General features: G+C 35.5%; 2 protein-coding genes across 2 annotated transcripts; one reads left to right on the top strand and one right to left on the bottom strand.

Moving 5' to 3' along the window:
• The first annotated feature begins 4,027 nt into the window (after positions 1–4,027).
• Positions 4,028–10,975, top strand: CSN3 (COP9 signalosome subunit 3). Its single transcript, XM_028177024.2, has 9 exons — positions 4,028–4,300; positions 4,462–4,616; positions 5,626–5,722; positions 6,873–7,090; positions 7,826–8,023; positions 8,415–8,567; positions 8,716–8,847; positions 9,973–10,155; positions 10,841–10,975. The coding sequence occupies exons 1-9, from the start codon at positions 4,246–4,248 to the stop codon at positions 10,919–10,921; spliced, it is 1,272 nt and encodes a 423-aa protein (XP_028032825.2). The 5' UTR covers positions 4,028–4,245; the 3' UTR covers positions 10,922–10,975.
• Urod (uroporphyrinogen decarboxylase) lies at positions 10,955–12,965 on the bottom strand. The gene is made up of 7 exons (XM_028177030.2): positions 12,791–12,965; positions 12,432–12,719; positions 12,205–12,363; positions 11,978–12,121; positions 11,734–11,889; positions 11,478–11,645; positions 10,955–11,162 (listed from the first exon to the last, which is right to left on the bottom strand). Exons 1-7 carry the CDS (start codon positions 12,806–12,808, stop codon positions 11,019–11,021), a joined length of 1,077 nt encoding a protein of 358 aa, XP_028032831.2. The 5' UTR covers positions 12,809–12,965; the 3' UTR covers positions 10,955–11,018.
• Positions 12,966–60,948: the final 47,983 nt, after the last annotated feature.

Below are 60,948 nucleotides of genomic sequence, written 5' to 3'. Positions count from 1 at the left end.
ATGATAGCTAGGCAGCAGAAATAGGAAGGACCATTAGTTGGTGCTAATTCATTTAATTATATTATGAATAATAATTCTGTTAGCAAATAATATACCGGGAAAATAGTGTAAACTCACCGTTATCAAGGCATCCGAAATAGCATTTCATTTTCGATCTTCGAGGCATGCTGATTTTAATAATAAACTTTCTGTAAGAAACGAAAATAGTTACACAGGCTTACGAAACGCTAACGAAGAAAAAAGTATTGGAACCAAGTTATGTCTAAAGAGAATTCAAAACAGAGTTTCTCAATGTCTAATCGTCTAATATTCTCATAAAGCTAAAAGATGCTCTAAATTAATACTACAACGTAAAATAACTCACACCAAGACCAAAAAAAAACGATTTAAAAAATTAAATCGTTACGACATTTTGAAAACTTTTTTTTTTTTTTTGAGATTGTTTTACGGCCCTGGAATTTTGAAAACTTCAAAGCAGTGTTTCCACTTAAGTTTTTTTTAACACATTTTACCCTAGTTTCTTTTGAATTTATCCCTAAAATTTCCTAGACAACTTTCATAAATCCTTTATATAGAAAGCATAAATAAAATACAGAAAATAAACCACAGCATATTATTTAATGTAGGTATATATAATATAAACGCCCCAGAAGATCATAGATCTATAGGATTAGAATTTTCAAGGAAGTCGACGCATTTCTTTTATATTCTTTTGCTGCACGCAACCTAACACTGTTCGGTTCTAAAATTGAGCAATTGTTTGCTGGCAAAGTTGGGAACTTTCTATGAAGCAAGCCGTTCAGGGTTTCATTAGAAAGCCTGTTTATTTTGTCAGTTTTTACATTTGAGAACACTGAATAATCTTTCCACCTCAGTCTTTGAAGAAGGAACTGCTAGCAAAAGTGAAATGACAATTACAAGGTTTTCGTAAATGAAATTACCATGATAATCTTTCATGGTACATGAAGTACCTGTATATTACAATACAAGTAAGTTCTGGTGACATCAACGAAAATAGGTAAATAAAAGTTTGGCGGATTATACTTATTGGGATTCTGGGGAATCCCTAAGAAAAAAGCAGTGGCTTAATCTATGATTTACTTTACTAGAGGGTTACTGTTGAATCAAACCTTCTTAATAGTTTTTATACACAACTCTGTTTTATTCTTTTACTTGTCAACTCGACTTAATGTCATTCTCTCTCCATAAAATAAAATGTTCATTGTTTTACTTTAAAAACCGTTTATTTTAAAATTCACAACAGTTACTAGTATAGGCTTTGCTTTTTATATTTTTTAAATTGTCTTTATCATCCAAAATATCAGCTATTTTTCCCTAAAAAAGGGAGAATTCCCTAAAAATGGAAGCACTGCTTCAAAGTACGCTAACCTTTTTTATTGAGTCAGAACTCGTATCTGCCATCTAGTGAGTTTATTAGTTCATTAAGGCCAAAACGTTTCAAAAATGACCTCGCCGGTTCCTAAAGATGACGCTAGTTGAATGTTCTTTTCCTTTGTATGGGAGTTGCACCCCCCTGGTTGTTACTACGTGAAATTTGTTGGCATGAGGCATCTATCCATCTTTAAAGCGAGTTTATAGATAATACAAACAGTTATTACAATTTACACATTATTTAAAGCGAGTCACAATGTACGGTACCGTTTAGATGTAATGAGAAATTATTTTCCTTCGGGAAAACTCGGATCTTTAACGGAAATAATCGGAATTTTCCGATTCGGAATCATAGATTAAACACATAATATATATCGGAATACGATGACAACCGAACTGTTTTTTTTAAAGGGATTTTATGACCTGGTAACTGAGATCTTTAAGTCACGTCTTATTTTAATTTATATTAATATTTTTATGAAAAATGATATTATGGAGTGAAATGAAATGAAGATGATTAATTTGAGACATTAATCAACTGGGATGAAATTAAATGAAATGAGATGATATGGGATGAAATATAATCTCAGTAAAATGGTGGTCATTTACTAAAATTTTTTCAGTGGAGTTTTTGGAGGATCCCGAGAAATTATGTCCACGAAGAAACACTAAATAGACAAAATAAAACAAATCAATCACTCCTCGCGTTCCCGCCAAAAAGTCTCAACCGAACTGTCAATGAATGATAGCATAGATTATACACTTAATATATAATGATAGTATTACATCATATTATGCTGGCCACTGACATGCGCGCAAATATTCGTACATTGTACGAAAGTTTGCGCGCATGTGAAGGGCCGTCAAACATTCATTCGCAAACCTAGCGGCTGTGCAAATGAGTTCGCATACTCAATTTGCGAACCCGTTTGCGCTTCCTCCTACACTTGTTTACGAATGTCTCACGAATTTCTCCTCCTTTTTAATTCGTCAATAGAACATTGAAGAGAAAAAGAGTTTTTAATTCTTTCCCAGACATCATTAACAGCCATGCTGTTTTTATGGGATTTCTTTTGATGAAGATACGCTACACAGTAGACGTCACGAACTATGAAAATGGCGTATAGTATACGTCCGTTACCTTCGCAATCGTCGGCGCAACTAGGCAAGCGAATGTGTGGGAGACTACGCGAAGGTTCGAGGTTCGCGCGCTTTGATGTCTGTTAAAAAACCGACACAGCTTGGAAAACCACGAATATAGCGAAAACTTTGCATAATCATTCGCAAATGTCGTCCTACACTTGTGGGTTGCGTATTCGTGCGCATGTGAGTGACCGGTGTTACACGAGTGACACTTTCATTTCCATTATTGAGTTTCATACACTAGGAAACCTAGTTTCATACTTCAGTGTTTATTGTGGAACTTTGTGGGAACTTTATTGCTTAGTGTCAAATTTCAAAATGAATAATGTCATTGTATAAAATTAGTTTAGTTAGTAAAAAATTAGTACATTCTTATTTCATTAGATTTTTTTACTGAACCGACAAAGAAAAATTTACCCATAAAACCAAATCTAAACAAAATCAAAAACATGTCAGTTTAATAAAATGTGAAATGGAATTAAATAATGCAACAGATTTATTTTTATTGCCCTTGCAGGTAGACAAGCATATGGCCTGCCTGATGGTAAGTGGCTACCGTTGCTCCTGGACATCAGCAATGCCGGGGCACAGCCAAGCCGCTGCCTACCGTTGCGTACTTTCCTTAAGTCTCCTTTAAAGATAGATCATCTGTAAAGGAGACTTATATATATATATATATTTTATATATTATATATAGCGTTCGGGAAACACCGTAGAGGGAAGTTCATTCAAAAGCCGGATGGTACATGGCAGAACTCTTCTCCGATAACGGGTGATATGATTATAAAATTAATATTATGGGATCATCTGAAACAATACATGAGAGCACACCCTATGGGACATACGATACAAAACCCAGAGACAATCGAAGTCTCTCTGTAGACAGAGAGCTCCAAGCGATACATGCGAACGGGATTATGGACAATCCGAACGTCTCTCTTCTGTATGAAGTCCAATGGAAATTATCTGATAGTATTTGAGAGCCCCGGCCCAGAGGTGAGAGCAGTACTCCACGCAAAGCCGGAATTGCTTTGTAGGGCCGAATTTGTTTTATAAAGCAAAAATCTGTATCCAGGTGTGAAGTACCAAACACAAGTTTCGATAGTTTTTCCTGCATCATAATGAATGATGGCAAGAAAATAATTAACTCTTCTCATGACTGTTTTCTTTGAATTGATTTTGATTCAATTTTATTTGAGCCGGAATATATTTTAATTAAATAACTTTTATAAAATTAAGTGATTTATGTATCTTGCCAAAAGAGCGAGCGCATCTTTTACGGGATAGTTTCTTATTTCTTCATGTAGTTTTTAAACTAAGATTTATTACGGGTGTGATACAGACTAAATTACTGAAAATATCAATAAAAAAGAAAGAGATTAACACATACCTATTTTATCATATCGCACAAATACTGTTTCAATTTGTCTTATCTCAGCTCAAATTTAATTCATTTCGTTCCGTTTTACTTTTTATACAACACATAGCTGTAGTCTTTATTTTTTACAAGATTATGGTCTAGTACCTCTTTGCCTAATATATTGATGTATTTAAATAAACAACTACCGCTGTCAATTTCTCATGTCAAAAAAATATCAATAATTCATGTTATTTTCGTCTGGGTTATTTTAAATGTAGAAAAAAGAAACAATTTATTTAAACATTTATTAATTCAAGCACATATATAATTTATCTGATACTACTATCACAATGGCTTCTCCTTTAGAACAATTTGTCAACAATGTGAGGACAATGTCGGCATCAGGTACCGTGCTATTATAATTCATGGAATAAAAAAAGTAGGCACCTGACACAATCGCAATCATAATATTATAATAAACCTGATTCTTTTTTAGTAAACAAATTTATTGGAATGTATTAGAACGTCATTAAATCAAACTTCATGGTACAATGTCTATCTTTCAGGTAATTTTCGCGATTTATATGAGATTATTGCAAAATCAGATGAAGTGTTGCAGAGGAATAGCTTCCACCTCAATACAGTACTTGAAACTCTTGATATCCAACAGCATTCATTAGGTGTTTTAGCAGTCCTGGTGGCCAAATTTTCCTTGCCTCCGGTAAGTGTTTTAATTATGCATTCTAACTTTACATAAATTATTACAATGGCCTTAAAGTGTAATTGAAATCTAAATGTATGTTAAGTCTAACTTAAATTGTAACAAAATCTATATATTAATACATGAAGCAAGAACTTTGTATCCCTTTTTAAAATTGCACGGACGGAGGAGTATGAAATTTTCCACACTTATAGAGAATATACAGAAGAAGTGCATGATGCTAATATATTTTTTAAATAATGCATAAAAGATACATTAAATCAATAAAGAAAACATTACACACTACATACCGTGTATTTGACACACACACGCATGCATACTATTTATTGTCAAACTTTTGTTCTTGACGTCTGTTGTCAAATCGAGATTAAATATTGTTTGTCTTTGTTAATATTTTTTATAGTGTAGTCTTGGCGAAATTTGTGATTATAGAAGTATAAAATACATCATAATAGTGTAAAAACTTACAATTCCAATTAATTATAGTCGAATTTCGACTACTGCAGGACCTCTAGTATCACTAAATATTCACAGCAATAATTGTAACATATATTATATATATTTTATATCTATCAAGGCATTTTATACCTAAACTCAAATTAAATAAATAATAGTTTAAAAAAAACTAACAAAATACGCTCTTGTAGAAAATCCAATTAAAAAACAGAAAATAAATTTGATTTAAAAATGGTGTAAGAAAAAAATATTTTATTGTAAAAAAGCATGGGGTGCATGGTGCATGCATGGTAAGGGGGTCAAAATCATGTTCAAAGATTCTGTTACATACTAACAAAAAAATCTGTAGTAGTATTTTTATTGATACTGACAAACTTAATGAGGTCCAATATTAATTTGAAAAAAATATCCCGTAATAATATAATGTTAACTTAGGTTTTCTTTTTGTTTTGAACTGTATAATGTTCTACAGCATGAAATAAACTGTTCATCACATATTAACTACTTTTATTTCTGTCTTTTTCTGAATCAATATAACTTATGTACCTTACAGGGCAATCCAGAAGTTGATAGGTCAACTATGTATCAACAATTTCATGATTTTATCAATAACTGCAATGGTGAACAAGTTCGATTTGCAACTGATTTATGTAAGTCTGCTTTTCATTTTGTCAATCTTTTTTAGTCCGAATGCTGAACCTCTATATATTTTACCTTCTTTGATATCTCTGAAAACTAGAGTTGATCCTGCTCATAGCCTAGTAGTATAATAGTAGCCTAGTAGTATAATCATGAGTGTTTCATAGTTCAGTGTGTGATTGTAAATACTGAAATTTTATCAATCAATTTATGTATAATACTTTATCAGTAGCATCTTTTGTGTATAAGCTGTGTGGCTGTGTGGTCTAATATTTCAAGTTAAAAACTGAGAAAAAAGTTTAACACAAACTCAATAAAATAAAAAAAATACTTGTTAATAAAATAACCCTCATTTATTACAATATTTAATTATAGACAATCATAAGAAATATTTTCTATCTCTGAGTGCAAGGTCAGTAATACTCACGAATAACCTGTTATTATGCTAGTCACTAGCAGCTAGTGTAATTAATTCAATTTAAATATTAAAATTAATTTTTTCATTGGTCTATTTCTTAAAAAATAATATCTTATCGCTTTCTCATCTTAACTTAGCAAAATAATTTAAATAATAAAAATAAATTAAGTATTTTAGATTTATGCTTATGTAATGGTTTTACAAATATTTATTGATTTAGATCTGCTTCTGATCTGTTATGTTTTGAGGGACGGGTCAGATGAACATTCTCATCACTGACCTATAAATATTTTTTATGCTCATGAATCATCATTGATCTAGCATAACAGTCAAATCTTTCACTTGCTTCTCATTATCAGTATTATGTTTTATTTTTATGAAAAGGAGTACAATTTTCCTCACTAATACACTATTCTTCTTCCTCGTCCTTTCCTATTAGTTAATTATTAATCACTCTATTAATAAAATGCTTGAAACACAAAAAAAATTACTGTTAGAATGGAATATTGTTAACCACTAGTCCAGTCCAGTCAAGTCCACTTAGTCCTCCAGACATGCAGTCTAGACTAGTGAAATAGCCTCTATATAATTCATAAAAAAAAACTTCAACCTTGTCTTAAAGTCATTTGTGTAATTTGTATTTTGAGTTTATGGGCTGCAGTAATCATTTAATACATGTAGGGCTTTGAGATCCCTGTCTAGAGCAATACAAAAACGATTGTATTTAATTTCTAAAATTACAGATGCAGATTTGTGTCATCTACTCACAAATCATTTGGTAGAAATCAAACAACCAATAAGGGGCCTGGAAATATTAAAAAAGGCTATAAGAAAGATACAATTGTTTGATTCACAGCTGACCTCAATTCATGCTGATCTTTGCCAGCTCTGTTTGCTCTCAAAATGTATGAAGCCAGCTCTTGAGTTTTTGGACACTGACGTCACTGGAATTGGCAATGAGGTAAAGTGTAGCCTTTTAATCCTCTTTATTTGTCTTCATTATTTAAAAATGATTATGATAGTGTTATCTCTGAAGGATTGGCGACACGAGAACCCTCTCATCGTGGCCGCCGGTAACTACATTCCAGATCCTGCGGACAGAATGGAAAGCAGTCGACGTCGCCCCAAACACGTCATTTCGGATCCTCCCGATCCACTAACGGTGCTTCTAGGTACCTCAAGCACCGCTCATCGTTCTCGTGGAACCCGTCGCTTGCGACGAAGGGCTTGACGAGTAAATTAACCCTCAGACACAGCCCACTGAGTTTCTCGCCGGATCTTCTCAGTGAGTCGCGTTTCCGATCCGGTGGTAGATTCTGCGAAGCACGGCTCTTGCTAGGGTTCGTGTTAGCAACATCATCAGGTTTGAGCCCCGCGAGCTCACCTACTTGTTAAGGTTACGCTGAAATAGCCTCTCAAGACTCTCAGCTAGGAAAAAAAAAGGATTGGTAGTAGAGTAAACGTATTACAGATTTACGAAGTACGAAAAGAGATAACACTTAATTAGCGTATATTTTTTATTATAATTAAATGTTAGTGTTTCGGTAGCAATGGTTGATCATCAGGCTATGACTATTTAAACTATTATACTATTAATTTATTATATTATATATATTATTAGTTATAATAATATAATTATATTATTAAACTAAACTATATTTCATAACTCTAGCTAACAAAACTTCATTTGTTCTAGCTTGGCGGTATTAATGATTCCAAACATTTTTTACTATATTATTACTATGGGGGCATGATTTATACGGCAATGAAAAACTATGATAGAGCTTTGTATTTCTTTGAAGTTGTAGTGACTGTTCCGGCAATGGTTGTATCCCACATCATGTTGGAAGCGTACAAGAAATATATTTTAGTGTCTCTTATACTTCATGGAAAGGTACGTTACTCCTTCCAATGATACCTTCAACCTCAATTTTAAACCCATACAGTGAGCAGGACTTTTACTAAAGCCATAACTTAAATGTTTTTTTTTAATAATCATGTAATCAAGCTATGCTAAAAATACATGTGGTACATACATGTATAGTAGTACCATTGGAAGATCAAAACCGAAAAATCCAATTTTATGTTATGTTGTTTTTCTGGCTATACAAAAATTTTGCATAAAATAATAATTCCATGACATGGTAGAATTCTTTGGTTTTCATTTCTATTTCAAAAATCTATTTAATAAAATTTTTATAGGTTGTAATCCTATTTTATTCCTATAATGTACTTTTAGTTTTGTTCTTATTAGACAATGATTTAAGTAATAACTCTTTCTAAAGGTTTTGCCAATGCCGAAATACACATCTCAAGTGGTTTGTCGATTTTTGAAACCGTTGTCAGCGCCATATCATGATTTAGTGGCATCCCAACATGCTGCAAGCAAACACCGCGAGATATTTGTCAGAGACAAGAATATGGGACTAGTTAATCAGGTCTGTTTTGAAATAATCGCTTTAGAATAAATAGAACAATTTATTTGAATATATTTAAATTATTTTATATAACTCAAATGAAGTGTAATTAAGGTAGTGTTTTATTTTGGAAAATATGAATAGTCTTTTATAACTATTTTTTTTTAAGGTTTTAAATTCAATGTATAAGAAGAATATTCAGAGGCTGACAAAAACTTTTTTAACGCTTTCGTTGAGCGATGTCGCTTCTCGCGTGGAATTATCTGGACCACTTCAAGCTGAAACCTACATACTTAATATGGTAAGATCAATTATGCTCTGTAAGACGTGCAGTCAGTTTTATTAATAAGGACAGCTTGACAGTATACAAACGTTCTATGATAAAATAAATAATTAACATATGATATTGGCGTTGTGTATGGGAGGAATAAAGAGTTTGTAAAATATATTTAATTTATCAAAGTATGCACCGTTGTTATCTATGCACTTTTGCTATCTCATAGGTAGTGCATTAATCCCTTTACTAAAAAAACCATGGGGGCGAGAATCAATAAAATCTTTGAAGGCGGTTTTGGACTGCCGGATCGAAGTTGAATTTTTTTTCTTGCAAGTAGCTGTCCAAATCCCGGAAGAAAATGGTAATATGTCGGAGCAAAGTCCGGGGAACACGGTGGATGTCGCAGACATTCAAATTGTAGCTCATCTAACTTAGTGGTTGTTTGTTGTGCAGTGTGTGGTCTTGGGTTTTCGTGAAGCAGCAGTGGCCTAGAGCGATTAACCAATCTCGGTTGTTTTGCAGCTATTTCTTCCTTTATGGTTTGCAGTTGCTGACAATAGATATCAGCCGGTAATCGTTTGGCCAGATTTTAGAAAACTGTAGTTCAAGTTTTTTACTTTCCCGATTTGCTTCAAGTGGATTTATACAGTTTTATCACCTACCCCGAAGCCTGCAGCTATCTCTGAAGTGCTTTGTGATGAATCCTCTTCCACAACAGCCTTTAATTCTTCAATTTACACTGTGGTCTCCGGTCGTTCACGCGATTGTTTCTGAAGGTCGAAATTTCTAGAACGAAAACGTCGAAATCAAAAACGTACCGTGCTTACTTTTGCCACACCAGCGCCGTACGCATCATTAATCCTTCGAGCTGTTTCTGCAGCACTGGTGCCACGGTAGAACTCGTACTCGTAAATATGCATGCAACATTTCATGTTTTCCATTGTGCGGTAGGTAATAAGCGACGCCAAAGAAATAAATATATAAAGAAAATACAAATAAATTACTGTTTTCAAAACTCAAACGTATAGTAGGAGGTACTGGGCAAGAAACAATTCACATCGACCTCTAGAAAGAGACATTCGACTAATTTCGGCTTTACAGTACAAGAGTTACACGACACAAAACTTCACATTTAATGTTTTTCGACAGATTGAAGAAGGCGAAATATATGCAATGATTAACCAAAAAGATGGTATGGTGGTGTTTCTAGATAGTCCAGAAAAATATGCATCACCGGAAACATTGTGTGTGTTAGAACAGCAAATGGCTGCTTGTACTAAACTTCACCAGTACATACAGGAAATGGATGTTCAGATACAAGTCAATCCACAGGTAACAACCGATCTGGTAATCATGAACTGAGTATCGAACTTTATAAAGGAACTGTTTTCATATTTTCTTATTTTTACTTCCTTATTCACTTTATTAACTTTTCATTATTTTTGTTCACCATCCGTAATTATCAGTCCTTTTGAAAAGAATAATCCAAGTTAATTAAAGTTTAAACTGTTTTTTTTTCGTAATCCTATGTATTGGAACGAAGTTCCTTATCGCGCGTTGTGAAAGGGGGCTAGACGGAAAAAATTCTTACGAAAAGTTGTCACGACACTTTTTAGATCCGTCATTCTGACCAATCAACGTGTAGACGCTTATCGCGTGACATTGCTCATATCCGATTGGTCCGCGTAATGAGTACAGTTTCTCGAGATAGCGTTTCAACAATAGTAATTTAGTTCATAGTATTGTTTTTTTCTTCTTCATAATGCCGTAATTTATTATTATAACTTAAAAAAAAAAATTACAATTCCTTCACTAATTAATCGAAAGGAACTTCGTTCCATCCGGGTGTTCCTTGACACCTCTGAAGTTTTTTTCTTACAAAAGTTGGACTTGAACTGCTGCATAGTTGCTTTGCTTGATACAAATAGAAGGCATGTCTCCTACTTTAAGCCAGGGAGATTTCTCAGTTTCATTTTTATTTTTTCTACTATGTAATTAATTTATTAAATAATTACAGTATGTGAAGAAATCAGTTGGAAGTCACGATGAAGATATGCCCGGCACAAGTCAAAATTCGAAGACAACATACACAATGTAATATAAGTTATTTGTTGTATGCTAAGAATAAAAGTTTTCTGTATTAACAAGCAAATTCTTTAATTCCCAACCATATAACATGCATAAAAATATTCTTCTTATATAGCTTCATGTACTGTTTCAGTGAAAACAGTCATACTCTCAAGTGGGGTTTGTGGTGTAATCCCATGACCCAAATTAGCTATGTATCTATGTTTTCCAAACTTTTTCACCATTTCAGTTGTAAGTGTTTTTATTTCTTCCTGCAAAGAAATAATTCTTAAAAACATGTCTAATTTCATCTTAATTTCTTGTTAATTCGATTTTACTAATGTAAATAAAGTAAAATACATGAAAAGTGTAATTTCTTAAATTTTGTTATCGAGTTAAGAAGTATTTTGTTTTTCAAAGTCAAGGCAAGCTAAAATGAATAAGTACAGCACATTAACTCAGGGTTAACAAACATTTTTTTTTTACAAATAGGTTTTATAAAAAAAGCTTGTCATCATTATTCATGACACTGAAATGAATGAAATGAAAGTTTACGTCACCAGAAGAACTTATAATACATTACGTACAGGAGTTTTGTATAAATCCTGAGGATCAAGATTTCCTTGCAAAGTAATGTTTTCACCTACAATTTTCCTGGCTTCAGTAGGATCCACCGTCCAATCTAGTCCAATAGTTTCATAACCTAATTGAGCTTGAATATCTAAGGAATGTCCAGCTCCTTTTGCAAATATTGTCTGAAAATAATATAATAAGTATTCTTAATTGTGTGATTATCTTCAGAGCATGTTATTTACAAGTTATTTTACTATAAATTACTATTACCATAGGAACCTGTTCTAAAGATTTTTCTGTAAGTTTAGCTCTAACTCCACTTCTAATGTCTTTCAAATATGGAACAGAAAACTCAGTAAATTGTTCTCTTGAGAGGTGATCTGCACTTGATTCAAACACTTGCAGAAGTTGCGCTCCACTCTCCACCTTCAATTATACATGCATATACATTTACATTTGAACAAATATATTTGATTTTCAAGATACATTAAGAAATATACTATTTCAAACTTACTTGCATCACCACATAGTCAATTATAACATTAGTAAGAAGACAAAGGAGTCTATGGACATCTTTAGGATACTTCTCGAGCCATTCTTTTGTTTTAGACATTGTTTTGCTTCCTCCACCCTCTAGCATGTATCCAAATAGTGTAAACTAAAATTTTATCCCAAAATTAATTATATACATGAGTATATTTCAATGGTATCAAATTATACCTAAATATTTGTGATATTTACCGGAGCTCCAGTAAAGCCAATCAAGGGAACTTTACCATCTATTTTATGTCTTGTCAGTGTGATAGCCTTTCCAACATAATCCAACCTCGAAACTGCACCTTCTGGTTGGAGATCATCTATTTCTGATGGGGTTTGAAGTGGTTTAGGAAATACTGGACCCTAGAAATACATTTTTTTGTAATGATGTCAAGAATGGGTAGAGCATTTTTAAATTGGATTTTACTTACGACTCCAGGGTGCATTTCAACAGTCATGCCGAGTGCTTGTGGTATCACAAGAATATCACTGAATATTATAGATGCATCCAAGTGCTCATACCTTCTGAGCGGCTGCAGTGTTACTTCACAAGCTAATTCTGGAGTTCGACAAACCGTGAAAAAATCGTGTTTAGCTCGGACTTCCTGAAATTCTGGTAAATATCTTCCAGCTTGTCGCATTACCCAAACAGGGACTTTGTCAACACTTTTTCCTAAAGCTGCTCGAAGTAGTCTATCATTTTTTAATTCTGGAAAATTCTGAAGGAAATTCAAAGATTTTGTTAATAGTGAAAAGTCTAGTAAAATGCACAACAGCAAACTGCTATTACCTTGTTAGAGTACTCCATGTTATGAATGAAAGATTTTGATTAAAAAATAATTAACCAGATCCAAACTATGTATTATGAGTAAAATAAAAAAATCTATTAATTAATGTATGTACATTTATTGTATTGGCCGACTTGGTTTATCCAGCTGATGCTGATTTTAATGAGTTTTGTTTTCTTTTTATTTATTTTTAATATTATATGGCCTTGTAACAAGACCTTTAAGCCAAGTTTTATATTCCGTTATGATAGCGAACTGAGATGCAGTTGATTATTTTGAGACTTTAATCAATTGGAATGAATTAAACATAAAGTCTCAGTAAAAAGGTAAATACTTTTTAAGAGATTTTCAGTGGATTTAAAAAAAAAACCGATAAGGTATGTACGTAAAACAAAGCCACTGGGCTTTGTTTTATTTTCCCACATTTTTGAACTTTCAAAGATACTCAATAGTTAATAAGCCACCGTTATTACACAGTGAAACCTAAAGAAAAACTAAATGAAAAACATAAAAAATTCAAACCAATTCGCTCTTCGCGTTCCCGCCAAAAAGGTCTGAGCTTTTTAAATCGACATAAGATCACTGACACTGACATCAGATATCAAACACTGCTGTCTTACAAGTTACGATATGTGCTATTAGGTTTCATACGTCAGTGGTTATATTTAATTTTAACAACTGTGCGTAAGTTGTAAGAAGTTTGAGAGACTATTCTTAAATATTAAATTATTATTTTATATAATATAATTATTATTTATATTATTATCTATGGACAATATTTTATTTATTTTATTGTATTTTATTTTTATTTTATTTTATTCACGTTCGGTGAAGCTAGTACAAAAGCTTGAGGTTACTAGCTACTGAGGCTGGGTAGCCAGGGTAACATTGCAAAGGGCCACTAGTATGATTGCGATGTAGACATAGCGAACCATGCGCGCTGTTTTATCTGTCTCTTTGGTTCCTTGTGGACGAGCAGCGCCATGTCTTCGATGCAGAAGTAAGGTTTGACTTAGGTACCGCAATGGAGAAAATCAAATCAGTAACTGTTCACTCACAGCAGAAACGTACCGTAGTCTACTTTCGTAAGCACTAAAAAAAAGCACGCTATTTCACAATGTCTTATTCGACCTCGACGGGGTAACGCAAAGCTGCCGTTGCCCGAAACATGTTTTGTCGGATCCCCAGGATTCACACTCGGTTTTTTAGGCCTCTCAAGCACCGCCCCCCGTCCTCGTCGAACTCGACGAGCGAACTAACCTACAGACACAGCTCACTAAGTTTCTAACCAGATCTTCTCAGTGGGTGGCGATTCCGATCCGTTGGTAGATTCCGCGAAGCACTGCTTTGGCTGGGACTAGTGTTAGCAAATTCTCTAAGGTTGAACCCGTGCGCTCACCTACTAGTTCGGACGTAGCTGAAATAGCCCCTTAGGCTACCAGCAAATAGGTAGGGAAAGAAACACAATGCAGTAGGTATATTCGCAGATTTATAAGTTCTGAAATCTTATTCCTTCATCGTTAAATTTATTCGTGTAGAATGCTACGTTGTGTAATAACGTGTTGCATTTTTTTTTATTGAGTAGGAACGTCTCGCAGTTCAACGATTTATTTGCATAACTGGCACTAAGAGGTACCATGGTGTCTACTATAATCTCAATGCCTCTCGGAGCATAGGGATCCATAGTGCTAGTTGTTTCAAGAAGACTAATTTTTAATTAACTTAATTTTAAATTATATTTCTATACCGGAAACCGTGGTTTGTATGGTGTTGTTTAGACTAATACCAGGCTACCTCTTACCGTGAATGTCGGTAAAGGCGGGATTATAACAGCTAATAGAACGGGCAGGAGTGTTCTTTAGTTATCATACCAGTGTCCTGCGATATTTAATCAGCATTTACTAGAGGAAGGGCAGTATTGTCTTCACAGCGCCTATTTCTGCAGAGAAGAAATCGTACATTTGTACATTTTTACTTTATACATTTCAGTATAATGTCATTCATCATAAAAAAAAATTATATCTTAAAATACCTATGCAAAGTTTGCGAGATTTTTCGTCTACCTGCCGCACCGCACCTATCAAAGTGAAAAAAAATAAAATAAATGAGAGGGGTCTACGATAACAAAGTTTTTGTAAAGCGACACAGGGCGACCTTTCACAATATAGTATTTTTTGTATCAAACCTTTATCCCACTTTCCTAATAAAGTTTATTCGCTTTAGATTTAAAAAAAAACTGAGATCGGATTTTGAGTGACTTCGGAATTTTAAAAATAAATTCGAATGTTATGATTTCGTATTTATTTCGTAGTGAAAACTTTTGTTCTTCTGACTTATCAAAGAAAGTAAGAAAAATACTACATAGGTACGTTTTAAAACTATTTTTTAACCAATATTGTGTGTTTTAACTAATGTGTGAACAGTTCGTTAGTTATATATCAAAGCTCATTATCATCAAGCTTAAAGGATTCTGATTTTTTTTCTTTGCTTTCTAGACGTTGCTCACTTGTTACCTGAGATTATTGAAAAGTGATTATCCACCTTTAGATGATAGGTATGTACATAATATGTGGTCTAATTGTTATATGTAACGATGAGTTCGTCTGCCCATTAAATAAAATAAATAAGTTACTCATGGGTTATTGGCATCAGTAGTTGCATAGTCGCCAGTGTTGATTTTGTGGACTGTTCGGAAATAAAGGACCACTTATGGAAAGATGCAGTGTAAAAGCACGTCGGTTTGGATTAAACACAGTTGCATTTATTAAACAAATTTCGATAGACTGAGAAACAAAAAATGTTATGCAATCCTCGGATTAAATAAAAAAAGAATCATGCAGGTGCAGTGTGACTTGCGCATTCTGTATGTAATGTTGTGAGACAAATTTTGCTAGAGATTTCATTTTGCTGGGCGCAAATGTAAAGAATCACAAACAATAACGTCGAGCTTTATTTTTAAATCACATTATTATACCTACTACGAAATTAAAAATAAAATAAAGTCGGTGCGATTTGGATCGCTTTGCTTCTGGTATTGCCAATATCTATAAAAACTGAATTGAAGGCAAAAGGTGGACGTCATAATTTAATTTGTTTTTGAAATAGTGTGGGAAACCGTTTTTTATACGAAAGAACAAAGGGAGTCAGAAAAGATTACACGCAATAATTTAAGGCGATCCCGTTATCATTAAAAAAGTTTTCGTTGAAAAAAATTAATGGCTCGTGTATCTGCAATTTCTTTTTCGATTTGTGTTTTTTTTTGCAATTAGCCATCAAGTTCGACGAGCTCAGTAGGGGAGGTCCGATAGAATGAGTTTTGTGTTTTCTGTCGATCAGTTCGAAGTTATGGAATGTTGTTAACTTATTTTCATAAAAATAAATGATTCGAATTGAAAGAATTGAGATCCAGGATCCTAAGCTGCTTCAACATCTTGTATTAACAAAATTCAGGGCTTAGATTACACAGAACTGTTGATCATGTTGGTAGCTGCCATCAGCTCGATGTTTCAATTTATTGATTTAATAATTTAAAGATTTGAAATAGGTACATAAAGCTTGCAATACCTTTTACTAGGCATAATGAATGAACATCATTATTTTGTTAGAGTAATGTAAACAATTGTTAAATTCATATGATAAAAGCCAGTGATGCTCACAATATGATAGTTCTATTTCCAAGTCTACATGAAGGAAGGTGCACAAGCGCGGCGGTATGGCGGCAATAGCGAACAATTGCCACTAATGCAGGCTCAATTTATTTACGAACCAGTCGCTAGGGGCGCATGTGGACAGAGACAGCATTGAGTGGAGAAGCAAATTTTCACATATTATTTTCAAAGATGTCAAGTCTGTAACCTCATTTTAATAATCATAAATCATAATAAATCACTATGAAAAAGGCGATGTTCATGGTTGGGTTAAAAAAACAAGTTATTTTTTTCGTTAAAACTAGTTTAATGGTTTAAGTTTTTTCCGATGTGTTTACTTATATAGAATTTTGTAGCCTTGTTTTTTTAATTGTATATTAGGTAAGAACTATGTTAAGAATTGCGTCACGTGAGAGTTGAGACATTAGAACAGCATCGACATCATAGACTAATCAAGACTTAAGTAATTGTCACTTATCTATTTCATTGTTCTATACAATGTAGCCTTTGCCTATTGTTGGTCTTATACGTGGAAGAAGATTTTAATTAGCAAATAAAAAACATGGCCAGATGAATATTTAATTCTACACTTATTTACGTTTTACTCGAAGGGTTTATTTATTATTTATTCATATTATCACTGAAGGTGACGCTTAAAACAATAAGCGATTATAAGTAGCAAACAGAGATCAACGACCTCATTTGCTTCTGGTAGGTACTTATTTGTACGCGGAAGGCGTTCAATTCATTGCTAACGAGCTACTCCAAGGTTTTCCTCGTTCGTTCGCAGGAGGAGGACATTGACTCAAGCAGTGTAAACAGTTCCTTATCTCAAGCTTCGCTGCAACGCCGCCGACGAGTCACTCGCAGCTTTTATCTAAAACAAAATTGTTGTTAGTAGATATTTTAAACACAAGTTTATTGTCGACTCGTTGCTAAGTAAAGGTACATTTTGTGTTTATGTTTGTGTGGTAGTTGCTGCGAAATAGTTTTTTATGGTCAATAATTATGGTTAGCGAATAAAAATGAATTACAATATTGGCACACATTGACATAGTCATTGTTCGAATGTAACCTTATCACGTTTCGAGTCATCGAGCATAAAAAGATTATGTAATCCCCCTAACCTAGGTGTGATAGCAGCTCGTCTGCGGGCCTAGAGAAACAAATAAATCTACACAGCCATAAATTGAAAAGCTGTACCTAAAACACAATTAATTAGAACGTGTGCAAACAGTGAAACTAAGTAAGCAGCGTCCGACGGTCGCAAGGCGTTCGTTAATTGACGAAAACTTGCAGTCTAACGTATATTTTATGCGGAAGCATGGTTTCTGGGTTCCGATTATGATCTCGGGCAAGGCGGGTGTACTCTAGACACGGCTCACGTTGATAGCAGTAATTTAGAAAGCTGTTTTTTAGCCGCAATGGGCAGATGTCCACCAATCAAAATGTGCATTGTACATTGGGGTTGTTTTAATCGACTAGCCATGACGTAACAGTGAATTAAATGAACGAGAATATTTGCTCGGTTGCGATACATACATATTATAATTTTAAATCCTTAATTCTACGAGTGACACGCTTTAATTATTTATCGGAATAAAACTATCGAGTTCCGCATAACGCAGTTTCATTAGTGGCCTCAGGAACAAACTTCTAAGATCTTGAAATACATAAACACGAATAATGATTTAATATCATAAGAGAAAAAACCTTTATGTGACATGTCTGCATAATACGGACCCGGTGTCTTTTTGAAATCGAGAAACAAAAGCGGCTGTATAATTTTATAAAATTTGTAAAGACGGCGAATCCGAGGGCGGCCGGACTTCGCGTAGGCGTTGCGGGTCGTATCCAGTCACTCGTTTTTACCTTTTTGCCGCTCTACCCTTGCTTAGCTTATGTAATGAGAAACGACTTTTTATTTTAACTCTCCCGCGCACGACTTGCAGCCATCGCAGGTAAATAATGACCCTCTTTTTTTTTTCTTTTTATTCGCCACGGGTGGAATTTATATCTCTTGCATATCAAAAGGCTCTTCTACTTGTATTACCATTTGTTTTCGTTAAAGATGTAGGAATATTCAAATTCGTTAAATGTCACGTTTATTTTTTGTTTTGTAAAACATTGATAGGTATGCCAGTTTGCGCAGTATTATAATTAAGTGGATATTATTTAAACACTTATTCGAAAATTTAAATTTCCAATAGTAAGATCAAAATTACAAGAATAAATTACAAGAATTATATGGAGATTTTTTTTTTCATGAACATATTTTAATTAAAAAATTAGCTAGTCGCAACTCGCATTATGTCACTTATGTCATCGACTTTCTGTTTATTTTTGTGAAGCCAATCGAACTGTTTTGGTAGTTAAGTTATGATTTTTAAGCACTTTTCATCCATTCAAAACAAAGATTCGCCCAGTACAAATCCCATCTTCCTGTTAATTATTCATTTCATAATTCGTAGGTTAGTCACACTCTTCTTTGTCCTTTATTTACTTTAAACAGTGAATACAATGTTCAGCGATCGTGGATTCCGAAGTATTGATCTCTCGGAGTCTCTAGCCCAACTCATCTTCCTCGTCATCAAAGATTGATTGAACTACTCAGGAGAAGACAAGTGATAATAAAAACAGAAGTCATTACTTATTTAAAGAAATCATGCGTATTTTTGTTTCCTTTTGTCTATATTTTTACGTATTTTTCGGTAAAAGCTACCTACTGACTTTTCGGTAATACCTAGGTAATTAGTTATATTGGCGGTTGGGTAAACCACCAACCACAAACCTGTTAAGTGTCTACCGGGCTATCTTGCACTTCAAATCTAAACCCATGATTGCTTCTCTCGTGAAATAAAGGATAGTGATACGACCCGACTAACGAAACGCTAATTAAAAAATTCTGCGACTTAGTTTTATTGAGCCCTGGCATAGTCGCAACACGTCATGCACTGGGATTCGTACATATTAAGCCGCGTCCATTGTACTTTTGTTTAGTTTGACTTTGTTTACTACTGTACCATCCATTTTCTTTTTTTGCCACGTGGGTACCATCCGGCTTTGGAATGAGCTCCTCTCCACGGTGTTTCCCGAGCGCTATCACATGTCTTTCTAAAAACGAGGCTCATGGAGAGTACTTAACGTTAGGCAGCGGCTTGGCTCTGCCCCTGGCATTGCTAAAGTCCATGGGCGACGGTAACCATTCACCATCAGGTAGGCCGTATGCTCGTCTGCCGACAAGGGCAATAAAAAAAAACTATTTGGTTTTTTTACATTCCATTAACGAGAATGTAAAGGGAAACCATATTATTATGATGTGTGTAGGTACAGTTACATCGTTATTAATTTGTAGACTCCTTTTCTCTTGTTAATTAATAAATACAGTTTATTCTAATGCATTTTCGTTGCTAGAACACGTTCTAAACAATGAGGTGACGAGTTCTTTAGTGATCTAAACTAAAATAAATACTTATAATTTCAATACAATAAGCATGCATTTAATACAATAAAAATTCCTGACATGTAAAAAAAGAAAACTAGCAATTCACAAACAAATCCCGACATGCAGCGGCGAGCTCACGACTCACCTAAAAAACTTAGTAGTCAAATATCCTTTGCCTGGCACAGTCCGCGTAAACTGCCTGCAAGCGACTGGTAACACACAAGGTGATTTCAATGAAATGAGTTGGATTCCTATTAGAATTTCGTCTGTGCAAGCAAGAAAACGTCAGTGTGCAACAGGCCTCGGAATTCGGGTTCGGGGTGAATACCCTCGAGCCGGTAAAAACTATTTTCAAGGTTAGGCCCGCGTGGAAGGGAGCGTCGCGAGTCGTATGTTGGAGGGCGAATTCGGCGTGGCGCGGGCGAGGGGGAAGGGAACACGGACGCGCCGAAATGCTGATAGCCCTCCGCCCCTGTGTCTATTGCACCTCGCCCCGCGACTTCCTAAAGCCTAGAACCTCTGTAAATTAATACGATGACGCGTTATTAAAAAAAAAAGTATTATTTTCTATTTATACTACAACTACTACTACTTTTTATAATTAACATTTGGACTGTATCTTAACAAAAAAAATGTTAGATGACTAAGGACTGTTGGAAGTATGTGAAAATGAGAAAAAAAAAATTACGACTAGCCAAAGAGGATTCTGTTAATTTAAATACTAAAATTTCGATGTGCTGGCGACAGTCCGTAGTTTTTTTTGTAGAAACAGTCCAAATGTTAATTAGCAAAACTATTATATAAATAGAAAATTATACATTAACGGGCAAAACTAATTATTTGAAAAGTATGCCACGCGTGAAACGTTCCAAAATTATTTAGTGAAACTGTATTCGGATTCAATTCGCGTTTGTTCGTTGTATGACTGGCACATAGGCTACGGTCCCCTTCGTGTAATTCGCCATTAGTCCCCATTTGCACTCGGCTTTTTACCTTAATGAGGCCCCGATGCTTTCTCGAGGCACGCACACGCAACAAATACGCATTTTTGTGCAGCAACCCCAAACAACGCACGAAAAATACCCAAGCGACATGGACACGAAAACAAAAGCTACACTCGACTGTGCCTTAATTATATTTTATGAAAATATTCAGAACTGATACTCATATTTGTGTTTGAAAGTTTAGGCGATCGGGGAATCTTTGGTTCCAAGACCTATTTATTGTTGCCGTCAACTATACGGCGAGTGAATTTTCAGATTTTCCATTCATTTTATTCTAATAAGTGATGTCTTAATTCTTATAGGTATTCCTGAGAATTATATTGACACTTAACACAGCAAATGTTACCGGTGGTAGGATCTCTTGTGAGTCCGCACGGGTAGGTACAACCACCTCGCCTATTTCTGCCGTGAAGCAGTAATGCGTTTCGGTTTGAAGGGCGGGGCAGCCGTTGTAACTATACTGAGAGCTTAGAGCTTATCTCAAGTTGGGTGGCGCATTTACATTGAAGATGTCTATGGGCTCTAGTAACCACTTAACACCAGGTGGGCTGTGAGCTCGTCCACTCAACTATGCAATAAATAAAAAATGTAGTAAGTAAAACGAGGCAGACGAGCTTATTATGTCTATTGTTGGTATTCTATTTGTCATTGACGAATTTAGGAAAAGTGTTAAACGACAGCTTTTATTCATCACGACAGTCACCGTCGATTTTGAAGCACGAAGTCGAAGCCTCAATGGCATGCCGGGATTCACGATTGCTAAATTAGGCAGTATCACTTGTCCCGAGATCAAGCTACGGCATTTTCGGAAGACTACAAGAACAGTAGTTACGAACGATTGATAAATGTTATGTGATAGGCATTTTTCCATTGTACCTACAATGTATTTTTGTGTAAATTGTGTAAGTGTAAATATTATCTCTAAAACAGAATATGAATCGTAAAGTGAATATCGAGTAAATAATATACTAAATTGAACATTTTAATTGAATAAGGAAACGAAAAAGATCAGAAGATTGGCGGAAAGGTCGTAAGGGTTGAACTATAGCTAGGTATAGAAGTCATAAAATTTCAACACAACTCTGTATTTAAATATCATAAAGAGGATACTTCTATACTTATTTTCTGTATACATAGATAAATATAGTGGATATTATACCCAGGATACAATAATTTATATTTGGCAGTTGACAAATTGTCTAATAGATCGATTGGTAACAGATTCGCTGATGGAAAGGAGGGTTCATACATGCAGGGGTGAAGCTTCCGGAATAGCCGTAGTCTTCGTATATCCGGTAGGTGCGAGTTGCCTACATAGTGGTGCGAAAGTAAAAATTTTTGCTAAATAAAAAATTAACGCGAAATTAGTATAGTCTGCAAAGTAAGAAGTATTCTGAAAAGTTCCCGATGTACCTATTTATTGTATTGTTTTATTATTATTATAGGTACATTTAAATAGCCATCTTTGTAGGAACGTTTTTGTACAGAAATTATATATACCTACTTTTTTGAGCGTTGCTAAATAGTAATATTGCTAACTAATAGCTTCGTTGGCATTATAAGTCAGAGATATTATGATCATAACCAGAGAGTATGCGGGAAGGGTTGCTCAGTAAGTTTTTGCTGTTATTTTACACGGAGAAAAGAACAGGTTGGTAATCCACCTGTTGTCTCATCTGTTACGGAATTCACATGCTTTTATTATTTATACTTTTGTTGTTTAATTTATCATTTCTAAAAAGTATATTGTGAAGACAACGTCCAACTTTCTAGCATGTAAAGTGTGTGCCGAATCAATTTTTGCACGGTTTCGCTTTGCACTATACCACAATTTCAACGTAACTTCGCGTGTAAGTAGCGATTGTGATGCGTACCTACGTACGTACGTAACTATCAAAGATTTTCGCCTATTACCATGGTTACTGCGGAAAGTGACGAATTGGCAATAAGTATTCGATACGGTTCCGTTTTTCATTGACCTTTAAAATATTCGGATTTACTTTCATTATTCCATTAGAGAATAATAGCGGTAGGCAGCGGCTTGGCTCTGCCCCTGGCATTGCTTAAGTCCATGGGCGACGGTAACCACTCACCATCAGGTGGACCGTATGCTCGTCTGCCTACAAGGGCAATAAAAAAAAAAAGAAAAAAAAAACTAGTGTAGACTCGCGACGTACGTAACAATTAAGTGGCTAGCTTTAGGATAGTGCGTGCAGTGGGTGCGTGCGATAGCGATCTCAGCGTGCCCCTCGGTCCTCGCCCTGCGCGCCCCGCACTCCTACAAAACAACATTCTGAGTATTTGTGAAGCAGAGGGTTTTTTGCGCGAAGCCCGAGGGTGGCGGAGCGCAATCGCCTGCCACCGTACAAAAAATACTATTAAATAACTCAACAGAACCGCGGGGCGGATTTCTGATCGCGATAGTGGATAAATTATAATAAGCTTTAATTAACGTTAGCAATAAAATTTTCAGCATTGTACTTATTTTGGTGTAATTCATTTACATTTTTCGTGTTAGTGTGCTTGCGAAACTGATTAATTCTTATTAAACTGGTTTGGATACACATTTGATTTCAGTGAATCTTAAATTAGGGCTTTCAGAAATGTGAAAGAAAGAAATCTGAGTCAGAGCACAAAGGACCCCGCTAGATGGAAAACCGTTAAAGTTCCAAATGGTGAGCTACTGTTGTACAAAGATAACGATATCCTGTCAGCCTGGCATCAATATTATTAACAGCTACTCAATCCTACTCAAGCTGCTACACAGCTCGAAAAGGTTGGTAGGAACATTGAATTTAGGAGAGTGAGGTCAAAAAAGTAAGGCATGTAGCCCGACGGCATCCCAGTGGAAGCTTAGGGGTGTCTTCCAGAAAACGGAATCGCCCAGCCATCTCTTCGACTTCTAAACATGTTGCTCTCTTCCAAAAAATCAGAGGCATGGAGATTGAGCACCTTAATTCCTATGTATAAGGGCAACTACGAATGTAACAACTATCCCGGAATAAAGCTGTTAAGCCACACTATGAAGCTATTTGAAAGAGTGATTGACAGCTGCATTAGATACAAGTATTCACTGTCCAAAAAACATTATCTACTACCGATCCTATGTTCCTAAACACGATTGTTGAAGAGTATCGTGCAAAAATTCGAGCAATTTTTGACGTTCTTTTTTTTGACACGGAAAATGCATTTGATCACGTCCCAAGGGAGTAAGGGGTGTCCCGCGGTTAACACTACAACCGGGCTTGCGGCCTCATCCCTAGGATGCTCGAGCGACCGATCGTCGAGGAGATGGTTGACGACTCTACATCAACCGGTCAGGCTGCTCCAGGCAGTGGTGCTAGTATCCCGGAATACCCCACTGGACCAGTACCAGCTAGCCGGGTCGGAACGCGGTACAGCGCCAACTGGTTGCTCTTCCACAGCAGTTTGCTAGAAAATAAGGAAAGCTGAAACCACTACCGTTAGGATGAATAGCTAGGAAGAGAGAGAGAGGGAGGGTTTTAAGGAACTGTCACCAAAGGCGGAGTATTTTATTAGGAGCTCACGACCATCTGTGTTAAGTAGTTACCATAGACATCACCACGTTAATGCACCTTGCGATTTGATGTCGAAGTCTCGATGATATTGTGTTACGGCGGCCCGCTCTTTAAAACGGACGCATGACTGCTTCGAAGACAAGATTGAGGTGCTCACTCGTGCGAACTTGTGCTTTAACATCAGTAAATAACTACAGTAATTCCACGTAAAAGTTGATTTTAATTTTGTAATGATACATGTTGTAAAAAAAAATTATTGCTGTTTCTGTGATAACTGCAGTTTTTGTATAACTTTTCTCCTAGGATTTTAATTCCTCCACTCAATACGTAAGTGTTAACAATAAATATGCTCTCTTGATTCGTCTCTGGTTCAACTTGTTTGTGTTAAGTCTAAGAAAAAAACACAATAAAAACTCGCGACTCGACTCGATCTGGAATAGCGCGCTTTCCCGCGACCAATGCTGTCATTTACCTACGCTATAAATATGTTTGATAATAATATTACATGCCTAAAAATGTCCGTTTATTGTATTTAAATTATGTGATACCTACTCGCGTGAGCTAATTTCTAACTAACCTATTTAGTTACGACTATTAAGATAGGTTCACTTAAGAACTATCACTGAGCAAAATTTTAACGTGACACGAAAAAAATGAAATGAGTTTTGTTAAACAGAGTGAACGCTTTAAGCTTATATACTTTAAACGTTGTTTCTTGATTAAGAAATCAACACATACATTTATTATATTGGTCTTTATCTTTTCTTTACCTAATAATCGTATTTTAATAAAAATATTATTTTAATAATAAATAAAATGTTAATTACACACAACAATTAGAAACCACTTATCAATCAATCAATCAATCAATCATCAACAGCCCACAGTTGTCCACTGCTGGACATAGGCCTCTCCCAATCTACACCACTGAGCCCGGTCTCCTGCTCTCCTCATCCACTTCTTGCCAATAATAATAAAATAATAAAAATAATAAAATAATGATAATAATAATAAACCACTTATAATGCTCTAGAAATCTCAAAATTAAATAATTAGATTTTATATCGATAACATCCAGCAGAGTTAAGCTCTAATACGGGGTAAAATTAAATATAATTTCGGCATCGTTTATTTTTACGATGTTTGTTCACTTGTGTACGTCGGAATGCTCTTTAAACAATAGACGATCATTACGAAGCCAGTGGATCAGTTTCTCGTAAAATTTTATTTGTTTTTATTATTGTTGATATATGGATCGATTTAATATCTTGTAGGTATATCTTAGGTGTTCCGCTTGCCCCTTCATTCGTTTTAGCATGTAATTTCGAGTAATCGCTCGTCTCTTTCGATTAATTTCTTCAGTGTTATTACTGGTGGTAGGACCTCTTGTGAGTCCGCACGGGTAGGTACCACCGCCCCATCTATTTCTGCCGTGAAGCAGTAACGCGTTTCGGTTTGAAGGGTGGGGCAGCCGTCGTAACTATACTGAGACCTTAGAACTTATATCTCAAGGTGTGTGACGCATTTATGTTGTAGATGTCTATGGGTTCCAGTAACCACTTAACAACAGGTGGGCTGTGAGCTCGTCCACATACCTAGGCAATAAAAAATAAATAAAAAGTCAGCATCAAATCCCTTTCTCCTCCGTAATCCACTTCAATTTGTAATAAGTTCTGTCCATATAATTTTAGGTATCCAACGTATACGTATGAACGTATGTATGTCCAGATTTATCGGCATAAAATAGTTTCCATATTAATTAGATTGTGCAATAATTCACTAACACGTTATCAAACAATGCTCGTTAGTTTTTCTATAAAAAATGCGCTTACTGTATTCCCATTTATTAACCGAATTACTAAATGACAATAAAATATAATTTAGAAACATATTAAATGAAAAAAAAATCTAGCATTACCGTTCTATTTTAAACGAACGTAATCCATAATACTATTTCTGTTAAAAAAATAGTTACAATTAAAAGTTCGATATGTATCGTGCAATTTGTGGGTAATATAAATACATTTTCAAAGCTACAACAGTTGATGATCGATTGCTGTTTCCAATTACAGGCAACATTACTTTATTTTATCATAGTATGAGTCTGTACGACGTATTTAAATGATACCACTAAAGTGAATTTGCGCTTTTGTTATATAAAATGGTTATTTATTTTTTATTGCTACCGTAGGCTGCCGAACTGGCATAATAAGCCACTTTCCTTATACTTCGTTTGAAGTAATATCAATATACAGCTTAGCTCAACAGAGACCTGGTAGTACATCGAAAATTAGGAAGTCAATCTGCATTTACTACCTAGTTTGGATTAAGACTACAACTGCTATAAATTTTCGCTTGAAATAAATATACAGGGGAAAAGTTAATTGATTAAATATTCGGTTAATAATTTACCTAATAATTTAATTTACCTAATACATTAGATATGATCAGACGCTGCTTTATAAAACTAAGCCTTTTTATCATTTTTCATTTTTTGTTCTTTTCCCTATTCTTCTTCATAATTTTCTTTATCGGTATTTAGAGCTATGAATATCAAACGATAATTGATTTAAAAAAAGTTCATTTAAGTAAACCAGCAGAGATCAAGTCCAAACACGTGTAGGAAACGAAATTCTTTCATCGCGATGGAAACAAGCCGTGTCAAACGTAATGGTTTTGAGCTCATTAATCATTAATCACTCAATTATCTACGTATAAATAAAAAATACGCAAATTTAGTGAAACAGATCATTAATCACCGACGTGCTTGAAACAGATGAGCTTAAGATTAACTGTTTTCCTGGAATAGAATTGATTTGATACATTTTTTTGTAGTCCTTTTCAATTAAGCATGTTTTGGTTTGGGCACTTAATTGTTCTCTTAGTCGCTACCTACCAAATAAAATATAATATGAAATTAAATATTCAGGAGTGATGAGGCACTAGAAGTGGCATGGTAATTTCCTCCAAACATTCAATTTTTCTGTTTGTGTGTCATTAATAGACCAGTTGCGAACGATTGTAGATCATAATCTTAAATTTCGTTTTATTTTTAGTAGTATATATATTATTATTATTTTTTTTTTATTATAGCCTATAAATATGTAACCGAAACCTTTTAATAAAATAGAAAAAGTAACGTAATCTACTTCTTGGTCTTGTGTTATTCCTGTAAGAAGGGTAAGTTAACCTTAATGAAGAAAGCTCAAGCTCGTAGTGTCAACTATCCTAAAATGGCAATTATAAATGATATTTTAAGCCTTATAGGGCTACTAGGAAACTAGTCGATTCCGGCTTATTTAACTGGCCGATTTGAATTTGATTCGATCGCTATCAAACTTCACAGGATCATTCACTAAGCCAACATGAAGTTTTCTTTTAAATATGTATATCCTAATACGCTCTAGCCGTTTCGCAGTTTATAGGGAACATAATATGTACAAATAAAAATACACACATCAATTTTTATCCACCTAAATACGAAACCATCGTATCTACCACTTAGGAAAATACAAAGACGATTTTGGACAACAATTTAAAACCTTTCCTTGATACGTATCATTTGTGAAGTTGACATTAATTAGCGCCTACTTTATTTGCCCTAATGAGATTATAGGGTATTATATTTATGATATTTGTAGGCCACAGGCCCATATATTAATAGCTAGTACGGTGAATTAAGACTTTAACTACAGAAACAATTTTATTTTCTTCATCATTCGTCCATAGCATAGCCATTACCGAACGTAACTGAGAATTCAACTCTTCAAAATGGGTTCAATTTAAATTGTATCCATTGGTTCCCGTAGCAAATTAACATCGAATCGGCCGTGATTTCTAATGTCTATTTTATGTCTATTTTAACAAAAAGAAGAGTTTTTGTTCACGAGATTGAGCAATTTTAATAATTTACTACAAATATTGCAGGAGGCACTTCACATCAAAGTATTTCACATGCGTTTTAAACTTTATGCCATAAAGAATTTTATCGATCGTAAGAAAGTAGCGTCATACCTTTTAGAGCGATTACCGAGTTAATAATTGATGAGACATGTCAATGTCAGACAACCACAATTGTGGGCATTACCTGTAACAAACGTAGCTAATAGACAAAGTAAATTATCGTATCACTTTTCGAATTGACAACGTTTTAAATCAGCAGAGAAGTCCGCGCGGATAGAAAGTTTCTTTGGTTTATTTTCTAATTTATTAAATGTGCCCCGCGATTTCGTTCGCCTTCAAATCGTACAACGCTCTGGCATTTACTCGCATTTTTAATACAATTAGAATACTTACGACGATTTGATATAGAGTTGATTTGATGTTTTAGAGTTTTTTTAATGTATGTTCAGTCGTTACAAGAGCCTATAGACGACCATAGACAATATGAACGCCGCCATCATGAGGTCAAAGTATCGTTTCATTCCTATCCCACCATTGATTAAGTGGGCGAATTCGAATTTTGAATTAATTTTTGTAAAGAACGGTCATTTCCAACTAAAAGATTATCTATCTTCCAAAGCTATATTTTTTATAGAATTATAGCGGTTGAACTATGCGTGATTTTACAAAAAGAAATACAAGCAAGGTAGCCATGTTGTAAACGTTATCATGATAAACAATCATGGTGGACGTTTCGTGAGCCAGAAACAGCTTTGCTCGTACATTATTTCGCAACACGAGTGACCTTTCGTGCGAGTCGGCGAATCGCGCGAATATATCGATTAAACCTTATCTTATCGGATATTATCGCTGGCGTGGCGTTCAACTAAAATGGTACTGAGACGCACGCAATGTGCAGAACTCTGTATAAGCCACTGGCTACTTAAAAATTGTTGACGAACGGGACTTAAGCAAAATTAGTTAGCATTTTTTTCTACTTATACACTGGTAGCCTCGAGAGGTTATTTCGACTTTATCGGCTTGCTAGGCGAGTTCAACGGACTCAGACTCACAGAATCTGCTAAAGCTTGCCTTAGCAAGAGCAGTGCTTCGCTGAATATACAAGCAGATCGGGATCGTGACTAATTGAAAAAATCCGACGAGAAACTCAGTGGATTGTGTTCATGGGAGTCGGCAATATTAATGTAGATTCAATTTTTACAGAAATTAGTATTTTTTTTTTTATAAATTGAATCGGGAATTGAAATCTGATATTACGGCTAATAAAATCGATTTACTGTTTATCATGTTATTCTAGCCCTTCGTATCTTTTGCAGTCGGCTGTGTTTACTAAACGTCTTTCAACCAAAATTGCAATACGCGCATGCGCTGTGTAGCATCCTGTATTGGATGTCTCGGACTCCGCCTACGTATTAGGCACGCGATTCTCAATTCGCCATGCAAATTTATGTGATGAAAGTTTCGTCCGTAGTTCACAGTTAGGTTGCACAAGTTTTGCTTAATACCAACGTGTGCACGAATGATTTGAATAAATTCCGCTTGATTTTTATAAACTAAACAAGCATAAAGTAAAAGTGGGCTAAGTTTTATTTTTTAATTTGAAATTTAAATTTTGCTAATTCCAATGAAAGTTGTAAGCGAACGTAGCGTTGTTTATGGTACAACAACGATTTAATTGCTTTAAAGTTCACGAAATTCCCGCTGCAATTACTGAAGTCGGGTCCGATTTTGATCTTTTAAATGTTTTAACCTCGATACTGGATTTTTTATGTTTATTTTTTAATTTAGCGCCATATTGGGTATAGGCAACCGAGCCAGCCAGTCACAAACAGCTATAAACCTCCACGCATATTAATGCTGGCAACACTATTTACTTGAAAATTTTTAGTTACAAAAATAAATATCTAAAAAGTAGGTAGGTGTGAATAATTAGCCTAACTAAGTATCTTAAATTAAAATGCGAACGAAACAGTCACAAATTAAACTTAGAAATTAGCAAGACTTTTACCGAACTGTTAATAATTAGAATGATAATTTTAATTTATGTATTTTGTGCTGTTTTAAACATGTATAATGAAGGTATGTGAAAGCAGTTATTTAAACTCGTTTACGGCACAATCCACCTGCTATATAATCCGCGCTGTTTCGCAACTACATAGTATGTATGTCAATGCGTTGGAAAGGGACGGACATTCATGCGAAACGCGCGAGCGAGTGCGAAAAACAGATAAGACCGGATTCTGCGAGTGACGGAGGGCCTGTACCTACCTACTCCGTTATCTGTTCGCGAATATTGTTGCGCAACGTACACTCGGCTAAATAAGTTTGCACTCAATCAAAGGGATGTCCGTTTTTTTTGACAACGAAATCGATAATGTTCTATATCGATTCCCCCCGAAATTTCTTGTCGGCGTATAGTCCATGGGCGATTGTCCATCGTCGGAAAACAGTTCGCGTTTAAAACCGGCTCAATCGATGCGACATCAATTATTAAATTACACGTTCGACCGACTGTAGGCGGCGGTAGAAATTTGGACGTTTTGAATGCTTTTCGCGTTTTTTCGATGGAATAAACGAACGTTTCCGATTCGATATCCAACAAGACACACGTCGTGTGGCTTATTATTTCTGAAGGCTATTATGGCCTTGTGACAGTTTTATATTTAAACTCATTAAAATCGATTCTACTGGGCATGAACGCTGGTCTTTCTTTTTTCTAGTTTTAATTGAAGACAAATTTTAATTATGTGGACAGCAGAATTGCCTTTTACAGCTATTTCGATCAGTTTCTAGAGCTATCAGTCATTAATAGGTGGTATTTAATTGTTAATGTTGATTTTTTATTGCATAGATCAGGGCGTTGTGAAGTGGCTGCCAGAGACCATGGTCATCACTACGGGAATGCCATCCGCCTTGAGGCATGAGTTCTAAGTCTTCTTACTTCGTCGCGGCAGAAATAGATAAGGCGGTGGCTAAATTGATTAAGACTGGTTTGACAATGCCTTATTTACCACATTTTCATGTCGCACGCAGTTCAAGATTGTCGTCCGCCTCCTGCTCTGCTTAGTATTTTGAGGTCGTTATCTTGAGTTGAGGATCAACCTAGATTGGAATGTGCGCCATTTCGCTCAAAAAACAATCACACGGACGTCCTACATTCGAGTGCTATTAAATTATGATTTGCAACTACAACGGAATATTCAATGATGCGCAACGAGCCTGTTACGAAACCGCGTTGAACAGAAGCCATTGGATTCGCGCTCCATTACCGCGGTCGGCGTTCGCGTCACGGCGGCAACATGGCGGCTGCGTACGTACATACGTCGCGCCGCGAGTCAATGGCCTCGAGTGCTGGCTTGCGCAACTGCACGCGCGAATCTCCACAGCAAAACAGTCTTTGAATACGCCTCGCTGTATGCACCCACGCTAGGGCTGCCTGTATAGCCATCTAAATAAGGCGTTTCATGATTTAGTGGTCTCCACGTTCAATGCCTTAGTGAGCAAGTCAGATTTTTTTTTATGGCTTAGTTGGGTGGACGAGCTCACAGCCCACCTGGTGTTAAGGGGCTACTGGAGCCTATAGACATCTACAGCGTAAATGCGCCACCCACCTTGAGACATAAGTTCTAAGGTCTCAGGTATAGTTACAACAGCTGCCCCACCCTTCAAATCGAAACGCATTACTGCTTCACGGCAGAAATAAGCAGGGAGGTGGTACCTACCCGCGCGGACTCTCAAGAGGTCCTACCACCAGTAAAGATGAAAAAGCGTATCTCGTGTGTTGCTTATTTTGCATGCTGTTTTTGTAGGCACTTAAGGAACTGCAAATAGGCAATTCACGTATTTCAGTACTTAGTAAAAAAGTAGGCAGCCCTGAATTTGTTCATTATAATTTTGGCTAGTTAAACTATGAATGCAGATCTGTTTGTGAAGGGTCCTAATTTAGTTGCGCTCGAACGACCAACTGATTAATTTGACGATAAATATGTAGCTGTTTACGCTGAGTTTTCCTCAATTGGCTCGAAATGCAAGAATCTAATTAGATACGTTTTATACGGCTTGCGTATATTTTACATAATACCAACACATAAATCGAATTCGGTAATGTCAAGTTTTTTTTTGAACTTTTCACAAATTCCATCCCGGTTAGCATTTTCTTGGGTTTGCGATCATCGTAGACTTGATCATTTCTACTTTTATTGTTTTATTTCCCGTCTTTTTAAAAAAAAGGTCGTTATACTATTTACAACGTTTAAAATTTGAAATTGAATTTGAAAACTATGAAATATGAAATGATACGTAAAAATTAAGAGGTAAAAATAAGTAAAATAAGTCGTCCGTTAACCACGAAAACTGTGTAGTATTCGGAACGTCAGAAATAATAATATTATAATGACTATTAAAACGCGAGATTAAGCCGTAAAAGTGGTTTGAATCACGTTCCTCCCTAGTTTTATTATCTAAATTTTCAATAAATGAACGTCAGAATTGCAGCTCGGATATCTATATATTAATACGTGAAGCAAAAACTTTGTATCCCTTTTTACGAAAATTGCTCGGACAGAGGAGTATGAAATTTTCCACACTTATAGAGAATATAGAGAAGAAGTGCACAATGCCAATATTTTTTTTATAATAATGCATAAAAGATACATTAAATCAATAAAGAAAACATTACACACGCTACATACCATGTAGGTATTTGACGCACAAACGCATGCATACTATTAATTGTCAAACTTTGGTTCTTGACGTACCTATGTTGTCAAATTGAGAATATATTAAATATTGTTTGTCTTTGTTAATATTTTTATAGTGTAGTCTTGGCGAAATTAGTGATCATAGAATTATAAAATACAATCATAATAGTGTACAAACTTACAATTCCAATTAATTATAGTCGAATTTCGACTACTGCGGGACCTCTAGTCGTATTAAATTTATAAACATATCTACATGTCAATAATGATAAATCAAAGGCGAAACTAGTCCATCGCAGATACGGGAGTTGAGACGTCAAATGCAGTCCCGTTAAGAACGGTAGCGCGTCGATAGACATCGTCGAATTCGGCAAGCGGAATGCAAGTGCTTTGTCAGCAATGCCGGATTAACTTGCGCTGTTAGCGAGCTCATATATCTCTAATACATGAATATTTATACGCGTTCGTTGTCTTAATTAATTAGTTAATAATGTCTTTTGAGACACGCATACGCTCTTGTGGATAGTTCCGCTGGCGGTGTTGAATATGGACCCGTTAACCGAACCCGGAATTTTGAGTAGCACTTTAAGGTAGCTGGAACTAACAGAATTCTATTTGCAATTTCTTTTCTCTGGTAAGACTTTTTGAAACGATATTGATTAAAAGTCGCTTTATCATCACATTTTAATTGTCAACGAATGTTTTCTGGAGTCTTGTTTAGTTCAAATTACGAATTGATTCGTTATGAACAAAAATATCAATTGTTTCACTATTGTTTATATACTAATTTTATTTTTATACGCACAAGATTCAAACCAAGCACGTATCGCGCCATTTAAAAGTACCATGTTCCAATAAGTTTTTGATCTATATTAGTATTAGTTATATCTAGTATATGTACAGATTTACCTAAAATAGTAAATGAAGCATTGAAAAAGTCGATACGTCAAATAAAAAACTTAAAACGAATTCGTTTCATTAAGACACATATTTTTAAAACTTTATCGCTCCTTTACAGTTACTACGAAATAAATTAAACATCTTACAAGGATCTTTTATATGATTACATTTTTACTATAAACAATTTCGATTTTATCTGTTTCCAAACAAGAGACGCAAGGCTAATGCTGAATGCCGAACCGTTGCCGATTAGATTCCAACGTTTGCAATTGTTGAATAGAAGTGTCTTCAGTTTATTATTTTTTCAAACGTTTAAAATTGTGTAATACTATAATATATTTCTTCTAAAATAGGCAGACGCGCTCACTGCCTGTTTGGTGTGAAGCAGTTTGGCTGAGCTTATAGACACAACTATATAGCCCCTGCATTTAGTCATAAGGTTGAATTTCAATTGAAATGAAAACTTCTTACCTATCATTGCGATTTGAGACTCGATGAAACAAAAAAAAAACGACACTGGAAAGAGACAAACCTATAGGATGCAATCTGCAAGAGAACGAGATAGAATACATCTGTAGATTTCACATCTACCGCGTTAAATATGTACGTATGAGCTGATTATGTCGTTATTTAATCATCTTAATCAATGATAATTAAGATACATGTGTTATGTAGTTTTACATATTTTATACAGCTCAATACATTATGAATGTGCACAAATTAATATATGATTACGATAAATTATGATTATGCAGAAAATAATGCAAACAATACGTAAAGGTTGCGGAAAAGCATAATATGTATTAGAACTAAAAGTCAACAACGTTCGGATAGTCAATAACAAGGTCTTTCACGCCTCTTGCGTCAATTGATAGAAGATTCAATCTCGAAACTACTGTCCGACCCACAAACTCGGCTCGAGAACAATTTTTTTTTTTTTGCTTAGATGTGTGGACGAGCTCACAGCCCACCTGGTGTTAAGTGGTTACTGGAGCCCATAGACATCTACAACGTAAATGCGCCACCCACCTTGAGATATAAGTTCTAAGGTTCAGTATAGTTACAACGGCTGCCCCACCCTTCAAACCGAAACGCATTACTGCTTCACCGCAGAAATAGGCCGGGCGGTGGTACCTACCCGCGCGGACTCACAAGAGGTCCTACCACCAGTAATTACGCAAATTATAATTTTGCGGGTTTCACTTTTATTACACGATGTTATTCCTTCACCGTGGAAGTCAATCACGAACATTTGTTGAGTACGTATTTCATTAGAAAAATTGGTACCCGCCTGCGGGATTCGAACACCGGTGCATCGCTTCGACACGAATGCAGCGGACGTCTTATCGTTTAGGCCACGACGACTTCGACGAATTGAATGACAATTTTATGCAGGTAGACTAGAAAATGTGTCGAGGTACAGTTTTTAAATCAATTCTTCTGAGAGGTATTGTCGTCGGTTTTCGCATGTCGTAGACATAATTAAAACTAGTTTTACGGCTTAATCTCGCGTATTTTTTAATATTATTATATTATTTTCGTGTTACCTTAACGGGTCTTTCATTTTTACTTAGTACTCTATTCATTATTTTTGTTCAAAAATAATTACACTAATACACATTTAAATTGACCTTATAAAGGAAAGATGTGTCTGTGGAAATTATTTATGTTTTCTATAATTATTTTTGCAGTATTTGTAATATGTCGCTCAGTTTAAAGTTTCGTTTAATGATATTAAAAAACATTTTTCGATAGTTCATATTTTTTGAGTATTTGTTTTCATCTTTGATGAAAAATACCAAGAAGCCTTCTTGGTATTTTTGTTCTTGGTGTTGAAAATACTATACTCCCTTTCAAAGCTATTACGAGATTATATTAGGAGATTATAGCATTGGATATTTGTCGGATTTCAATTGTAAATTAGTGGTCAAGAAAAATGAAAGTTTTCTCTGAAATTACTGAAAATATGTATAATATTATATACAATATATTTTAAATAAGGTTTACACAATACTCGTTTGCGCTTCCATTGATCGTATATCGGTGGGCGGGCGGTTAAGTTGTTTTTCTACGGAACGCTACGGCCACTACGACCGCGGCAATGAGCTGATGACGGCATCATGAATTTAGGTCACACAAATTTGCATGTGCACCATTCAGACCTGACTTGGAATAATGACCAGCTGTCTTCGAGTATAGCATTCTAATTTTGTCGCATTCGTCTCTACGTATAAAATTCATTCATAATTGTTTCACCGTTTTTTGCTCTTCTAATAAATAAAATACCAAAGTGACGTTCGAATTTAATCTTTTCGTCTACAAAATCCTTACACGTGTATGTTAATGTATCCTTGCTTTAACCAAGATGAAGATGACATTCGAACTATTGCCTCATATTTGTGTGTTTTTGGCATAATTAATATTTGTATGACGATTGCATAACGTTAATCTGTTTTTTTTTTTTACTAATAATTAACGAACGCTTTAGTAACAATACCTATCGTATTGACCTAAATTTGACGATCGTAATTGATTGCGGTGTGTTATGACAATGTATTTATTATTGGCGGTAAAATAGGTAGGTACGCACGGAATATTTTACCATGTTGTAAAGTTCGTTCATGATTAATTTAGTTTTTGTGATTATTTTAACTGTTAGAAGTGTAAATGATTAACGCTTATTTATGACTTGTTGTTATTTAAATTATTAAATTTTGGTATTTCGAGCTTAAAAGTTTACCGAGTTCATGAGAAAGCAAAGACTAATGAGACGTACATCTTTTGGTTTTACGTTACGAATGCAACTAGTGTTCGCGAAAAGATCGACTAATACTTCAAGATTACCTCGATAATAACGAATACCTCAAGATTTAGATTCATCTTATATACCGATTATACATATATTTTTTTTATTGCCCTTGTAGGCAGACGAGCATACGGCCCACCTGATGGTGAGTGGTTACCGTCGCCCATGGACTTCAGCAATGCCAGGGGCAGAGCCAAGCCGCTGCCTACTGCAACTTTTCTCTTGTTCTCTGTGTGCTATAATTGAAATAAAAGAAAAAATACTCTTAGTAATGTATTTATAACAATAAAGTTATTTAACAGAACATAACAACAAAAAAAACAATATCGCTTGGCATACAAAAAAGAAAATGGTAGGTACATAGTTGTTCTGTTTTTTAGAAATAAAATCCAGTAATAATTGATTGACGACATCAAAGGTCGTAAGTAGCTACTGAACAACAAAAAATGGTTGACATACAGAGGAGAAAATCGTATCTCATTGTTTGGTCTGTACCTATTTACATTTTGTAGGACTCATAAGTATACCTATATGATAATTTTATTTTACCTGATGATTGGCGAGAAAGATCATAAGGTATTTTAAAAATTCGAAATTTTGTTTGTGCCATACAAACAAAATTTGTGAAAGTTTCTTTACACAATAATAACTAATAGGTAATTTGGACTGAATTGTACTGACATCTAGAAAAATCTATAAAATAACATTTAAAAAAATTTGGTATGTATCAACGTGGTTTGTTACACGCATTTAGTTGGCGCAACCTTGTCTCACTTAAGGCCAGTGATAAATAATTAGAAAATATATTCCGATAAAATCTTTCATTGTAATTGAATCTCTTTTAACTCTTTCGTACTCAATCCTTACAAAGATTTAAACCAAAAATATTCAATGTATTTTTTTGCAAATAATTCTAGAAGCATCACAAGAAACAATATTATTATTATTGAGTAGGCAATTAATCTCAAAGGTACAAAAATTATTTCCGCGTGTGGTACGTACGTCACCTTCGCCTTTCAAAATATTCATAAGTTGTTGTTGTGCATGCGAATCGGAAGTGTTGAGAAGAGGTCGACGTGCCCTAGCGACGCGACACGTGTAAGTCTTGCGTAACTCAACCTTGCGCTCGCGAATAATATGGAACGAACTACGGACGATAGTGAAGCCGGGCCGCTACCAGTTCGAACATAGCTCTACGCCTGTAAGCACTGCCCTTGGAACGCTTCATATTTACTCGCATTCATTAACACATTGTCATATAATAATTTAACCGTAAGAAAATAAAAATACACACACGACACGCAAACATTGTCGTTTTGTTAGTGTTGGATTATATTGGCGGCGTACGTGTGCAACGACTGTCACTGTCATGTTATTCACAAATATTTATAACATATATTGAATAAAGATTAGGTACAATGTGACTTTGGTATTCTTATTCTCATGGTCTTGTTTCGTACTTTAAATTGCAAAATTTATTTATCAAAGCTATTTGCATGGGCCGGTAAAAACATTCGGCTTTTTCCACATTGAGTTTTCTTGTGATTCCGTGGCGAACCAAAGCGTCTTGTCGTAGGCTGTGGAAGGTCGTTGAGACCTTCTGTCGGATACCCGTTGCTCACGGATGTTAACATTGACGGACTTTATGCAAATTGTCTTTGCGCGTGCTCGCTTTACTCTATGACTGTAGTACTACTCTATGGGTCGACGACTTGAAGGGCTTCTTCACTTTATTTAACACGAACGTACTCATCGACGGGACCTTCGAATCGGACGATACACTCGTCGTGATGGCCATCTGCGCGCGTAATTTCCTGATTATGACCTCGTCGTTTACAAAAAAAATAAATACCAATCGGCATTGTGGAAATATCTTAATGTCTCTTGCGAATAAATTCAAAGGAGGCATGATATCATGTCGTGTTTTGAAAAAATATCTGCGAATAAGTCACTTTGTGAATCAAATGTTCGGATCAACTTTCATGAATACCGATCGACTGTACTCATGATTTGGTTAAAGTCTGCTGCTGTTATGAAAATTACACAGAGTTATGATTGCTTCATTGATATCATATCTACGTTCGAGGACAAAATATCAATTGTGGCTATTTTCGCTCGACGTAATATAAATATAAGTTGTTTTTAACTAACATTTCTCTTTAAGATGTTGATTTAAACTGATTACATACAATTTTTTTACCATAATTAAAAGTTGGCGGTAGAGGCGACAGTGAAACCGAGATATGTATTTAAAAACTTTATTTTTTATTAAAGCCATACACCTATTAGGTTAAGTCAGCTATATTTAAAAAAACTTAAGGTCTAGAAACTACTAAAGGATCGAAGAAGTAACGCAAACGAATTCTATGGAAATCGAAGGTTCCTAAGTTTTATTAATTTTTACTTTATATTAATGTTGTTACATATTTCTTCTGTTTAGTTTATAATCGTCTGCGCAAATTAAAGGTTTTTAATCAAGGTCGCACTAGAATTCACTAGATGGACAATTTAGTACGAGACAAGAATATTTTTGATGTCATAAAAAAATATTTCGATGTAGATTTGTTAGTGTGATGTGCGTGAAAACAAACAAATGTAGCGGCGACCTAGTTTTCGGACTGGCTTTCTGAGCGACTGAATAAAAGTGTATTAAACTTATTTACACCGTTAACTAGTACGCAATTTTTTTAATGATCTCGTCACTGGTTCTGTTATTTCAATGACAAACAGATGTGGTGTACATTTTTAGTAGGAGAGGTAGCAGATAAAATACCAAAGCCCACCCCCTTCCGTATAATATTCTATTGTTTGAACTGGTCTGTGCTAAATATCCTAGGAAAATTTCACGCCAGTGTATATTTTCAGGGTTTTCAAACTGTCCTACGAACTAATAGTCATGTTTTAGAAGCAACATTTTGTAATTATGTGTATTGAGCAAAATTTCATCTCTTGACAACGACGCAGAGAATTTGATGGATCTAGGTACCTACTTTTGACATTTATTTTGAGATTTATGTTGACGTTTTTGTAACATTGCTATCAGCTAGTACAGCATAAAGTCTTGAACTTCGAGGTTGTTGTTGTAACTCTTGTAAGACTTTATACTTCATGTTGACTTCATAATTTTTTGTATGAATATATTTCTTCCAAATACGTATTTGGCTGAGCCTTTGCTCGCCCACCTGTCCTGGTGAAACTGGAAAGGCCTCCGGGTCACCAGTAAATGTTCAATCATAAAAAAAGGACTTCTTACGCCAAACAAATAAGTAAATATAGTTTAGAAAAAAAAAACACGTATACTCAGCAAACCGAACTAATCATTTATTTTCATTCTGCTGATCAGGATATTAGGTCAAAGTAATGCAATTATTATGTTGTCTTTGATTCTTAATACGTGTGCAATTAGACAAGTAAATCGAATGAGTTGAAGTTGACATATTCTGTTACATTGGTAGATACAGGTCAAGCTATCGAATTGTGTTGACGCTCGCTGTTGTCAGGCTGCTACCACAAGTATGGCATTGACATCCACGCACCTTGAGACATGAGGTCGAAGTCTCAATGTTATTGTATTAATGGCTTTCCTACTCTTCAAGTTGGAATGCGTGATTGCTTCGCGAACGAAACAGCCTAGCCGTACAACATACCCTAATAAACAGAAAATGCCGATCGGCGTAGTACACTGACATAATACTCAGAGAACGTTGAGCCCACTGAGTTTCTCGCCGGATCTTCTCAGTGGGTCGCGTTTCTGATCCGGTGGTAGATTCTACGAAGCACTGCTCTTGCTAGAGCCAATGTTAGCATTAATCCCGGTTTGTGCCCCGTGAGCTCACCTACTAGTTCGGTGAATCTAGAATAACCCCTCGAGGTTACTAGAATTATATTGGTAGGAAAAAAAGAGAACGTTGCACTCGATTCTTCGATGAATACGGAGTATGTATTCGAGAATAAAGGAGTGGTACTAATTTGAGTGGCAACCGCGTGGCAAGGGAAGACCAGTCCTCTGCACACTTGGCCACGCACTGTGGAGAACAAGATGAGGACCGCCAAACTGACCTGAAGCGATGTCAAGGAGATAGCGCAAGACAGGGTGAAGTGGAGCCTACTTGTGAGGGCCCTATGTACTAGAGAGGTACCCTAGGAATATTATTATTAGTATTCTAGAGTAACGCAACAAGCACACAAGTGATACCAGTACACCTGACATCTTATCCTTTAGACCAGAATGACATCGTTCGATTGCATCTTCAGTCTAGTGATCGGTGACCTTGGTCAATCTACGACTGGGTGTGGTTTTAATTCGCGGCCGGAGTAATTATTTGTCAAAGATATTTTAAATTCAGAGTCTGGGCATCTTTGGCCTGTTTACATTGCTGGACCAAAAACGAAAACGGCAATCGTAGCTTGGAGCTATAAGAGTGTGGTGTTTATTTAAAATAATATATATAATAAATAACAATATCCTTTGGCTTTAGAAGTAGTTGGTTTACTTTAATTATATATTTTTTTATGAAAAAAAAAAAAAACTGAAGCCCAAATGTGGGCACTGTATATTGACTAGACAGAGATCTAGATCAAGGGCTCAATGACGAAACAGCGTAGTATGATTGACCCAACCACACGAAATAGAACGTTCATGATATGCTTTTATTTTTAGCAGAAAAAAAAACCGAGCGCAAATTAAAAGAGTGAAGCTGCCGGCGTTAGTGTGTCGGTTCAAGGCGAGTGGCGCAGGGCTCGCAAAGGGCCGCGTCAGCGTCACGCGCCGCCATTGACCCACTTACACATACCTACGCGGCGTGTGCGCACTAGTACAGTCGCAGGCGAAAGCCCTACGCTACCTCGCGCCGTCACGTACACTTTTCAGTGCACCGTTCTGCTTGTTTACCTCAAACGAGCATCAGAGTAGCTCGCTTAAACATACAAATTGCCGTTTTGAATGACGAACTTTAATCTGATGGTCGAATCTGGACAGTTAATTTTATCAAATAACTCGACTGAATGGCCTCTGTTCGTCTTAAATATGATATCTTTCGTTGAATAATAACGTAACTTGATATTCGTTTTGATGATGAGAATTCAATTAAACTTTTTCAAGTCTTCGATTATCTTAAACGTTTCCTTTATTGTGATTATTTAATTAAACAATTTATCACGTAAGTGATTCTCTCGTAATACCATAATTTTTGTAATGAAGAATAAAATGTTAGATTTTTGAATTGAAGTTAATGTTTATTTATTTATTTTATTTATTTAAATAAGTACTGCCACATCACAAACATCTAACATTGAAAATAAATTTAAACTATTTAATTTATGGCCTGATGCATGTGACAACAATGGCGTACATAGCATTGGCAATTCATCGGCTCGAAAATGGAATACAATAATAATAATAATAATAATAAAAAAACAGTACTATTTGTTGAAATATTAATAAAAATGTCTAAAAATGTCATGTCATATCGAAAAGAAGAAAAGAAGAAATGTTAATATGATGTCAAGTAACAACAAGTCAGTTATAGAACAAGAAATGATCAACGATTAAAGTTAAAGTTAAGGTCCCTTTTCCTCTCTTTTCCTACTCTGTCCTTAAATACACGTAACTTGTCGTGGAACACATCAAGATCGGGCATCACTGTGATAAGGGAATGATACTCATCAATTATTCTACGGAGAGGTGCCTGCCGTCCCAAATTAGATTTTACAGGTGGGGTGTAGAAAATATATTTGAGTTTCCCGCGAGGATAGGTACGGGGAACCCTCAAAGGCATGTTCTCTAGAAAGTAGCTACACTGATATTGACCGCTTACGACTTTGTGGAAGAAGGACATGTCCAATAAAAGTCTCCGTTCACGAAGAGAACACATTCGAAACCTAATTAGGCGCTCTTTGTAAGGATTTCTGTGCGAAAAACCGCTAGAATTATAAGCTAAATGCCTAGTGAACGCTCTTTGAATGCTCTCAACGCGTTGCGAATGCACGGCATAATACGGATTCCATACAACGCTGGCGAACTCAAGATGACTGCGCACCAAGGTTTGGTAAAGCAAGATTTTGGTGCGCTGACGCCTAAATCCGCCCGAGTTACGTTTCAAAAATCCGAGCATTTGAGCTGCTTTTGTGACAGACTTGTTAATGTGCGAGGTGAATTTAAGTTGACTGTCAACTATCACGCCAAGATCTCGGATTTCGTTAACTTCTGCCAGTGCTGTACCATCAAGCTTATATTCCGTAGCAAGTTGCTTTCTTTTTCTAGTGAATTTAATGTGAAAGCATTTATTTGCGTTGAGTGTCATACTGTTACAGCGACACCATTGTAGGATCGCATCTAGGTCACTTTGCAATTGGCGACAGTCGACAACAGAAACTATGGTTTTGTATATCTTGAGGTCATCGGCAAATAGTGACACCTTACAGTGACTTACTTTATCGACTATGTCGTTAATAAAGATTATGAAAAGAAGGGGTCCCAAATGTGATCCCTGGGGCACACCGGTATCTGCAAAATAAGTTTTTGAGTTAAATCCATTTACAGACACCGACTGAGGTCTCTGTTGCAAGTAAGATTCGAACCATTTCAAAAGTGGGCCATCCACACCGAACCCATATAATTTCCTCAAAAGAATTGAATGGTTAACTCGATCAAAAGCACTGCTAAAGTCGGTGTAGATGGCGTCAACCTGCCTGCCTGAGTCAACTTCATTAGACACATTGGAAATATAAGGGACCAAGTTAGTGACGATTGAGCGACCACGTCTAAAACCGTGCTGTGAATCCGAATGTTAAACAAACTATTTAATGGAAAGCAGCTGAATTGATTTTTGTTATCGATGCTACGTTCGTTTCAGCAGACCTCGTTCGCTACAGTTGTTTGTGGCGCGCATCTCAAGGCGATGGGTGGCCCTACGCTACGCCGCAAATAATTCTGCTATTGTGAAACACACCTTATCATCCGGCCGGGGCCTTGGTTAGATCATACGAATTACGGTCAAGTTGACGATTTCATGATTACTATTTTCATATGATAATATTTTTGTTACTACACGCCACATACATCGTCAAAATTTAAGATAATTTATTATTTTTAAGAAGTTGTGATTCGTAATTATGAGTTAACCGACATTAAGTGTTGTAACGAGTTGTAAGTTTAGAATAGAATAAGAATCTGTGACATAGATACAAAATAAAATAGTTAGGCCAAAATAATTTGAGTTACTGTAAATGATACCGTAATTCTCTAATTCAGCAATTACTTATTATACTTAAGTATTATATAGTATAGGTTGTTAAATAGTACACTACCCACTAAATTTCTAGCCGGATCTTCTCAGTGGGTCGCGATTCCGATCCGCTGATAGATTCCGCGAAGTACTGCTCTTGTTACGGCCAGTGTTAAAAACTCTCCCAAGTTGAGCCCAGAGTGCTCATCTACAGCCAGTGTGTAGCGGGAATAGTCCCTAAATCTACTAGCGAATAGGTAGGAAAAAAAACTAAACTATTTACTATTTGTTACTGGTGGTAGGACCTCTTGTAAGTCCGCGCGGGTAGGTACCACCACCCTGCCTATTTCTGCCGTGAAGCAGTAATGCGTTTCGGTTTGAAGGTTGGGGCAGCCGTTGTAACTATAGGTGGTGGCATTTACGTTGTAGATGTCTATGGGCTCCAGTAACCACATAACATCAGGTGGGCTGTGAGCTCGTCCACGCATTAAACCAATAAAAAAAAGTGTGCTCACCTACCAGCCAGTGTGTAGCGAGAATAGCCTCTAAGGCTACCAACGAATAGGTAGGGATAAAACTAAACCATTTACTGCCCTGATCCAAATAATTGTTTAAACGAGGAATTTTATAGCGTTTTTAAAACTTTCGAGCCCTAAATAAATGCAAAAAAAAACAAATATTTTAGAGCCTATTTAATGTGATCGACTACTTAATACAACTCTGAAGTTATTATTTATCGCAGCATCACAAAAACGCCAGATAAAAATTGTTCTTTGTTTTTTCTAGTATGAAATAGATCATCAGAATATTTTCGATTCAGTTTTGTTTATGTTTCTTCGTAATTGTAATTTTAAGCAACGCGAATTGTGTATTTTCATTTTTGTTTATTCCTATCTACTAGGACTTTTAACATAAACAACTAATAACTTTTATAGACACCAAAAAGCAAAAAGGGATTTCATTCATTATGTTCGTAAGTTTTTGAAGTTTAAGTTTTGAAATTGAAAAATGATCCCTTAGTCGCCAAGATTGTTTCTAGACTCTTCAATTAAAATTATGAAAAAAGTAAATTGCGTTTGCGTTTGCAAAAATAAACTGTACTATTAACAAATAGTTATAATATTACTACTATTAATAGTAATATTAACAAATACTTTATTTTTAATATGCCTAGTAATGATTTAAAATCGATTAAAATGTAGAGGTAAATACATAAATACTTGTAGCTTTATCATTGAAATGTATGTTATAATCTCCGATTAAATTAGTGCAATTTTATTGTTGTTATTACATATCGTAACAATGCAATTCATTTCCTTTTTAAGAGTAGGACCGATTTAAAAAATGTTTAAACAATATAGACACTAAAAATTATGAATATCTATAATATTACATTGTAAAATATTTTATACTATCGCGTATATAAATTTTTCTTTTGTAAATTATCAAATCTTGTAAGCGTTCATTCACCACTAACATAATTATATGTATATTTTTTAATTTTTATTTTGGTTTTATATAATTTTTAATTCCAATAATCATAGTTTATTAGAGGGCGTTGCGTTTGCCTTTAAAAAAGTTTCAGTCCTTCATTGAGGAATTAAACATGCTTCATGGCTTACTGTGATTGTAAATATTGAAAATTACGATGGATGACAAGTCAAAGGTCACAGAACCTTAAAATATTGAAAAATGTGCAGCTGTGTATTTTTATCCAATGCGACAATGTATTATGAATGACCACTATTACTTGTAACGACGATGGAAAGATTGATAGTCTCAGTGTTTTTGAACTTTAAATGTAATTCGGTGCTGTCAGACATGGAAAACACATGCGTTATTCATCAGCCCTAAAGGGCATGTTCTATGCATTATCTCGGAGGAGGCATGCCAGTGATAAGTCGTCGGCTGAGGCGTCAATGCACTCAGCTGCGTGCCCCTAGGTCAGTTCCCTGTGACTCAGTCTAATGCACCGTTACACACATAACGCATCGTGATCTATACCTTCACCAAAACTAGTTAATATACGTATTCAATTGATAATGCATAAAACATTGACGTTCGAGAATGTTCTACGACTCCACGAGTCGGCACGCAGCCGGCGATGTATTGACATGAACTTAAATAAAACGTGATAAAGTTTATGTCTGCGTTGGCGTTCTAAAAGAACAAGCTAGTTGCATCAGCGGAACAATCGTTGTTACCCAGTGCTCCAGTGACTCTACAATAATATGAGTCTTTGCTTTCTTTACAACTTTCGGTTTCTAATTTGTTAGGCAATTTTATGTATCGATTATATTGAGGACAACAAGGTCTTTTGTATACAAAAATCAATTATCAAAAACCTAATACATAACTTAACAAATTTTCTCTCCCTAGATTAAAAAAAACTAAATTAATCAATACTATCGTTGAGGCTTTGGCGTAAAATATACGAGTCGGTATTGCCCTTTTGAATTGGTGCACTCTCATTTAAATACGATAGCTGTTGATTATGTAATTGAAGCCAGGAACATCTGCTTATTTGCTTGTGTTCCTCAGAGCCCTCGAGGGTGGAGATAGCCTGCAACCCTTCCCGCGACCACCGGCCATCGGACGTGGCTTTTTATCGAACCTCAAACAAAACTTAATGAGAAATATCGGTTACGGAAACACTCCAGTGTGCTTAACGTATAGTCAAATATGTATTTACAATTCTCTGGTAATACTTCGTATGTCGGTTTGAAGATTCAACAAAATTTTATATTCTAATATTAGTATTCTAATAACAGTAGTGTTCTTAATTACAAATGTATTGAAAAATTGTTGCCATTCTTCTACTTAATATTTGATTTTCCCGCGCGAAGGAATATCTGACAATACTTTTTTGCTGTCATGTGTGTGTCTAATTTTTCGAATAATACATCTAATTGATCAAGATACATTTGAGTGAATATATATTTCGAGTGTTGAAAGGCTATTTGGTTTAAGCAACATTTATCTTTGTAACTAAAGTCTGGTCTGATTTATTTGGTACTAGCATCAACAAGTAAATGTTTTTAATTGAACTTCAATTATGATTACCCCATTCAAATAGCTAAAGCTTTTTGTTATGATATTTTTACAAAATTTTAATCTTGAGATGACTTCTTTGTTATTTTGCAAAAATGTCGCACACTTTGATTTGCACATTGAATGTCTCAAAGCTAGGAGCTATGGAAACATATAAATGACAAGATAAAGTACATTATCTGAAAACCAAATATCTTACAAGATATCGACTGCCAAGTTTATTTACAAAGATGGAAGCGAATTGTTTGAGATGATCCTGTGATTGCCATTTCAAAATTTCACCACTAGCTACTGAAACAGAGCTCATGCACATTGCCTGAAAGTATTTTTATCATACACAGTTCGTTTTTAAAAATCATTTTGCCATGTATTGTCCGGTTTTGGAATGAATCCATGGTTATTTCTCAGCGCTATGGTTTGTCTTTCGTCAATCGAATCTTAAAAAGTCCTAAGCAGTAGACAGCACTTTAGCTGCGATCCTAATATTTCTAATGTCCATAAGCGTCTATAGTCACTTTCTATTAGTTGGGCCGTAAGCTCTTCTGACTATTGAGGCAGCGGCAATGGGAAAACTAATATGAAAATAAGGTTCATCGTTTTTTTTGTTCCGCTACAATTTGTAGGTATTATGTAGTTACTTTTTTGTTACTCTACGAATGCATGATCGTAGCTTCTTGGTTACCATCGCCCATTGAAACTGCAAATGCAAGGGGTATAGTCTAAGCGGCCGCCGATAAGGACTGTTTTAGAATGTCATATGAAATAGGACCATCACAAAAACACTAACTAGAGGCAGTTGTTCAGAACTGTATTGTCCATGGAAAAGCTAACTGGCAACGATTTCAGTAAATTGTTCAGTAAATGGTCATCAAGTCTGTTCCGGTGGCGGGTGGCACGATAAATCATTGATTAGGTTTGACGTGGGCGGTTTTAAAGTACAAAATCGTACCTTATACTCCGAAGGATCAGTAATGGCCGGTCAGCAGATGTGAATTAAGTTGATACGAAACGGGCGTTATATCCGCAACTGCGTTTGTGAACGCAGCTTGAGCTTCTAGACCAATCGCATGTCGCGACCAATTTGTTATGCTAAATTGTTGATATTTTTACCGGAGGGAAGGGAAGTTTCAAAAAAAAATAGCTTTTAAAGCTTTAATCGCCGCCTGTTTGGTTTGGTGGTTGGTACCCCTTTTTCTTGTACCACAGGATTCATGTTCGATTTGTGGTTAGAACCAGTATCTTTGGTGAACAGAGCTCTCCAATAAGGCTTAATTATTTTTAGTGAACTTCGGCAATCCAGGCATAAGATCATGAAATAAAGACGTAACCTTTTTATTCCAGATAAATCATACTCGCTTTTACTGAGTAGAAGTATTCTGTTCCAGTTCGTAGGGTGGGGTAACCATAATTAATTACTAATTTAATTTATGCTTACCACCAAGTTTGTTATTGCTTATCTTGGTGAACTAGCTCACGATCTGGTATTAAGTGATTACTGGCTCTTATAGAAATACCCACCCATGCGGGCTACCACTAACTTTATCAACTGTATTGAGCGTCAGTGGCAGCTCCTCTTTTCCCTACCTATTCTAGTGACCTCGAGGGATCATACTAGTTTCACCGAACAAGTAGGTGAGCTTACGGAGCTGTAACCTGGTGACGTTGCTAACATTAGCCCTAACAAGAGCAGTGCTTCGCAGAATCTACCACCAGATCGGAAACGCGACCCAGTGAGAAGATCCGGCAAGAATTTCGGTGAGATCTCTCAGTAAGCACAAAACACAAGCTGCCGCGCTGTAATCTCTATATATAAAAATGAATTTCTGTTCGTTAGTCTCGCTAAAACTCGAGAACGGCTGAACCGAATTGGCTAATTTTGGTCTTGAATTATTTGTGGAAGTCCAGAGAAGGTTTAAAAGGTAGATAAATGAATGAACATGCTCGGAATTAAATAAAAATAACAATTTTGTTTCTACTTTAATGTGTCCCCCGTCGGACGGATTCCTTTTGTTTGTTTTAAGTTTATTTTATACAAAAGCTTAGGTCTTTTATTCATCGATTGAGGCACTACGAAGTCTGCCGGGTCAGCTAGTCGATATTAAAAATAAGACATTCCTTATTTTTAGACAAAAAAATATAACCTTATAATTTACATTTGGGATTGATGTCAGCGTCGTTATTGACGTTATATTGGCTGCAGTAACCTCTTAACGCCAGGTGGGCCGTGAGATGGTGGTCCATCCACCTAAAGTACAAAAAAAGCTTTAAATAACTAGATAAGTTAAAGTGTAGTTTAAGGAACCTTAATAATTATCTTCGATAAACATAACTCTGGATTCAAGGCAGTAATACTAGTGTGCTTGTTAATTTTGGGTCGAATTTATCTTAAATACATTAAACATTCGATTTTAAAACTTAATTTAAATTAAACTTTTTGAGATTTAATTGATGTTTTATGTGAAGGAAAAAATATAATTCACTCCGTTTTTTTATTAAACAATTTTCATAAACATCAGAGTGTACATAATTTTGTTTTTATAAAAAGACTGCTTACCCGCTACAGAGTAACGTTCGGAACGGATACATTTCGTGTAGGGTTGCAATTTATTGCGGACACTCCGAGTCACAACAGCCGGTGTCCCTTTGTCTTTAATTGGATACAAAACATTACCCATTTACGAAAAAAAAAATTAAAACAAAAAAACGTGATAACGATACGCTTGCGAGATTTCTGCGGTCGAAAAATTAAAAAAAGAAGAACTCTGTTTCAAATTGCTCGTTCTATTATATTCGTATGAAAGTTAAGATTAAAATTATTCAAATGAATCTGTCCCATGTACCTATCTGTTTACCGTTTCACGTTTTCCTGTTCTATTAAAGTCGTCAACTAAATATAATACACTGCTTATCGCCCCCTATCTAACATATTCACAACTATTATTCACGAAAACTATTTTTAGCCAGTAAAAATTCTTGATTCTTAAAATTTTGTAAAACATGTTGCGGATACTCCGTCCAAATCGGAAAGCAAAAAAATATGGAGAGGATTGCATTATATCCACAATAAATCTAATGACACGACAGCGTCTATAAATCGAAACAGGTAGAATTTGGAGCTAATGACTGGCATCAAATTAAGGTCTTAAGGGCGTGCTGGAACTTTTTTGGAGAATGAGTTTTAAGTCAAACCTGTAGAGTTTATTTTATAATGCTATTTTATGATGGTTTATGCATCTGAAGAAGGGTATGAAGAGCGCGGGGGCGGTACCAGCCGAGAGGCCGGTCGCTGAAAGGGTTGTGTGGGAACGGAGGGCACCTGGTCCTTCGTCGCGACTACACATGGTGCTCACACTGTGTCTTTTTTATACATTTGCGTAGACTTATCTGTTGAATGCAGTTTTTGTTTTCTATTATATGTATGTATATAAATCAAAGCTACTAACTAAACTAATCGTCTTGTAACATTAGATTTAGCATAAAATTAAATAGTGTGCGTAAGGAACGTGCAATCAGTTAGATGACCACGTATCTATCCAGAGTCTACTTAACGATTATTAAGGATGCCACCAGAGGAATAATCGGTAGTATTAGCGAGACCGTACGAGTAATTGTTTAATGTAGCCACTATTAGAAGGGGGCGGTTGCGAACTGTCGATTGCGACTGTTTGCCGTGACATTATCGTGTCAGCGTACAAACTCATGTTCATTATTTATTCTGTATTTCGCGTTATAAAACCGACGACCATTTTTTAAGGAGCTCTTTAGTGGTGTATAACAATTTGGTTCGCGGACCATGAACCCAAGTCACTCGTTCAGTTGCATTATTGACTTACCGCGGTAGTTACCTTAGCGAACTGCCCCTATTTCTCGCCAGTATTTATTCATTTTGCAACACATCGCCTGTCGGCCTTTTCACCCTCCCTTGTCGGCTCACGCGTTCTCGTCAATGAATCCTTAATGAGGCAGGTTCGTTAAAGGCCGCCGAATCCACGAAACCCCTCGTAGTTGAGGCGCTAACCAAAACATTGACACGCAACCTTAGCCTATCTTAACTTTTTCTTTCAGTAAATCTGTAGATAAAGCCTGTTTTATGAATTAATCACTTTTAAGGTTGGTTTGACTACGCAAAGAGGTTATTATGAAAACGTAAACAGATGTAAATAAAAAAAGAATTGAACTATTTTTTAAGAAAATGTCAAATGGATACTACGGTGATTTTTTAATAATCTTATTATAATTATTATGATAAAATAACTGTCAACGCCCAAATAGTACATTGCTATACCAATAAATTAAACATTTATTCTATTCATTACACACGCTTGGGATAAACAGTGAAAACTATTAACGAATTCATCATATCTACAAAAAGGTACGTATTTCTTATTATTGTGCAAGTGTTAATCGGATAGTATAATTTTTTGCATAAGCGGATAACCCTTCAACAGCTACCTGCTTTGGATCCCGACAATTGTGTATTGTGCACTCCGCATGAACAAGTGGGGTGTCTAAATCTATTGTGTTTTGCAGGACAAGCTATTTGTTGATATTTATTTAGTTCACGACAGAAATTGCTTCTATTATGCTCACAGCGATTAGAATATCATATAGAGTGTCTGATAGGTGTTCGTATTTTGTTTTCGTTTGTTTTCGTGTTATTTGCTTATCAAAGAGCTCCTTGGATTTGTTAGTTCAGCAAAATATCTATGAATTTCTATCACGCGATAAACAGATAATGAACGATAGTCCTTCTCGGTTTAAGACTTTCGATAAAGAATAGGATGTAATTTAGTTTCGATCTATCAATATGATTGTATTGGAAATTATAAAAAGCGTATTTTTACTATGGGTAGTTAAATTGTAGTCACCCCAACAAATCTGTGAATTGTGATATTCACTACAACGAGAATAATGAGCAAAAAATGCGAAAGAAAACATTTTTTACGCGGTTTAATATAGGTCAGGTGCATGTTCAACCCTTTCGTAACGTGGGAGTGAATTTTTTTTACGTTGATTGTGCAAGGTTTTTTTTGCGCCGCGCGAAGTGTTTGCGATAATTTGTTCCCACATTTCTGCTGGATCAGGGAAGTGATGACAGTTATATAGATTGTTCAATCGATACGGAACAGTTATTGCTCGCAAAAAATTAAAGTGTTGCGGATAATAAAGGGTTTCCCGCTAGCCGTAATTACAGTCAGTACCTTTGCACGCAATGTGTTAGAGGATCAGGAGTATTGGTAGTTAGATGATCAACAGCTTAGTCTAACGAAAGTACTCTTCACTAAATGTCATTTATAACACAGTTTGTTAAGCTAATAACCAAGTACCATAAAATACCAAGTTTGGTATGTATTTTTCTTGGATGCAACGGAATCTTTAAAGGTAATTTTCACTGACTTCAAGGCGTCAGATTAATTTGAAAATTTGCACAGGCATCAATGACTATTGACAGTATTCGTTGTTGTTCGCCCACACGGGTTACGCTTTTATCGATTTCACCATTTCTACCGTAAAAATATCACGCTATTCGGGTTTTTAGGATAGAATAGGATAGCTGTTAATTGAATGCTATGTAGACTAGAAAGTTCACAGTTGTGATGCATTTAATCGTCGTAAAAGTTGATGTGACCTAAAGGATAAGACGTCCAATGCTTGAAATACATATTGAACATATTATTACGAATTACTTTCGCGATGAAGAAACAACATCGTGTATTTAACATCAACCTGCAAGAAATATAAATTGCGTAATTACTGGTGATAGGTACCACCAGCACTCTGCCTAATTCAGTCGTGAAGTAATAATGCATTCGATTTCAGTAGATACCATACCATAGGTATGTATAGTCAAAGTAAATTTTTCCCTATGGTTATGTTTTTGAAATATAACAAATTAGACCTGATCATAGCGTACCTCTGATTCGATGTGAGCTTGGTATTTCTAATCAACGCCTGTCCAACTGTCAGTCAGCATGTGTTGGAACCGTTCACCCTTTAATGACTGATAATGACGTCGGAGCATCTAAGATCATTTGGACGTCCGCTCGGCAACCCCACGGGCTAGTACTTACAGGTGAAGGGTGCAGTCAAAACATATTTGCTGGAAGAATAATGACAGATCGCGGCTGGAGTCCACACAGGATGTGTAACATTCGCAGTGAAATGCCACTTCCTCGACTGTCGGTTGCTTTTCAAACAAAATCGTTTAATGAAGTGCGTAATTTTCTTTTTGTACGAGTATTTTAGAGAAGATTTTCTCAATAATCAGATTAAGTTTTTCGTACTATATATTATACAAATAATATACTGCAATGGAATTAATTATTTTGTTCCACTTTAAAAATGTATGAAGCTATTTTTCGTGTAATAACTATTCCATAGTTATAGCGTTGGATTTCTAAGAGTGTGTATCAGGGATTGTAGATTATATGAGTACTTTAAGTACTTTTGAAGGTAGAAACACGAAATTCAATATGAATTATGTATATGAATTCCTTCCTATATGCGGATTATGAAAAATATAATTAATACATTATATAATTTACTGTAATATACCCTGAGCAGATATTCCTGATACATATACGCGGAATAACAGCGAGTGGCCGTTTCTTTTAGGTGTTTAATGCTGCTTCTTATTCAACTCAAGAAACAAATTTCTTCCACGATGTTGCTGAGTTTACATCCCTCAACCGATATCAGATGAGCTCTATGCCCGTTTGCCTTCGAAGGCAAAAATATGCCGATTTGAAAAAGTCAGTAACTGTTGCTTCATAAAATATTACAGCAATTTTTTTTCAGTACAACAGACGTCATGCTGAAACAGTTTGCCGAGTTTTTTCTGGTGTCATAGTTCAGAGTAAGCGTGAGAACGCGGGCCCATCGAGCAACACTGAAACTCGCGGGGGAGTTTTTGTTCAGAAGGGTTCAACGACTCTGTGCCAATGGCGGTCTATCGGCATGAATACGCTTTCAAGACTCAGTTTGAAGATAACGAAAAATCTTTGAAGTCAAAAAGCTTAATAATGCTCGTCATATTTACAGGCTTTTGATCCTCACGAATATATTATAATATATCAATTAAATAAGGCACTTTTGATGTAGCTTACTAAAAGTATTCGCTTCTTACGTCGTGTGGCAATGAAATTAAAATTTCGATAAAAATATTACATATCTTCGAGACAGCACGATTTAAGTTTTTGTCCGCAGTTTTGGCTTAAATTCTGTTTGCACAAAAAACTATAAGGCACTTTCCGTAGCGACTGCTTTGTTTATTTTGAGTTACAAAAGTAAACTTGGATTATATTTTTTATATGGAATTTATAACCGTGACTATGAATATTTGCGGCACGTTTTAAAGAATGAAGATGTGGCATTGGCCCGTTTTGAAAATATAGTATCTAAATGTTAAATCGTGACTTGAGAGAAATGTTTTAATCCCGTTGAAATATTTGACTGTGTATTCAACATTAAAACAGATTAGTTGATAACATTACTATTTTCTGACTGAATTTGCAAATATTGCAATTGATATCTAGATATCTTCAACTAGGTTTGAAATAGTTGAATTAAATGGTAGAGGTGATAAAAGTCGAGTTTAAATTAACAAGCATTTTAAAGAAATAAAAAACACAACTTTCTGTACAATAATGAGACATAAGATTAATGTTTCGGGTCGACACCGCGCCGAATACCGTTATACCATGATCTGTCCCACGCTTTTGCACAATTCGCGCAAAAAAATAATTTTATATGGTCCTTTCTACCTGCTCGTGTGGCTTGCAGAATTTTGATATCTTTTGTGAAAGATTTTTTGCTTTAATTTGTGACAATTATACCGGTATATGACTTTTTACCTGTTATTTTTTGTTCGAATTTCGAATTCCACCATATCTGACGTTTTGCACGACCGTTTGTTTTCGTTTTAAGATATCTGTGGATTTGGGTTTACTGTTAGCCGGATCGAAAAAATGTTGGCAGAGGAGTTCAGTTTTTTGGGTTGTTTTTCGGTGAAAGGTTTCTCAGGTTGCATGCGAAGCTTCTAATGTAAAAAATACACATTCTGCGTGCAGTCCCGGTTAAATATAACACACACGTTTTATTTTTGTGAATGTTGAGTTATTTTTGGATCACGAAGAAAAATCACTAAATCGATTAAAATCGCTTTTTGTAATATTCTCTCAGTTCCATGCATTAATAGTCATTGCTAAGCTTAAATCGATTATGAATGATCTATTAAAATAATAAGGCTTTGGTTATACCCAGGTATACCGATGATATTGCATTTTATTAAAAGATACGAGTTGATGTGCTTAAAAAACTGGGATTTCTCTACATGTGCCATTTAAAGGGAGATGAACAAAAAATATGTTGGTAGGCAAAGAAAGGCTGGCGAGACCGCGAGAAGGGTTAAAACGTACCTATGCGAGCATAAGCAAAAAATTGATAGAGTGCTGTTTTATTGAATACACTAAAGAACGCGGGCATTGGCATCGTATTTAAAATAAGTTGATCTAAATTAATTTCACTAATTTTTTTATTAAAACAATAAAACTACATTAAATGATCTTGGTGCCTCTTAATAGACTTACTTTCTCTCTTATAGTGTTCTTGCATTTATCTTGATTTTTATTTGCGTTGAGAGTTCAGTGGATCTGCTCTATCAAAATTTGTATTTCCTTAAAACTTGAGTTTGATTATGAAAACTTATCTTGACCTTTTTTCCACATGTGATCGAATAATTTAAAGGTTTGGCGAACACGCCTATGTACCTATATAGGTACATATAAATGTGTTAGTTTTGTCTGAATTTCGAGCTGAAGGAGGCTTCACTTGTTTGAGCGCCGTGCTCTGTGCTTTTTGTTTTCAAGATTAAAGTACATACATTGTACAAGGCGTGAAGCCTCACATACAATAAAACGAGTTTGTTTACGAAGTATACTTTTGTTTTGTAAATGAGATATTTGATTTGGTAAAACTTATAATTGTATTATATTTATTGTAATGAAATGCGAATCACAATATAAATGAGTTCCAGCTAACAATTTAAGGTTATGCTTTTAGTTTAATAGTTTAGTGTAGTGTGATCTTTCACCGCGAATTTTTTCTCAGATTTTATTGTGGTCTAAGTGTGGTCTTGGACTGTGGAGAATCTTAATTTGTCAGTGAATTGGCCTCTTTTATTACAACAGTACTAGAAAACAGTATACCTTGATTTTATTAGCCGCAGAAAGTATTGTTCCATCGGCGCAACGTTAATGTGTGATGTTTTTGCTATTGAAACTTTTCTGAACTTTCTATCATGATATCATGGCTTTCATTTGTACTATTTACATTTTTACCTACCCTATCATGTGTAACATCCTATAAGAAACTACTGACACGTTATGATTAAACATTAGTAATAAAAATGTGGGCCAATACTTCAGCATCCAATTGTACACGCTTGAACGTACAAATTACAGGCAATAATCAAAGTTTTTTATAACGCGCGGAAACAAAGCACTACAAAGGGGTATTTTTTTCGTAGCTTTCTAAACATGTGCAATGCACATCCAATGTTTGACCTACTTACCTACACTTCCCTTGCATTAAAGGGTTAAATGCAATTTCCGCGTATTTCAAATACAAACAACACAAAAAAAGCGAATACTTATCGAGTCGTACTCGATAGTACTAGTATAATACCGCTATAAGACCAAATACGTTTTTTTTTAATTTATCAAGCAGAATTTATTACTATTGTTGGAACGCAGAAAATAAAATGTAAAGCCAAACTGTTTATTTAACCTCAAAACAAAGTAAGTTCCTCTAAATAACTTCAGTAGAATTAAAACGACTTTTACGGATTAATCCCGTGTTTTTTTTATTGTCATTATATTATTATTATTGTCATTATATTAGATGTTTCGAATACTGCACAGTTTTCTTGCTCAGGGACGGTTAGTATATCAGTTGTAGGGCCATTTGGAGTAAAAGACAAAGGATAGATTAATAATAAAGCGGATGTTCTTATCTATATATTAATACGTGAAGCAAAAACTTTGTATCCTTTTTACGAAAATTGCGCGGACGGAGCAGTATGAAATTTTCCACACTTATAGAGAATATATATTTTCGGTAGGCAGCGACTTGGCTCTGCACCTTGCATTGCTGAAGTCCATGGGCGACGGTAACCACTCACCATCAGGTGGGCCGTATGCCCGTCTGCCTACAAAGTTAATAAAAAAATAAAATATAGAGAAGAAGTGCACAATGCTAATATTTTTTTAAAATAATGCATAAAAGGTACATTAAATCAATAAAGAAAACATTACACACACTACATACCATGCATTTGACGCACACACGCATGCATACTATTTATTGTCAAACTTTTGTTATTGATGTCTGTTGTCAAATTGAGATTAAATATTGTTTGTCTTTGATAATATTTTTTATAGTGTAGTCTTGGCGAAATTTGTGATTATAGAAGTATAAAATACAATCATAATAGTGTACAAACTTACAATTCCAATTAATTTAAGTATAGTCGAATTTCGACAACTGCGGGACCTCTAGTAATAATGAAATGGCAAACGCCTAGCGGCAGGGATAGGTAGGACGGCGTTGGTCACCGCTTGGATTTACTGTAGGTATATCCTACCGGTACAAAAGACTGGGTTTTTTTTATTGTTTACATGGGTGGGCGATCTCACAGCTCACCTGATGTTAAGTGGTTACTACAGCCCATAGACATCTACAACGTAAATGCGCCACCCACCTTGAGATATAAGTTCTAAGGTCTCAGTATAGTTACAACGGCTGCCCCACCCTTCAAATCGAAACGCATTACTGCTTCACGACAGAAATAGGCAGGGTGGTGGTACCTAACCGTGCGGACTCACAAGAGGTCCTACCACCAGTAAAGTTTATTTCACAACACGTACATTCAATGCATGTTGATATACAAAGCCTGATCAGCATAGGGGCGGATGAACAGACTGTAGGCATATTTTTTAATGTTAGTTGACAAACCGTCAGCTAATTGAAATACGCCCGAACAGTGAGTTTTTGCTCAGCGTAATAGCGGAGGGCTAATCTCGCGACATCCCCTTGACGTTTTTTGCCATCTATTTAGAAGGGGTTGAAGTGGTATTGCTTGTAGGTATTTCTTAATCGTTTCCATATGAATGATTAATATGGCAGAAATGCGCATTAAGCATAATTTTAAAATAGTTTGGGACTATTGACAAAATTACATGATACTAGTCCAGCCGAAACCAGCTGCTGTAAGAGAACACAGAAGATAAAATAATATTAATTTTTCATATTTCAAAAAATATTTCTTTCGTAACAAAGGAAGCATAATACAGATTTGAAATATGCGAAATTCCTTAAAGTTCTAAGTTTTATTATTTTGATTACAAGTTTAAATTTATATTTTAAATTTAAATCAGCTTTTGTGGATCGTAGCGCCTAGATCCGATCTGTAAATCAGACCGTATGTTTTCGATCCGTTTTTTAATACTTACTTTATGGTAGGCAGCGGCTTGGCTCTGCCCCTGGCATTGCTGACGTCCATGAGCGACGGTGACCACTTACCATCAGGTGGGCCGTATGCTCGTCTGCCTACAAAGGCAATAAAAAAAAAAAACGATCGAAAAAATCGCAATGAAAATAAAATATTACAACATTATATCTTTTACAAACAAAAACTTAAATAGAATAAATACGCGGATCTAGGCTAAAACAATTTTGTAAGATGTAAAATTCAACTTTGCAATTATTAAAAGGTAGGCACCCAATGAAATTATAAATGAAATCATAAAATCATTCGTTAATAAATGGGTGATTAGTAATTTCTCATTCGACAGAGGGTATTTTGTTCAAATAATAAATACGCGCTTCTTTATTACGTATTATTTTTCAACTATATAGTTGACGCCGATAGCAAACGCTGAAGATCAGTAAAAATTTTAAGTATTGTCATTTTATAAGTAAGTCAATTTCTAAATTTTATTATGTGCATTAAGATCAACGTTTGTCTGTTTGCATTGTATATGTTTCTGTACCATTAATCCGATTGCGAACAAACTTTGTACAGTTGTTGATGTAACGTTGGGGAGGGTTGTACAGTTCCTACCAATAACATGTCTGTTGAATGTTTTTAATTTATACAGCGAAGCGCTGAATACTCTTAGTTAAAATCATTGTTACATATTTAAACTTGCTTTGATTTGCTATTTTTTTATTGCTTAGATAGGTGGACGAGCTCACAGCCCACCTGGTGTTAAGTGGTTACTAGAGCCCATAGACATCCACAATGTAAATGCGCCACCCACCTTGAGATATAAGTTCTAAGGTCTCATGTATAGTTACAACGGCTGCCCCACCCTTCAAACCGAAACGCATTAGTGCTTCACGGCAGAAATAGGCGGGGCGGTGGTACCTACCCGCGCGGACTCACAAGAGGTCCTACCGCCACCATTCGAATAAACAATATCGAATCAATCCGTATCGTTGTATTGTACAAACCAAACTATTATACCAAACGCATTTAACGAAGAATCTGTTACGTAAAGAAGTGGGTGATTAACTAGCGGCACAAGCGATGCGTTATTCCGTCGCCTCCTCGTGGGATCAGTGTTAAAACAAACACGTGTTTTGAAACGTTTAAATTGAGATATTTTACACTGAAGGGTTGCATGCACATCTCCCGCACGTCGCATTGCTAAACATAGGAAAGTATCGTCTAACCCTCTCGTTACCGCATTATTTAGAAATAATCCCATTTTAATAGGCATTCTTAAAAGAGCCCCTTGTGGCTTTGTTTTTTAACTTCCGGTGCAGAATACAGATCTTTTAAGTCTGAACAAAAAAAAAACCATTGTTTTAAAATATAAAAAAACGTAGAAAAATGGGGCGTGTTTATTTATTGTGAAAAGAACTCTAGGTACGCGTTCGCGTACCAAGGCCTTATGAATCGTAAGAGGTATAACATCGCGATCGTTACGTCATCGCTACCGTATATTTGTTAAGTTCCATTTACGTAGATAATACTGGCTAATCATTAAGCATAAAATGTTTTGTCGTGTCGCTATCAACCAATAGGAGTCTCAGTTCAACTTCCTATATATAATATTTATCCACTAAAACCACATAAGATGTCTGATAAGTCAGTATATAAGAGCGTATGTACAGCGTCTTGCTAATTTATTTGCGATATCGGTACGTCGCGATACGGATAGTGGTCACAGTCTAGACTTGCTCCGATTGGCTGTCGGCGCGGGAGGGCGATCCTCCTTCCTCTCACATGATGCGATTCGCGAACCACTACACGCGAAACTTTATCGCGAATCGTGTCGCGTCCTGCGTAAATATACTGTGTTCACGCACACATACAAGGCGTATTATATTTTATTATAGCGTTTTGACTGTGTGAGCTTATACTGTACTAGGCGAACATGAATAATCAAATTGGAATAGGATTATCAGTTTCATTTAGCGTTCGATTATTTCAAGAAAGACATATTTGTGTTTTGAATTTTGTGAGTATTCTTTGAATTTGTATATCAATACATACATCTATATTATGTAATGGACATGGACCGAGAAGATACGCGATCTGGATACTGCATTTTGTTAAAACATTATTTCATATTGGCGAACAGATTGGTGTCAAATATAGTGTGCTGTGCTAGTTATTGTAATTTAAAGACACAAATCTATTTATAATTCCTGATGTATCAATATAATGTATTACGTAAAACAATACCCGAATAAGCTTAACTCCTTGGGCCGTTGTAGAGTTTGGCAGTAAGAAACGAACTGACAAATACCTAACCCAGCCATAAGTTCTGATACAAATGCAATTTTTTTTTTAATTAAGTAATGTAATATTATTAAAATGTAAACATATACCTAGTCAGGTCATAAATTCTGTCACATGTTTAATGTAAAA

The sequence above is a fragment of the Bombyx mandarina genome, chromosome 13 (genome assembly GCF_030267445.1).
Source record: "Bombyx mandarina strain Sakado chromosome 13, ASM3026744v2".
NCBI classification, from domain to species: domain Eukaryota; kingdom Metazoa; phylum Arthropoda; class Insecta; order Lepidoptera; family Bombycidae; genus Bombyx; species Bombyx mandarina.
The sequence above is the reverse complement of the archived record's forward strand: the minus strand, read 5'-3'. Positions and strand labels throughout refer to the sequence as shown.

Bases quoted from the DNA above. Each gene is read 5' to 3' on its own strand.
- CSN3 (XM_028177024.2), top strand. From the start codon at position 4,246: ATGGCTTCTCCTTTAGAACAATTTGTCAACAATGTGAGGACAATGTCG. The intron at 8,568-8,715 runs GTCTGTTTTGAA...TTTTTTTTTAAG, and splicing joins ATATGGGACTAGTTAATCAG to GTTTTAAATTCAATGTATAA. The intron at 8,848-9,972 runs GTAAGATCAATT...GTTTTTCGACAG, and splicing joins AAACCTACATACTTAATATG to ATTGAAGAAGGCGAAATATA.
- Urod (XM_028177030.2), bottom strand. The intron at 12,364-12,431 runs GTAAGTAAAATC...ATGTATTTCTAG, and splicing joins TTGAAATGCACCCTGGAGTC to GGTCCAGTATTTCCTAAACC. The intron at 11,163-11,477 runs GTACGTAATGTA...ATTTCTTTGCAG, and splicing joins AGGATTTATACAAAACTCCT to GAAGAAATAAAAACACTTAC.